The sequence below is a fragment of the Triticum aestivum genome, chromosome 4A (assembly GCF_018294505.1).
Source record: "Triticum aestivum cultivar Chinese Spring chromosome 4A, IWGSC CS RefSeq v2.1, whole genome shotgun sequence".
Taxonomy (NCBI): domain Eukaryota; kingdom Viridiplantae; phylum Streptophyta; class Magnoliopsida; order Poales; family Poaceae; genus Triticum; species Triticum aestivum.
Genome location: NC_057803.1, coordinates 208,514,174 through 208,586,262, shown reverse-complemented (window position 1 = coordinate 208,586,262; position 72,089 = coordinate 208,514,174). Strand labels below are relative to the sequence as shown.

The 72,089-nt window shown below is 45.1% G+C and overlaps 1 long non-coding RNA gene across 1 annotated transcript; it reads left to right on the top strand.

The window, feature by feature from the left end:
* Window positions 1-28,650: 28,650 nt before the first annotated feature.
* Window positions 28,651-32,360, top strand: LOC123085842 (uncharacterized). The gene is made up of 2 exons (XR_006440007.1): window positions 28,651-28,911; window positions 29,026-32,360. It is a non-coding gene; the product is annotated as an uncharacterized lncRNA (long non-coding RNA).
* The last annotated feature ends 39,729 nt before the right edge of the window (window positions 32,361-72,089 follow it).

The window sequence follows — 72,089 nt, the reverse complement described above, 5'->3', positions numbered from 1 at the left end:
TTGTGAGCGCCAAAGTTTCTGTTTTTCAACAAGATCAAACAGCTATCACCCAAGAAGATTCTAAAGGCTTTACTTGGCACAAACACTAATTAAAACACAAAAAACACAATCATCACAGTAGCATAATTTTGCTAACACTAAAAAACAGAAAGCAAAAACCAAAAATACATTTTATTCATTGGGTTGCCTCCCAACAAGCGCTATCGTTTTACGCCCCTAGCTAGGCATAACACAAAGATTCAAATATTGTCATCTTTATTTCTAGATCCATAATATGCCCTCATGATTGATTCATATGATGGCCTAATTCTTATTCTAGGGAAGTGTTCCATACCCTTCCTTAGTGGAAATAGAAATTTAATATTGCCTTCTTTCATATCTATCACGGCACCAATAGTGCGTAAAAACGGTCTACCAAGAATAATTGGACAAGACGGATTGCAATCAATATCAAGAACAATAAAATCTATGGGCACATAATTCCTATTTGCAAGAATAAGAACATCATTAATTCTTCCCATAGGCTTTTTAGTAGTAAATCCGCCAAGTGCAAATTTAAAGAACATTCTTCAATATCGGTAAGACCAAGCACATCTCATAAAGATTTCAGAATTGTAGAAACACTAGCACCCAAGTCACATAAAGAAAAACACTCATAATTTTTAATCTTGACTTTGATGGTAGGTTCCCATTCATCATGCAATTTTCTAGGAATTGAAATGTCTAATTCCAACTTTTCTTCCAAAACTTTCATCATAGCGTCAAGAATATGTTTAGTAAAAGCTTTACTTTGTTCATAAGCATGGGGTGAATTTATCATGGATTGCAACAAATAAATACAATCAATCCAAGAGAAATTATCATAATGAAAGTCTTTGTAATCCAAAAGAGTGGGCACATCACTAGCTAAAGTTTTGACCTCTTCAAACCCACTTTTATCAATTTTCTCAACAAGATTTTCACCGTCCAAATTATCAGGACGACTTCTAACTAAAGTTGACTCTTCTTCAGTCCCTTTTTCATCAATCTTAATTTTACTAAACAAAGAATCAACAGGAGAAACACCAATCATTTTAAGATCTTCATCATTTTTATGACAACAATCACTAGAAAACGCCTTTTCTAAAAATTCTCTTCTAGCTCTAAGCATAGCGGTTCTTTTCTTAATTTCATCCATAGAAACATATAAAGCTTTAATTGATTCTTCTACTTGAGGCACAAAAATTTTCATCTTGAGTTTTTCTACATGATGAAAAATTCTATCAATGCTTCTAGACATATCATCAATCTTACTCAACTTTTCTTCTATCGTAGTATTAAAATTCTTTTGAGCATTGATAAATTCTTTAATATTATTCTCAAGATCAAAGGTGTTGCTATTATTATTATTATTATTATTATTATTATTATTATTATTATTATTATTATTATTATTATTATTATTATAAGAAGGATTACCATAGGAATTACCATAATTATTAGAGGAGTTTCCCGAAAAAGGTCTAGGATTAAAATTACCTCTATAAGCATTGTTATTAAAATTGTTTCGCGAAACAAACTTCACATCTACGGCATCACTATTTTGCTCAATCAAAGTAGACAAAGGCACACCATTAAGATCAATAGGAGCATTTTTAACTTCATAAGAGCATCAACTTTTTCACTCAAATAATTTATTTCTTCTACCGAATTAATCTTTTTACTAGTAGGAGTTCTTTCGGTATGCCATTATGAATAATTTTCCATAATATTATCAAGCAATTTAGTAGATTAACCCAAAGTAATTTCCATAAAAGTACCCCCCACGGCGGAATCTAAAAGATCTCTAGGAACAAAATTCAATCTTGCATAAAATTTTTGTATGATCATCCAAAGATTTAAACCATGAGTAGGACAATTTCTAAGCATCAATTTCATTCTTTCCGAAGATTGCACAACATGTTCATGCTCAAGTTGTCTAAAATTCATGATTTGTGTCCTAAGATAAATAATTTGCACGGGCAGAAAATACTTAGTAATAAAAGCATAATTGCACTTAGCCCAAGAATTGATACTATTGCGAGGCAAAGAAGAAAACCAAATTTTTATGCGATCTCACAAAGAAAACGGAAATAATTTCAACTTCACAATGTCATTGTCCACATCTTTTTTGCTTTTGCACATCACATAATTCCACGTACGTGTTAAGATGGGACGTGACATCCTCATTAGGAGTATCGGAAAATTGATCTTTCATAATGAGATTCAACAAAGCGGCATTAATATCTCAAGACTCCGCACTAGTGGCGGGTGGAGCAATCGGAGTGCTAATAAAATCATTGTTGTTGGTATTGGAGAAATCACACAACTTGTTGTTCTCTTGAGTCATTGTGACTACGAACAAGATTGCACTCTAAAACAGATCTGACGAGAAAAACAACAAACAAAAAAGAGGGCGAATAAAACGGCAAATTTTTGTGAAGTGAGGGAGAGGAAAATGAGAGGCTTGGATAATAATGTAAATTGCAAGGAGATGATATTTGTGATTAGGAACCTGGTAGATGTTGATGATGTCTCCCTGGCATCACAGCTACGGTAGGTATTTCCCTCAGTTATGAGACCAAGGTTATCGAACCAGTAGGAGAACCACGCAGCACCACGCAAATAACTCCTACACACAATGAACAAGTACTTGCAACCCGACGGAAGAGAGGGGTTGTCAATCCCTCACAGGTAAAAAGATAGGTAAAAATGTAGCAGATTGGATAAATAGATCTCACAGGAACGCGAAATACAATAAATAATAATAAATTGCAGCAAGGTATTTTTGTATTTTTGGATTAATATATCTAAAAATAAAAGCAAATAAAAATAGATCGCGAAGGCAAATATAATAAAGAAGAGACCCGAGGGCCGTAGATTTCCCTATAGGCTTCTCTCGAGAAAAATAACATACAGTGGGTAAACAAATTGTTGTTGGGAAATTGATAGAACTTCAAATAATCATGACAATATCCAAGCAATGCTCATTATATAGGCATCACATCCAAGATTAGTAGACCGACTCCTGCCTGCATCTACTACTATTACTCCACACATTGACTGCTATCCAGCATGCATCTAGTGTATTACGTTCATGGAGAAACAAAGTAATGTAATAAGAACGATGACATGATGTAGAAAATATCTATCCATGTAGGAATATACCCCATCTTTTTATCCTTAATAGCAATGATACATATGTGTCGTTTCCCCTTCTCTCACTGGGATCGAGCACCGTAAGATCGAATCCATCAGAAAGCACCTCTTCCCATGGCAGGAAAAATTGATCTAGTCGGCCTAACTAAACCAAAGATTCGAAGAAGAAATACGAGGCTATAAGTAATCATGCATATAAGAGATCAAAAGACTCAAATAACTTCCATGGATAAAAACATAGATCTGATCATAAACTCAAAGTTCATCGGATCCCAACAAACACATCGCAAAAAAGAGTTACATCAAATAGATCTCCAAGAGACCATTGTATTGAGAATCAAAAGAGAGAGAGATAGAGAGAGAGAGAGAGAGAGAGGAAGCCATCTAGCTACTAACTACGAACCCGTAGATCTACAATGAACTACCCACGCATCATCGGAGATGCACCAATGAGGATGATGAACCCCTCTGTGATGGTGTCTAGATTGGATCTGTGGTTTCTAGAACTTGCGGCGGCTGGAATTGTTTTCGTAGACTCCCCTAGGGTTTCTGGAATATTGGGGTATTTATAGATCAAAGAGGTGATGCGGGAGGCCACCAAGGTGGGCACAACCCCCCAGGGTACGCCTGGGCCTCAGGCATGCCCAGGTGGTTTGTGCCCCCCTCGGGGCACCCCTTTGGTACTTCTTTGGCCCATCGAGTGTCTTATGGCCCAGAAAAATTCTCCAAAAAGTTTTGCTGCGTTGGACTCCGTTTGGTATTGATTTTGTGTGAAGTAAAAACAAGCAAAAAAACAGCAACTGGCACCGGGCACTATGTTAATAGGTTAGTCCCGAAAATGATATAAAGTTGCTATAAAATGATCGTAAAACTTCCAAGAATGATAATATAACAACATGGAACAATCAAAAATTATAGATACGTTGGAGACGCATCAGGTTTTGGTTGTGGCAGTAGTAGGGTCATCTTGGTGGGTCCGTAGTGGAATGTATCGGTGGGACCAAAATGATGAATTAGGGTTTTGGACATATGTGATTTGAGAAAGTGATTGAGGGTTTTTGGATCAATATCACTGAGCACTTTGAGCAACAACCTCATCAACAATACCTCACCACCTTTTAATAGTATTGGCTTTCCTAAGGGACTCAATGTGATCATGGATCACTAAACCAAAAATGTAGAGTCTTGGGGTAGCCAAATTTGTTCTTCACATTTTGAGGGGTCCACATTCATTAGTCCACGCCATGCCAATCATTGATGTTTTCTGAAATCTAACATCAATGTTCATTAGATCAATGACATATATATTTTTATTAATTACGAAAACTGCGCGGGGATTTGTTGCAGTTTGATAGAGGCAAAGGTGTCCCGTCTTTTAATGAGATGGTGGCTATCATTTTTGGTGGAGTAGAGTTTGACGATTTGACTATGAACATGCAAGGACGTCGTGCCTTAGCAATCTCTAAAGCAACTCCAAGAGGTTATTGACCATGCCGTAGCATGATCAACCTGACCATGAGGGTCTATTTCCAGCAAGCAAATGAAGAACAAGCAAGAAACGAAAATTGCAATCTGGATATTGCGAATAAAAGAGGAAAGCTTTATTGATCAAGTGGGGTTCTGTGATGTCTTGTTCTGGTCATTGAAAACAAAGGAAGTACACGAAGTTGCAGCTATGGTGAACTTTTAATCTAAACAAAACCCAAAGTCTAAACGATGCCCTAAGGACTGTATATATGGAGGAAGAGGGGGAATTTCATGACCCTTGGAGGAGGGGTCCGAAACCAACCCTATCTCTTGTTTCCCCACACATACAGACTCTAGAAACAACCTATACTCAAGTATTTCGAAATTACATGGGCCTGGCCCAATAATAAGGTGACGCGGCACCTATAATAGCCTCTGGACGAAATTTATTAAGTGTCATCCTATATATTTCGTCCAAGGCTTCATATACTCATTATGGTGGCTTCAAAGTCCTGAAATCATCACTTGTAACTCTGTTCTTGTTCCCCTTACGCATGCCATCATCTCCATGCTTGATCTTGCTCCAATGTTCATCCTTCTTGTCTAGGCTAGGCCCTTTATTTGTAAGCAAGACAAATGTATCCAATTTAGGCAACATCATATTCTCATGAACATTAGAATCATTACCTAGAAACGAAAGTACATGGTAATTTAATTCGCGTGCGCGAGCTCTAGTAATTGGTCTAGTATGTATAGCAGTAGGGGCTATGGGTGTAACAATGGTAGTATGTCCTCATCATCCTCTCCTTCTTGGAGTGAAGTCGTCCTCGACGAAAGCTCATCTTCCTCACCCAAATAAGGCTTCACATCTGCAATATTAAAAGTGGGACTAACCCCAAAATTTGCAGGCAGCTCAAGTTTATATGCATTATCATTTATTTTCTCTAACACCTTAAAAGGACCATCAGCACGCGGTATTAGTTTTGATTTGTGCAAATAAGTAAACCTATCCTTACGCAAATGTACCCAAACAAGATCTCCAGGTGCAAAGACAACATGTTTCGTACCTTTATCTCCAGCAAGTTGATATTTACATTTATACTCTCAATGTTTTACTTAGTTAACTCATGCATTTTAAGATCAATTCAGCATGTTGTCCAGCATCAAAATTAACCTTCTCCGAAGATGGAAGAGGCAACAAATCAATAGGTGCACAAGGTAGGAAACCATATACAATTTCAAAAGGACACATCTTAGTAGTAGAATGCAGCGAATGATTATAAGCAAATTCAATATGAGGCAAGCATTCTTCCCACATTTTCTTGTTATTCTTCGAAACAGCCCTAAGCATAGTAGACAATGTTCTATTGACTACTTCAGTTTGTCCATCAGTTTGGGGGTGACAAGTAGTACTAAAAAGCAGTTTAGTCCCCAACTTAGCCCATAAACATCTCCAAAAGTGGCTACGAAATTTAGTATCACGATCTGAAACAATAGTATTTGGAACACCATGCAAGCGAATAATTTCACAAAATAACAAATCAACAACATTAGCAGCATCATCACTTTTATGACATGGTATAAAGTGTGCCATTTTCGAGAACCTGTCCACGACAAAAAATATGATATCCCTCCCTTTCTTTGTTCAAGGTAAACCCAAAACAAAGTCCATAAATATATCCTCCCATGGAACACTAGGTACATGCAAAGACATATATAAACCATGAGGATTGAGTCGTGACTTAGCTTTTTGACATGTAGTGCAGCGAGCAACAAAGCGCTCAACATCCTGTCTCATCTTTGGTGAAAAGAAATGTGTAGCAAGTTCATACTCCATCTTCTTCATGCCAAAGTGTCCCATTAATCCTCCTCCATGCGCCTCCTGCAAAAACAAATGACGAACAAAGCTAGCTGGAATGCATAGCTTGTTAGCACAGAACACAAACCCATCGTTAATGATGAACTTGTTCCATGTTCTCCCTTCTTTACAATTCTGCAATACATCTTTAAATTTAGGATCATGCACATATTGATCTTTGATGGTCTCCAAACCAAATATTTTAAAGTCAAGTTGTGAAAGCATAGTATAATGACGAGACAATGCATCACCAATAACATTTTCTTTACCCTTCTTGTGTTCAATGACATAAGGGGAAGTCTCAATGAATTCAACTCATTTAGCATGTCTACGGTTCAATTTTGCTTGGCTTTTAATACGTTTCAAAGATTCATGATCAGAAAGAATAAAAAATTCTTTGGGCCATAAATAATGTTGCCATGTTTTCGTAGTCCGAACAAGATCATATAATTCCTCATCATAAGTAGAGTAATTTAGACTAGGCCCACTCAATTTTTCATAAAAGTATGCAACAGGTTTACCATCTTGTAATAACACACCTCCTAATCCAATTCCACTAGCATCACATTCAATCTCAAAAGTCTTATTAAAGTCAGGAAGTTGGAGTAAAGGAGCATGTGTCAACTTATCTTTCAATAGCGTGAAGGCTTCTTCCTGTGCGGTACCCCCAAAAAAGGAACATCCTTCTTTTTGTAAGCTCATTGAGAGGTGGAGCAATGGTGCTAAAATGTCTCACAAAATGCCTATAGAAACCAGCGAGTCCAAGAAAACTCCTCACATGTGTGACCGTTTTGGGCTGTGGCCAACTCTCAATAGCTTCAATCTAGGCTTTATCAACTTCAATTCCTCGTGGAGTAACAACATAGCCAAGAAAAGATACTCGGTCGGTGCAAAAGGTGCACTTCCCAAGGTTACCAAACAAATATGCATCACGTAGAGCAATAAGAACATCATGTAAATGTTCCAAATGTTCTTCCAAAGATTTGCTATAAATCAGTATATCATCAAAATAGACTACCACAAATCGTCCAATGAAAGCACGTAAAACTTCGTTCATTAATCTCATGAAAGTACTAGGTTCATTAGTTAACCCAAAAGGCATGACTAACCACTCATATAAACCAAACTGAGTTTTAAATGATGTTTTCCATTCATCTCCCAATTTCATATGAATTTGATGGTATCCACTACTAATGTCTACTACACAACCTTCTTCTTGTAGACGTTGTTGGGCCTCCAAGTGCAGAGGTTTGTAGGACAGTAGCAAATTTCCCTCAAGTGGATGACCTAAGGTTTATCAATCCGTAGGAGGCGTAGGATGAAGATGGTCTCTCTCAAGCAACCCTGCAACCAAATAACAAAGAGTCACTTGTGTCCCCAACACACCCAATACAATGGTAAATTGTATAGGTGCACTAGTTCGGCGAAGAGATAGTGATACAAGTGCAATATGTATGGTAGATAATAGTTTTTGTAATCTAAAAATATAAAAACAGCAAGGTAACTAATGATAAAAGTGAGCATAAATGGTATTGCAATGCGTTGAAACAAGGCCTAGGGTTCATACTTTCGCTAGTGTAAGTTCCCTCAACAATACTAACATAATTGGATCACATAACTATCCCTCAACATGCAACAAAGAGTCACTCCAAAGTCACTAATAGCGGAGAACGAACGAGATTATGGTAGGGTACGAAACCACCTTAAAGTTATTCTTTCCAATCAATCCGTTGGGCTATTCCTATAAGTGTCACAAACAGCCCTAGAGTACGTACTAGAATAACACCATAAGACACAAATCAACCAAAACCCTAATGTCACCTAGATACTCCAATGTCACCTCAAGTATATGTGGGCATGATTATACGATATGCAACACATAATCTCAGATTCATCTATTCAACCAACACAAAGGACCTCAAAGAGTGCCCCAAAGTTCTACCGGAGAATCACGACGAAAACGTGTGCCAACCCCTATGCATAGGTTCATTGGCGGAACCCGCAAGTTGATAAGCAAAACATACATCAAGTGAATCACGTGATATCCCATTGTCACCACAGATATCCACGGCAAGACATACATCAAGTGTTCTCAAATCTTTAAAGACTCAATCCGATAAGATTACTTCAAAGGGAAAACTCAATTCATTACAAGAGAGAAGATGGGGGAAGAAACATCATAGGATCCAAATATAATAGCAAAGCTCGCGATACATCAAGATCGTATCATCTCAAGAACACGAGAGAGAGAGAGAGATCAAACACATAGCTACTGGTACATACCCTCAACCCCGAGGGAGAACTACTCCCTCCTCATGGAGAGCACCGGGATGATGAAGATGGCCACCGGAGAGGGATTGCCCCCTCCGGCAGGGTGCCGGAATGGGTCTAGATTGGCTTTCGGTGGCTACAGAGGCTCCTGGCAGCGGAACTCCCGATCTATTGTGCTCCTTGACGTTTTTAGGGTATATGGGGATATATAGGCGGAAGAAGTACGTCAGGGGGCCATGAGGGGCTCACGAGGGTGGAGGGCGCACCCAGGGGGGTGGGCACGCCCCCCTGCCTTGTGACCTCCTCGCAGATCCCCCGACGTGCACTCCAAGTCTTCTGGGCTTCTTTCCTTTCAAAAATGAGTTCCGTGAAGTTTCAGGTCAATTGGACTGCGTTTGGTTTTCCTTTTCTTCGAAACCCTAAAACAGGGTAAAAACAGAAACTGGCACTGGGCTCTGGGTTAATAGGTTAGTCCCAAAAATGATATAAAAGTGTATAATAAAGCCCATAAATATTCAAAATAGTAGATAATATAGCATGGAGCAATCAAAAATTATAGATAAGTTGAAGACGTATCAGCATCCCCAAGCTTAATTCCTGCTCGTCCTCGAGTAGGTAAATGATAAAAACAGAAAAAAAATTATGCGGAGTGCTACTTGGCATAATTTCAATGTAATTCTTCTTAATTGTGGTATGAATATTCAGATCCATAAGATTCAAGACAAAAGTTTAATATTGACATAAAAATAATAATACTTCAAGCATACTAACTAAGCAATCATGTTTTCTCAAAATAACATGGCCAAAGAAAGTTATCCCTACAAAATCATATAGTCTGGCTATGCTCCATTTTCACCACACAAAATATTCAAATCATGCACAACCCCGATGAAAAGCCAAGCAATTGTTTCATACTTTTGATGTTCTCAAACTTTTTCAATCTTCACGCAATATATGAGCGTGAGCCATGGACATAGCACTATAGGTGGAATAGAATGGTGGTTGTGGAGAAGACAAAAAGGAGAAGATAGTCTCACATCAACTAGGCGTATCAACGGGCTATGGAGATGCCCATCAATAGATATCAATGTGAGTGAGTAGGGATTGCCATGCAATGGATGCACTAGAGCTATAAGTGTATGAAAGCTCAACAAAAGAAACTAGTGGGTGTGCATCCAACTTGCTTGCTCACGAAGACCTAGGGCATTTTGAGGAAGCCCATCATTGGAATATACAAGCCAAGTTATAAAGTGAAAGATTCCCACTAGTATATGAAAGTGACAACATAGGAGACTCTCTATCAGGAAGATCATGGTGCTACTTTGAAGCACAAGCATGGTAAAAGGATAGTAGCATTGCCCCTTCTCTCTTTTTCTCTCATTTTTTATTTTTTTTATTTGGGCCTTTTCTCTTTTTTATGGCCTCTTTTCTCTTTTTTTATTTGGGCTTCTTTGGCCTCTTTTATTTATTTTTCGTCAGGAGTCTCATCCCGACTTGTTGGGGAATCATAGTCTCCATCACCCTTTCCTCACAGGGACAATGCTCTAATAATGATGATCATCACACTTTTATTTTTCATACAACTCAAGAATTACAACTCAATACTTAGAACAAAGTATGACTCTATATGAATGCCTCCGGCGGTATACCGGGATGTGCAATGATGCATGAGTGACATGTATGAAAGAATTATGAACGGTGGCTTTGCCACAAATACAATGTCAACTACATGATCATGCTAAGCAATATGACAATGATGAAGCGTGTCATAATAAACGGAATGGTGGAAAGTTGCATGGCAATATATCTTGGAATGGCTATGGAAATGCCATAATAGGTAGGTATGGTGGCTATTTTGAGGAAGGTATATGGTGGGTTTATGGTACCGGTGAAAGTTGCGCGGTACTAGAGAGGCTAGCAATGGTGGAAGGGTGAGAGTGCGTACAATCCATGGACTCAACATTAGTCATAAAGAACTCACATACTTATTGCAAAAATCTATTAGTTATTGAAACAAAGTACTATGCGCATGCTCCTAGGGGGATAGATTGGTAGGAAAAGACCATCGCTCGTCCCCGACCGCCACTCATAAGGAAGGCAATCAATAAATAAATCATGCTCCGACTTCATCACATAACGGTTCACCATACGTGCATGCTACGGAAACCACAAACTTCAACACAAGTATTTCTCAAATTCACAACTACTCAACTAGCATGACTCTAATATTACCATCCTCATATCTCAAAACAATCATCAAGCATCAAACTTTTCTTAGTATTCAACACACTCATAAGAGAATTTTATTATTCTTGAATACCTAGCATATTAGGATTTTAAGCAAATTACCATGCTATTTAAGACTCTCAAAATAATCTAAGAGAAGCATGAGAGTTCATCTATTTCTTCAAAATAAAACTACCACCATGCTCTAAAAGATATAAGTGAAGCACTAGAGCAAATGACAAACTACTCCGGAAGATATAAGTGAAGATCAATGAGTAGTCGAATAATTATGCAACTATGTGAAGACTCTCTAACATTTAATAGTTTCAGATCTTGATATTTTATTCAAACAGCAAGCAAAACTAAATAAAATAAAATGACGCTCCGAGCAAAACACATATCATGTGGCGAATAAAAATATAGCTCCAAGTAAAGTTACCGATGAACGAAGACGAAAGAGGGGATGCCTTCCGGGGAATCCCCAAGCTTAGGCTCTTGGCTATCCTTGAATATTACCTTGGGGTGCCTTGGGAATCCCCAAGCTTAGGCTCTTGCCACTCCTTATTCCATAGTCCATCGAATCCTTACCCAAAACTTGAAAACTTCACAACACAAAACTTAACAGAAAACTCGTAAGCTCCGTTAGTATAAGAAAATAAATCACCACTTCAAGGTACTGTAATGAACTAATTCTTTATTTATATTGGTGTTAAACTTACTGTATTCCAACTTCTCTATGGTTTATAAACTCTTTTACTAGCCATATATTCATCAAAATAAGCAAACAACACATGAAAAACAGAATCTGTCAAAAACAGAACAGTCTGTAGTAATCTGGATCAAACGTATACTTTTGGAATTCATAAAATTCTCAAATAAATTTCTGGACCTGAGTAATTTATCTATTAATCATCTTCAAAAATAATTAACTAAATAGCACTTTCCAAATAAAAATGGCAGCAATTCTCGTGAGCGCTAAAGTTTCTGTTTTTTACAGCATGATCAACAAGACTTTCCCAAAGTCTTCCCAAAGGTTCTACTTGGCACAAACACTAATTAAAAGCATAAAACCACATCTAAACAGAGGCTAGATGAATTATTTATTACTAAACAGGAACAAAAAGCATGGAATTAAAGTAAAATTGGGTTGCCTCCCAACAAGCGCTATCGTTTAATGCCCCTAGCTAGGCATGATGATTTCAATGATGCTCACATAAGAGATAAGAATTCAAACATAAAGAGAGCATCATGAAGAATATGACTAGCACATTTAAGTCTAACATACTTCCTATGCATAGGGATTTTGTGAGCAAACAACTTGTGGGAACAATAATCAACTAACATAGGAGAGCAAAACAAGCATAACTTCAAAACTTTAAGCACATAGAGAGGAAACTTGATATTATTGCAATTCCTACAAGCATATATTCCTCCCTCGTAATAATTTTTAGTAGCATCATGAATGAATTCAACAATATAACCAGCACCTAAAGCATTCTTTTCATGATCTACAAGCATAGAATTTTTATTACTCTCCACATAAGCAAAATTCTTCTCAATCGGAATAATAGTGGGAGCAAACGCAACAAAGTAACTATCATGGGATTGAAAATTGAAATAAAGATGACAAGTTTCATTGTTATCATTATTCTTTAAAGCATACATGTCATCACAATAATCATCATAGATAGGAGGCATGCTTTCATCATAATAAATTTGCTCATCAAAACTTGAGGAACAAAAAATATCATCTTCATCAAACATAGCTTCCCCAAGCTTGTGGCTTTGCATATCATTAGCATCATGGATATTCAAAGAATTCATACTAACAACATTGCAATCATGCTCATCATTCAAAGATTTAATGCCAAACATTCTAATGCATTCTTCCTCTAGCACTTGAGCACAATTATCGGAATCCTTATTTTCATGATAGATATTAAAAACATGAAGCATGTGAGGCATCCTTAATTCCATTTTTTATAGTTTTCTTTTATAAACTAAACTAGTGATAAAACAAGAAACTAAAAGACTCGATTGCAAGATCTAAAGATATACCTTCAAGCACTCACCTCGCCGGCAACGGCGCTAGAAAAGAGCTTGATGTCTACTGCACAACCTTCTTCTTGTAGACATTGTTGGGCCTCCAAGTGCAGAGGTTTGTAGGACAGTAGCAAATTTCCCTCAAGTGGATGACCTAAGGTTTATCAATCCGTAGGAGGCGTAGGATGAAGATGGTCTCTCTCAAGCAACCCTGCAACCAAATAACAAGGAGTCTCTTGTGTCCTCAACACAAACAATACAATGGTAAATTGTATAGGTGCACTAGTTCGGCGAAGACATAGTGATACAAGTGCAATATGGATGGTAGATAATAGTTTTTGTAATCTGAAAATATAAAAACAGCAAGGTAACTAATGATAAAATTGAGCGTAAACGGTACTGCAATGCGTTGAAACAAGGCCTAGGGTTCAAACTTTCGCTAGTGTAAGTTCCCTCAACAATACTAACATAATTGGATCACATAACTATCCCTCAACATGCAACAAAGAGTCACTCCAAAGTCACTAATAGCGGAGAATGAACGAAGAGATTATGGTAGGGTACAAAACCACCTCAAAGTTATTCTTTCCAATCAATCCGTTGGGCTATTCCTATAAGTGTCACAAACAGCCCTAGAGTTCGTACTAGAATAACACCTTAAGACACAAATCAACCAAAACCCTAATCTCACCTAGATACTCCAATGTGACCTCAAGTATATGTGGGCATGATTATACGATATGCAACACATAATCTCAGATTCATCTATTCAACCAACACAAAGGACCTCAAAGAGTGCCCCAAAGTTCTACCGGAGAATCACGACGAAAACGTGTGCCAACCCCTATGCATAGGTTCATGGGCGGAACCCGCAAGTTGATCACCAAAACATACATCAAGTGAATCACGTGATATCCCATTGTCACCACAGATATCGACGGCAAGACATACATCAAGTGTTCTCAAATCTTTAAAGACTCAATCCGATAAGATTACTTCAAAGGGAAAACTCAATTCATTACAAGAGAGAAGATGGGGGAAGAAACATCATAGGATCCAAATATAATAGCAAAGCTCGCGATACATCAAGATCGTATCATCTCAAGAACACGAGAGAGAGAGAGAGATCAAACACATAGCTACTGGTACATACCCTCAACCCCGAGGGAGAACTACTCCCTCCTCATGGAGAGCACCGGGATGATGAAGATGGCCACCGGAGAGGGATTGCCCCCTCCGGCAGGGTGCCGGAATGGGTCTAGATTGGCTTTCGGTGGCTACAGAGGCTTCTGGCAGCGGAACTCCCGATCTATTGTGCTCCTTGACGTTTTTAGGGTATATGGGGATATATAGGCGGAAGAAGTACGTCAGGGGGCCATGAGGGGCTCACGAGGGTGGAGGGCGCACCCAGGGGGGTGGGCACGCCCCCCTGCCTTGTGACCTCCTCGCAGATCCCCCGACGTGCACTCCAAGTCTTCTGGGCTTCTTTCCTTTCAAAAATGAGTTCCGTGAAGTTTCAGGTCAATTGGACTGCGTTTGGTTTTCCTTTTCTTCGAAACCCTAAAACAGGGTAAAAACAGAAACTGGCACTGGGCTCTGGGTTAATAGGTTAGTCCCAAAAATCATATAAGAGTGTATAATAAAGCCCATAAACATTCAAAACAGTAGATAATTTAGCATGGAGCAATCAAAAATTATAGATACGTTGGAGACGTATCAACTACGCAAATCAACTTTGGAGAATATTGTAGAGCCACTCAATTCATTAAGCATATCATCTAGCCTAGGAATAGGATGACGATAACGAATAGTAATATTATTACAATCAACACACATATGCGACGTACCATCCTTATTCGGCACTAGTATAATAGGAATAGCACAAGGACTAAGAGATTCGCGTATATAACCTTTGTCGAGCAGCTCCTGTACTTGACGCATAATCTCCTTCATCTCCTCTGGATTGGTAAGGTATGGCGCACGGTTTGGTAGTGAAGCATCGGGAATTAAGTCAATCTGATGCTCAATCTCGCGAATAGGTGGTAATCCCGGTGGCACGTCTTGTGGAAAGACATTAGGGAACTCCTTAACCTTGCCACTGTTGTTGCACCATTGGATGTAGTAAGGATGTGGATGTGGTCTTGCGGTGAGAGATAGCTTCTCCACCATCTCCATGCTAGCCAAGTTGGTGCAGCTCCCTCCATCTATGATGATGTGAACAAAACGTTCCTTCACAACTCCCTTTGTATGGAACAAATTATGCCTCTGATTTTGCTCAGCTTGTGTGACCTGCACACTCAAAACACATTGAGAAACTAAACTTTCATACCCTGCCAGCATCTTCAGCAGCCATGTATTGCATCTGATGATCAAAATAATCTGGTGATGCCCCGAGTCCGATGCGCCAGATGTCTTCCAGTTATTCGCCATTGTTGCCATGTAATTCGCTTGCGTGTTGCACTTTGCCATGTCATCATGTGCATTTCATCATCATGTTTTTCAAAACTTGCATGCATTCGGGTCTCCCAGTTCTCTCCATTGTCCGTTTCGGAATCCGACACTCTCACATGCACCCGCTGCACCTCTCAGTTCTCGTTTCGTGAGCGGGAGAAAAACGTTCTTGGAATGGGCCGAGATTTTCGTGTGGCCTTGGCACATCACCGGTAGACCGCCTGCCAAATTTCGTTCCATTTGGAGGTTGTTTGATGGCCCAACGGTTAACCATGTGAACCAAAACCCTCCTTCTCTTGACAGCCCAACACCTCTCCATAACAGCCCGCTAGCCCGTCGAAACCCCCTCCATGCTCTACGTCATCGGATCACGATAGTGTGGGTGAAAAACGCACCTTAATAGCCCTCTCCTAGCTCCCTCTACCTATATAAACACCTCCCACTCCAAAAATTACGGGCAAACCCTAGCCTTCCTCTTCCTCCGCGCGCCGGACATGTCCTCTCCGCCGCTAGACGCGTCCAGCCGCCGCACCCGGACCAACCATGTCGCGCCATGTCACCCTGCCGCTGCCTCCCACCGCGCGGCCTGGGGAGCCCATCCAAAGCCCGCCCGAGCCCGAATCGGGACGTCGCCCACATCGCCCTCGCTGCTGCGCGGAGTCCTCTCTGCGTCCGGCCCCGCCGCCGACCGACGAGTCCCCGGAGCTCGCTAGCCCCTCGCCCCCTGCCAGAATCCATCGCCACCTCTCCTCCGTGCCGCTAACCGCGCCCCGCACCAGGCCATAGGCGCCCGAGTGCCACCGGGCCCCGTCGCCCACACCTCCACCGCCGCCCGGGACAAGGATCCCCGCCGCCGTCCAGCTCTGCTGCTAGATCCTGTGACCTTCGCTCGGATCCGGCTAGTCCCCGACTCGCCTTGGCTCACCCCTCACCGGGATCCATGCCACCGCCACCCTGCTTCGGCCTCCCTCGATCCAGTCGGGATTGAGGAGAAGGACGACCGGGCCTCTCTCTATCGCCAGAGTGGGCACCGCCCCGGCCCAGCGCGCCCCACGGCCTAGCTCGCTTCCACCTCGGATGGAGCCCACCTCCACGCCGACCTGGGCCAGGCCCATGGTGAGCAATACCGCCATATCTCGCCCGTGCACTTTGTACTAAATCGCGCTCACTCTGTTTTGCTAAAAAATGACCAAGTCTTTTCTGAAATCTGTATCATGTTGCAGCCTTGTGGAGTGAATAACTTTGTGCACGCTTGTACGTTTGTGGTGAATGACATATGCAAATGTTCACCTCTGAGTGCTCTACATGCTAGTGTCATTTGCATGCATGTTACTATCCGTCTTGATGCCCTAATCATCGTTGCAAAAGTGCTAAATGTTATAACATGCTGAAGTTTGTCAAAACTTGCTGATTTGTCTTTTCATAGCATTTTGTGTGTTTTTCTTTTGAGCATCATGTCATCATGTTTTAGGAGCATATTCATGCCATCTTTACAGTAGTCCCATCCATGTATTTTTATGTACCTTGTGGTGACTAGCACAAGTAGGCAAAGTAGGGTACTTGATGTTTGTTGTTTTCTAAGACTTAGTGATTTTTGATAAGTCTGTAACTGTTACATTATGTTGCCATGTTACCTTGATGCTACCGACAATTCCATGCATAATCTCGAGATGCCTAGTTGACATGTTTTGATTTCCATGTTATACTCTATCATGCCATGCCATTTTATGCCTCATATATGTCCTGCAACATATGTTTTCATTGCCATGAACATTCCTAAATGATGTTCCTGTTTTATGTTAACTTCATGATGTCATGTTGTGAGCTTGTTATTGATTAATCTATGCCTCTTTGGAGATGCTCCAATTACATGATTTGAAGTATGATATGAGTACTTTGTCCATATGCCAAGTTTGATAGTTTTGCACTTCATATGACCTCTGTTCCAAGCTTGTAAACATGCTATGCTGATGTTGTTGTTTCTTGCCTCCAACATGCCATCATTTAAGCTCTGCTCATGCATATGCTCTATTTTGCACTAAGTCATAATATGTGTTATCAAGTTGCTTTTTGCATTGATCATCTTGGATTAATCATGATTCCTATGAACCTGAACCTTAGTGATAATTGAGGCATGTTGTCTGTACTTTAAGTGCATATCAAGTTTGTGTTCATATATTTCCTGTAGCATGTTGTTTCCTTGATTGCAAAGTGCTTAGTTGCTGTTTTGGGCAGATTGTGTGTGAAACTTGTATGAAGTGTATGTGTTGAACTGTTGCTCTGTTTGGAGTATGCTCTATATGAAACTTGCTTAGTTTTGCATGTAGTTTCATGTTACCTTGCTTAGTTTTGCATGTAGTTTCATGTTACCTTGTTGCATCCATGTTTTGGAGATTTGTGATTGTGTTTTGCTTGCTTTTGCATCAATGCCATGTTTAACTTGTTTTGCTCATATCTTCTAGGCCGTAGCTCCGAATTAAACGAACTTTATATGTAACTTCACCAGAAAATCGTATAGATCATCTTGGTGCAATTTAACTTGATATTTAACAACTTTAACATAATGTTTTGTTCAGTTCTGGACCAGTTTCGAAATTTGCATATGAGGACTTACCGGAATTGTTATATGTTGTTTCCGGCCTCATTTAAACTTGCTTTGATGTGTTATTCTTGTATGCATCATCTCTTGCCATGAGTAGCATCATATAGACTTGTCATGCATCATACTTGGTTGAGCATCATGCCATGTTTATGTGTTCAGTGTTTACCATGTTGTTTGCTTCTTTCCGGTTGTGCTTCTTCTCGATAGTTCCTATTTCATTGCAATTGTGAGGATACGTTCGACTACATGGCTTCATCTTCTTCATGGACTCGTTCTTCTTCCTAGCGGGATTTCAGGCAAGATGACCGTCACCTTGGATCTCACTACTATCTTTGCTATGCTAGTTGTCTCGATGCTATCGCTATGTCGCTCTACCTACCACTCGTTTATCAAGCCTCCCATATTGCCATGATAGCCTCTAACCTTTTCACCCTTCCTAGCAAACCGTTGTTTGGCTATGTTACCGCTTTGCTCAGCCCTCTTATAGCATTGCTAGTTGCAGGTGCATTGCAGGTTGTTCCATGTTGGGACATGGATATCATGAGATATCACAATATCTCTTATTTTACTAATGCACATATATACTTGGTAAAGGGTGGAAGGCTCGGCCTTATGCCTGGTGTTTTGTTCCACTCTTGCCGCCCTAGTTTCCTTCATACCGATGTTATGTTCCTTGATTTTACGTCCCTAACACAATGAGGGTTTATGGGCCCCTCTTGACAGTTTGCTTTGAATAAAACTCTTCCAGCAAGGCCCAACATTGGTTTTACCTTTTGCCCAACATAATAACTAAACTTGATATTAAATTTGATGCATACGGAGTTAGCGCTACCCGAGGAGCAATTCAACAGAATACAGGGGGCCAGCGCTGATGGTGTGGGTCCCAACCAGGCAACCTGCGGGGCCACCACGGGGAAACCCGAGGATCTGGTTTTACTCGTAGCTTGACCCATCCGGACGTGGCCTGAGACAAGATAAGCGCGACTATTATCAGGGTGTCGGCACACCGAGAGGTCTTGCTGGACTTGTTTTACCATTGTCGAAATGTCTTGTGCACTAGGATTCCAAGTCTGATCGGAGGGTCCCGCGATGGAGGATTGTCTTCGCGGATCGTGAGCTTGTCATGGGCTAAGTTGGGACACGCCTGCAGGGTTTAAACTTTTGAGAGCCGTGCCCGTGTTCAGTGGCGGATGGGAATTTGTTAATATCCGGTTGTAGAGGACTTGAAGTAAACTCAATTAAAATAAACCAACCGTGTGCGCAACCGTGATTGTCTCTTTTCGAGGAAGTTCGAGAGGAGAACACGGTTGGGTTATGTTTGAACGTAAGTAGTTCAGGATCACTTATTGATCCTTACTAGTTCGCGACTGTTTGCGTAGTTTGTCATCTTACTCTTGTACCCGTAAGGTAGCCTCGACAGAATGCTTAGTCGCTGTTGCAACCTCACCACTTATCCTTTCCATACCCATTAAGCTTTGCTAGTCTTGATACCCATGGTAATGGGATTGCTGAGTCCTTGTGGCTCACAGATTACTACAACAACAGTTGTAGGTACAGGTAATGCGATGATCATGACGTGAGAGAGATGTTTGCTTGTCTTGGAGTTCTTCTTCTTTGTCGATCTTGGGTTAGGTTCCTGGTCGGCAGCCTGGGCTAGCAGGGTGGATGTCGTTCGAGTTTCTATTTGTGTTTCATCCGTAGTCGGTTGCGGTTATCATGTACGATGTTTGATGTACTCTTGTGGCATTGTATGCCCTTTGTATGTATCCCCAACTATTATGTTTTGGTTCGATGTAATGATATCCATGTTGCAAAAGCGTGTCAATATGCGGTTCTATCCTTGGTGGGACCTTCGAGTTCCTTTAGGATAGAGTCACATATTGGGTGTGACAAGTTGGTATCAAAGCCTCGACCAACCATAGGAGCCCGCCTTGATTGTTCATAGTTGGCCGTTGTCGAGTCTAAAAGAAAACTTTTCTAAGTCTAGTTATACTGGAGTGTAGGAATTCTTTTTACTCCTCAGTCCCTTCGTCGCTCTGGTAAGAAAATCTTGACGTAGGTGTTTTGATATACTCCTCTTCCCCATTTTTTAGGATCACGCATTTAGTTTTCGTTCGTTGCGATGTCAACTCTTTTCATCCAGCGCACTTCTTTTGACTCATTCGACCCTTGTTGTCTGTTGCGAGATCAATCCACAGTCTTTTATCAATGAAGTTGCTCCCCCGTATGAAGTTGTTCCCCCATCCCAAGTTGTTTTCTTTTCCCACCCGCCCACCTTTTTTTTCTTCTCGGAGATGAAGTCCGTAATCGAGTATCCATCCTACTCGTGCAAGGCCTTTGCATTCCTTCCTCAAATATTTCAACCGGTGTTTTTCTCTTCAAGTTATTCATCATTTCCTGTTCCAATTTGCCTTTGTTTTTCCCGCCCTCCCACCCCTTCTCTTCCTGGAGTCTGAGCCTCTATTCGAGCATCAATTACATTCTTGCGTAGCCTCTTCAGTTTTTCCTCAATTCTCTCAACCGATGAATTCGTGTCTAGTTAATCATTGTTTGTCTCGTTTTCTTTCCAGTGGATTCAATTCACGTTTTCGGTGTTGTTCATATTCTCTTCCTTGACTGAAGTGTTTCCCCTTGCTCGTTCGCCTCTCGCCAGTTTATCCTTCCGGAGTACTCAAGACATCTCAAAAGATTCGTGTTTGCATTCAATTAATTCGAGGTTGTCACATCATTCAAGTTTTTGAATCATTCCATTGCATCATTTCTCATTCAAACAATCCTTTCCAATGGTTTTTCTTTTCAGTGGGCCCTAACCCACAGGTCTTTTCCCAGGATCTTACCTGACTCTTCTAATTTTCCCGCAATTATTCTCAAATTCTTTTCAAAATATGGCGTAAGTATGGATTTTATTAGTCAGATGCTTTTCCAAGATCAATTCCAAATTATTTTTCTTTATTGGTTCAACCTCTTCGCTTTTCATTCACCCGGAGTATCTTAACAATTTTGGTGGTGTTCCTCGTCGTCATTCTCAACATTTGAAGACTGAAGAAGAGTTTCCTCTAAATCTTGTCCGTTCTCTCGGAGATTCATGGTGCTAGCTTGTTGCTATCCTCTTATTGCTTCCAATAGTGTGATTCTTTTCTCACCCATCCAGAGTATTTCAGGAGTTGTTTTTCCTTTCGATTATCCGGAGGCCCCCATTTTAGAATATTTATTCGTCCCAAGTTTTGAGCTTCATTCGCTCCCATATTTGTACCGGTGCATTGTTCAAGTATTATTTAATCGGCTCGCGACCCCTTCGTTCTCTTGTCTCTAAATTCCCTTAAGTATTATCGTGCCTTCTCTACTTCTTCCTGGTGTTCATTTCAAATTCTTATGGTGGTTCGTTCAAGATTCCTCCTCCTTTGCTATCATATCAATTCATTCATTCTTTCCAATCCTACCGGTGGTTCATGAAGACTTTCTCAACTCTTGCGCAATATCTCCCCTAATCTTTTCCAACGTGAATAAGTTGTATGCAATCCATGGTTTCTCATCAATTTAATTGATGAAGGATAAGCATAACATAATTCTTTTCTTCGTAGATTGTTCATGATGAATAATTTCTTGGTTCTAAGTTGTCCGTCTTTCTTTTCCAGAGTTCCAATTTTTTCTTGCTTGTCTGGTCGCGAAACTCCATCTAAATCATCGCAAGGCGTCATCTTATTCTTTTCATCCTTCAATTCTATCTCATCATCCTTTTGTTACCGGAGTTCATCACGGTGGTTCGCAAGGATTTAATTTATCCTTCTAGTGTTCATCAAGGTTCTTGTTGGGGGACCTCAAGTATCATTCCTCTTTGCATCTCGAAGTGCAATTAATTCTCCGTATTCTTTTGAAGTGGAGTTTTGCATTTCTTTGTTCTTCTCAGCTATTCAAACTTTTTCGTTGGTGGCCGGTTATCACCTCATAATTTTGAGATGTTTTCAATAAGTCCATAACAAGCTTATTCTTCCGTTGTTGAATTTCCAACAACTTCGTTCAACCCTTCCTTGCAAAGATGCTTTTCAAACTCAATTCTGGTAGAAGATGCTATTTTTCTTCTTCGTTCTTTTCATTCAACTATTTCAATTCTTCCGGAGGCATTGTGTTGTTCCTCTCGTCAAGTATCATTCAATCTTGTCAAGTTCATATTCTATTCCATTCCATGTTCAACTGGGATGCTATCACAATTCTTTCGTTCTTATTTCTCTTTTATCTTGTTCTAATCGGAGTGATTTCAAAGTATATCGTATTCCTTAAGCCTTTGATTCTCGTCATAATCAACATTCCTCTTTTCTATCTGAGTGCTCTCGACTTTGTTAACCTTCTCTCTTGCGTTCTTATTTCTCCTCATCCTCTTCACTTCCATCTCGTTCCTAAGATCTCAGGACGAGATCTCTTGCTAGTGGAGGAGAGTTGTGACGCCCCGAGTCCGATGCGCCAGGAGTCTTCTAGTTATTCACCATCGTTGCCATGTCATTCGCTTGCGTATTGCAATTTTCCATGTCATCATGTGCATTTCATCATCATGTTTTTCAAAACTTGCATGCATTCGGGTCTCTCAGTTCTCTCCGTTGTCCGTTTCAGAATCTGACAATATCACATGCACCCGCCACACCTCTCAGTTCTCGTTTCGTGAGCGAGAGAAAAACATTCTCGGAACGGGCCGAAATTTGTCGTGTGGCCTTGGCACATCACCGGTAGGCCGCCTCCCAAATTCCGTTCCATTTGGAGGTTGTTTGATGCCCAACGGTTAACTGCGTTAACCGAAACCCTCCTTCTTTTGGCAGCCAGCACCCCTCCATGACAGCCCGCTAGCCCATCTAAACACCCTCCATGATCTCCGTCGTTGGATCACGGTCGTGTGGGAGAAAACCGCACCTCAAGAGCCCTCTCCTAGCTCCATGTACCTATATAAACACCCCCCTCTGAAAATTGCAGACAAACCCTAGCCTTCCTCTTCCTTTGCGCGCCGGACATGTCCTCTGCGCCGCCGGACGCGTCCAGCCGCCGCGCCTGGACCAACCATGTCGCGCCACGTCAACCCGCTATCGTCTCCCACAGCGCGGCCCGCGGAGCCCATCCAGAGCCCGCCCGGGCCCAAATCAGGACGCCGCCTGCATCGCCCTCGCTCCCACGTGGAGTCCTCTCCGCGTCCGGCCCCGCCGCCGGCCGGTGAGTCACAGGAGCTCGCCAGCCCCTCGCCTTCTGCCCGAATCCGTCGCCGCCTCTCCTCCCCGCCGCTGACCGTGCCTCGCACCAGGCCACAGGCGCCCGAGCGCCGCCGGGCCCCATCGCCCACACCTCCACCGCCGGCCGGGACCAGGATCCCCACCACCGTCCAGCTCGGCCTCCAGATCCGACGACCTCCGCCCAGATCTGGCCGATCCCCGCCTCTCCTTAGCTCCGCCCCCTCATCAGGATCCATGCTGCCGCCACCCTGCTCTGGCCTCCCTTGCTCCAGTCGGAATCGAGGAGAAGGACGACCGGGCCGCTCTCCATCGCCCGTGTGGGCCCCGCCCCGGCCCAGCGTGCCCCAAGGCCCAGCTCGCTTCCACCTCTGCTGCAGCTCACCTCCACGCCGACCTAGGCCAGGCCCATGGTGATCACTGCCGCTATCTCTCGCCCGTGCACTTTGTACTATATCGCGCTCACTCTGTTTTGTGAAAAAACGACCAAGTCTTTTCTGAAATCTGTATCATGTTGCATTCTTGTGGACCAATTTCTTGGTGCACTTTAACTTGATTTTTAACAACTTTAACATAATGTTTTGTTTAGTTCTGGACCAATTTCGAAATTTGCATATAAGGACTTACCGGAATTGTTATATGTTGTTTCCGGCCTCATTTAAACTTGCTTTGATGTGTTGTTCTTGTATGCATGATATCTTGCCATGAGTAGCATCATATAGACTTGTCATGCATCGTACTTGGTTGAGCATCATGCCATGTTTATGTGTTGTGTGTTTACCATGTTGTTTGCTTCTTTCCGGTTGTGCTTCTTCTCGATAGTTCCTGTTTCATTGATATTGTGAGGATTCGTTCGACTACGTGGCTTCGTCTTCTTCATGGACTCATTCTTCTTCCTAGCGGGATTTCAGGCAAGATGACCGTCACCTTGGATCTCACTACTATCTTTGCTATGCTAGTTGTCTCGATGCTATTGATATATCACGCTACCTACCACTCGTTTATCACGCCTCCCATATTGCCATGATAACCTCTAACCTTTTCACCCTTCATAGCAAACCGTTGTTTGGCTATGTTACCGCTTTGCTCAGCCCTCTTATAGCGTTTCTAGTTGCAGGTGCAGTGCAAGTTGTTCCATGTTGGGACATGGATATCATGGGATATCACAATATCTCCTATTTAACTAATGCACATATATACTTGGTAAAGGGTGGAAGGCTCGGCCATATGTCTTGTGTTTTGTTCCACTCTTGCCGCCCTAGTTTCCATCATACTGGTGTTATGTTCCTTGATTTTGCGTTCCTAACATGATGAGGTTTTAGGGTCTCCTCTTGATAGTTCGCTTTGAATAAAACTCTTCTAGCAAGGCCCAACATTGGTTTTACCTTTTGCCCAACATAATAGCTAAACTTGATATTAAATTTGACGCATAGGGAGTTAGCACTACCTGAGGAGTAATTCAACATAATACAGGGGGGCCAACGCTAATGGTGTTGGTCCCAACCAGGCAACCTGCATGGCCACCACGGGGAAACCCGAGGATCTGGTTTTACTCATAGTTTGACCCATCCGGACGTGGCCTGAGACGAGATACGCGCGACTACTATCAGGGTGTCGGCACGCCGGGAGGTCTTCACTGGTGCGTATCGGTCCTAAACAAACGGTTTTTAACCCCTTTCCGTGATGGCATATGGAACCGTCTCCAAGTTGGTGTGCGCAATAGGGGGGTCCTTCCCACACGACCCAGAAACCGTTGGGGATAGGGAGCCTTGATGCATATAGTTGTCCATATATAACCGTTTCCGATTTCTCGAATATCCCAAACGCTTCATCCTTGCCACTCGTTTGTGCTCGCATTGCCATCGCAGTCGAAGTTTCGTGGTTATGCCTAAAACCAGGCAAATTCCAGGCACGGCAGTTTTCTTGGCAGATTTTAGGCACGGGAGATTTACGATGGCTGGCACATCACAAATAGTTCATGATTATAAACCGTGTATGATAGGTAGACAATCACACACATTTAGTTTTCCTGCATCGTATGTGATAGTGTCTGACATCACACCCGCTTTGCAAATGACAACTGTGTGCATGCTTGCACACATTTCCTCTCTGTGAACTGTCTCGGATTATGGTGTATATCGCAAACATTTGTGCTTTACCAACCGTGTGTGCCGTAATGACCTGCACAACGTAATTTAGCCCTAATTTAATTGCTGCTATTTAAAATTGTACCTAATTTAAACTTGAAAGTAGGCTATAGCTTTATTCATATCCATCAGGTTCAAACAACCAATGCCTTATTCGATTCACAGGTACATATGTTTAAGAATTACATAAGCACCAAATAAATAATGATGTACCAGGGTTCTATACTTGTACTATTATAGATGGTAAAGAAAGAGGCGACAAACATTCCAATTGCTGAACAAGGTGAAGCGGAATGGCCTTATTGTGCTCTCCTGGATGGAGAAGGCATGCAAGACTCTAGTCCAACCCCTTGTGATGGCCGACCGCCAATCATGTAGTTTGAGAGGTAATCTTGAGTAAACTACTTCAAGATCCACTGCAAAAGGAAAAACATTCAGATATTGTCATCTAACACAACTCATTACGGGGAGTAAAAAGAAGGCTACAGGGTTCTTACTTACCATCCTGCAGTTCACTATTGTCCTGCATAAAGTGCAAACAAATAGTTCGATTGACATCTTTTGACCCATTTTAGTAACAATATTTATCAGTTTCCTCACTTGATGCTGGTTCATGAATATCTCATCACCCCATACGCAGAAAGGGTCGAAGTGTGGATCTTTGGCAATGATATATGTACCTAAAAGCACCGAGTTAATATTAGAAGCTAAACAATAACGAAAAATGATGTAGTACAACACTCCATCCATCCCATTATATAAGATTTTATTACATGTATATCTAGACATCATCAGAACATTAAGGTAACACTCTTCCTTGTTGCTATGTAGCCTGGGATCGCATATTTAGTCATTCAGTACAATGCATGTTGCTAAACAACAATTGAAAAACGAAAAGGCATGTTAACTGCAATATCCTTAACAACAACCAAACATCGTAATTCATAGTGGTATTGTTGAAACTGTTATTGATGAAATTGAACTGCACAGCAAATAGTTGCACATATAGAGCATCACATTGTGAAGAACTAAAATAAACAAGTCATAAGGACATCTCTAGGCGATCCTTAAAAAGTTAAGGGACTAAAACCCTTAGTGGATATATACTCCAGCAATTTTTGGCCTTTCCTAGTCGATCCCCTAAACTTAAGGTTGTAAACTTCAATTTGATCAAGTTCAAAGCAGGTTCAACCAAAAGTAGCATGCATTCAAACATAAACATAGATAGTTTTGCATAACCGAACATAAAGCATAAATTTAAACTCAGCTAAACTACTTTCGGTCGAAGTAGAGATCGAGCCAATCCTTCCTCGTCATGTATGGTGTGCCGCGAGCTGGGTTCGGGCCAGTACCGTCACCGGGGTCGTTGGAGAAGGCACTACTCCACTCGTCGACGTTGATCTCCTCGTCCTTGGGGCCCACCTCGACGCCCTCCGTGCCGCCGTCGCCACCGCCTTCGACCTCGTCATCAAAGGAGAGCATGATAACCTCGCTGCCCTCTGCGTCGCCGTCCTCGCCGCCTTCGACCTCGTCATCGGAGGAGAGCGCGATAACCTCGCCCCTCTCCGCGCCGGCAAAGATCGCCCGCTCCGCCTCCACGAGCTCCGGGTGCTGCCGGTGGAGCCCTTGCATGTAGGCCTCGTCGGCGGCCTCGGCCTCGAGACCCTCCCATGCCTCGCGGTCCTCCCGCGCCATAGCTGAGCTCACCATCCCTGGCTCCGGCGGAACGAGGTGGACCGGACGTGTGCCAAAGGGGAAATTGAGCCTAGCCGCCGCGCCATGGTAGCGGACCTGCCAGCGGTTGTACTCCATTGCCGCGAGCTTGGCCGTGTGGAAGCTACCAAGCCACCGGCGGGTGTGGGTCTCTCGATCTGTAATCTCGGTGACCCATGTCCCCCACCGCCACTACTGGACCCCGAAGTAGGAGTTTGTCGGCTGTCGGGTCCGGGGGAGGACGGGGAAGTCCTCGAACCGGCGTAGGGGCGCGACAGCGGGCGGATCGGGCCCGCGGAGGACGACGGGGACACCTCGGCGGTCACCTTGTCGGCGTCGGGCGAAAAGACTACGATAAACCTCTTTTTGGCCATTGGCTACTCGAGCTCCCCGGCACAAAGGCATAGGTTGAGGATGGAGGCGCCGGCGATGGCGGCAATCTACCAATGGTTTCGAGGGTTGTGTGTCTCTGTGTGAGCGGAGGTTGTGTTTGAGCAAATACTACGGCAACTGAAAATTTTACTAGGCGGGAGTAACAAGGCGGGGCTACTGAAAATTTGGATCAAGGGTGAGCAGATATTTTTGAGATTGCGAGGGATGTAGAGGCGGGAGTAAAATGCCAGGGCTATTGAAAATTTGAATCAAGGGACTGAAGCAGAGCGGGAGTAACAGACATCGCACACGGTCCGCACATACTAATCGTGTGCTATCAAACATTAAAACCTTCCAGGCGGTAGATATTTTCGAGATTGCGAGGGATGCAGAGGCGGGAGTTTCGGGGAGCGAGCTAGTGTGCTTGACACGCCGGCTGTGGGTTGTAGCCGATGAAACTTCTCGCATAAGTCATAGGCGTACTATACACCGACGGTGCTCAAAGATATTTTGTACTACATCTCACACGGTTGGTGAGAATAAACTGTGTGAGATCTACTTGATTTGAATTACAAAATGGGGTCACAACGGCAATGGTCGGTGTTTGAATTGCTAGACCTTTTATCTGCAGTGAGCATGCAATTGTAGGTGTGTCGTAAAAGAATTGAAATTATTCAGGGTTCGTTTGGACATTTCATACATTAAATTGGTTTTCTAGCCATTTCAGGTGCACAATTGAAAATTAAACTACATGCACATGCCCCGGTGCATACAAATTGGTTGAAAAATCAAATCTGTGTCCTTCAGTGCATGCTTAGGTCTCATGAAAGAAATGAGAATGAATTTTTCGGGGTTCGTTTGGCCTTTTTTATACATTAACTGGGTTTTCTAAGCATTTTATGTGCATCTTATATCTTATATCTTATATTTACTAATTGGAAGCACTAATCGAGACTCCACGTTTAATCCTAGAAAACTAACGTAATTGTCCGTTTGATCTATATACTAATTAATTATAGCCGTTAGATAAGTATACTACCCCTTTAAAAAAAAGATGAGTATACTTCATGGTGTCCTCCCCACCTATTCCACATGGAGAAACCTCCTTCCGTGTGATATACGCAGAAGGAAAAAACACATCTCAAACTCCTCTACGCAACCCATTGGCACTTTGTCGAGCGAGCCTATCGCCGCCTTTCCTCTTCCCCCGCTTCTACATGTCTCCTCTCCTCTATCATTTTCCTGTCGTGGACTTGAAGAAGGTTCATCGTGCTGCAATCGATCTGGAAGAAAATGACCCATATCCTCCCTGATCTGGAAGGTTCATCGTCGTCTCCAGTCAAGGAAGCACGGATCTCACGGTAGCTGCGTAATTAGGTATGGACGGGTTCGAGAACCTTCCAAATCGATCTGATTGATTGGCAGCATGGTGATTCATGTCCCCAACCCTACTTGTGTTAATCTCCCACTAATCTTGCCCCTACTTTGCAGGCAAGTAATCGTGTAAACATCAAATCCCATGTTTTCTATCATGTTGATTTCATCACAGAACCCCCACTAAATCCACTTCGTGCATACTGTCATCAAGAAGTTTTGGTTGTGTACATGTATTTTTGGACTGCTCTTGAGTAGAGTATGCCTTCTAGGGAGTAAAGGAGGATAAGCTTGGATGGTCTACATCAAATTCAATGGTACACTGCACCCAACGTGTGTTCTCTACGTCTTCAAATCATCCAACGGCTAACCAGTTCACTTTGAAGTTGATAGGAAGCTTTGCAAAATATTATTACTCTGGAGAAGATATAGATGTTGTCCAAATATCAGATTATCTGCATGGTAAAACTAATAGCTCTTTCTTCCGGTATTAAGACAAGGTATGATGTCTGGACCATGAATATTTTTCCATATATATTCATTTAACCTATAAGATTGACCAACTTCCGAGATTTCTCTCAATTCAGGCTGTTAAACTGTACATTTTTGGCAGATTTGTACTAAGAATTTAACATTGTTGCTCATGCACAATTTCCTGTGGTAACTATGGAATCCATATTTCCTTGGTCTGTTTTAATAATATGTATGATATTTCCTTTGTAGTTCCATAATTAAGATTTTACAGTTGTGACTTATAAAAAATATGATACGTTAGACATTTTCAACCAGGAATACCAGAGAGCCCCTTTGGCGATTCTAATATTTATGGCAATGGGGTTGTGTAATTGATAATGATCCAGATTAGTATCAGCTAAATCTGCTTTCACGAAATTAGTAGATCTATGTGTTCCATTTTACGCAGCAAAATAGTGTATACGCATGCCACTAAATCTATTTCATCATCGAACAATACTCTACAAAAGCTCCCAATAAATTTTTGTGCGCAAACTTACAACTAATCTAATATTTCTGTACAGATCGCAAATAGGATTTATAGTCTTTATCTTGAACTAATAAATGATTTTAGTTACCACCAAGTCATGTATGGTCACATTATTGATCATACTGAAACTGATTCTCCTTTGTACCTCATCCAGTGGCTACAAAAAGTACAAATAGATCACTGCAAATCAGAGGGAGTGATATCTTCCCTCAAACTTTTCAATTTTGTCATTCACCACTTCTGTCCCAACTAAATAGACAACTCAGTCAGTCTAAATCCTTTGCTTCATTTTCCAACAATTTGGCTTTACCTGTAATGCTTCATCTATAAAAGGTCATGAGCAGATGTTTCGTGTTGTTCCCTGGACATGAGTTCTGAAAAGCTTGATTTCCATTTTTTGGATTTCACAGCCTGGACAAAGCAATGATTTTCCAAATTGGTTTTAAGTTGTGTTCTTTCAATGAAATTGAGTTTTTTTTTCGAAAAGGGGGAATTCCCCGGCCTCTGCATCAGAAAGATGCATACGGCCATCTTATTAACCAAAAAAGCAGTGCCAACATGGTTCCAAGGTCTCCAAAAGTAATAAAAAGCAAAGAAAGCTCACACAGAGCCAAAAAGGGCTAGAAACATCCACTAGCCAAGAGAAGACGCCACAACCGGCTGGCTAAAACTAGGTAGGTAAACTACATGCCTATCCTATTACATGACCGCCATCCAAACCGGTTGAAGATATCTCGAGCTACCATCTCCCATCGGAAAGACCCAGTAACCAAATGCTCCCTGGCCTCCGTCTGGGTGAGTAGCGACCATGTACGGATCGTAGCCGTAGTTCGGAATAAAACCTGCAAAAAATGGATACATGATATTCTGTTAAAAACCAAATCATTTCTGCAAGTCCAGATAGTCCACATCAAAGCACAAACTCCAACCCGAATGTGTCTCGCTAAGTTAGGCTCAATCCCATTAAGCCATGTCCCAAATAACGCGTTAACAGAATTCGGTGGATCGATATTAAAAGTAATGTGGACCGTCTGCCAAAGTACTTTGGCCAACGGGCAATCAAAGAAGAGGTGTTTGATTTTCTCATCCCGATCACAGAAACTACACCTAGTAGGTCCTGTCCAATTACGCTTTATCAAGTTGTCCTTTGTTAAAATAACTTGTTTATGGACAAACCACATAAACACTTTTATTTTCAAAGGAACTTTGACCGCCCAAACATGCTTAGAGGTAGGAATGGAGTTCGAATTAATAACATCAATATACATTGATTTAACAGTGAATACTCCAAACTTAGTCAATTTCCAGCGTAATTCATCGGGTTGTTGAGATAGTTGGACCTCCATCAGTCTCCTAACTAAACGGAGCCAGTCTTCCCAACGATTGCCCGCTAGCGTCCGTCGAAACTGAATATTAAGGGGGATAGATTGAAATACCGAAGCAACGAACACTTCACGTCGTTGAACAATACGGTATAAAGATGGATATTGGATGGCCAAAGGTGTCTCGCCGAGCCAAGTATCCTCCCAGAAACGTGTACTAGAGCCTTAGGGTGCGCCTTACGCTTCAGTAGGAATGATTGGTTATATTGTGTCAATCTTGCAGTACAGATGGCGTTGTGGTGGACGAAGGGGTGAGAATTGATGGGACTTAATGGTCAGTTATTGTACTAATTTTTGAACGGAATTTCTAGAAAGTGAACCTTTCCCCTCAGCCTTCCGAGTGTGACACAGTATTTACCATCTGATTTTGGCTTGCATCCGCGTGCACATCGTCACAATTGATGTGTGACATCAGTACAACAACCTGAAAACGCCCTGTAGTGCGGTGTCCACTTTTGAAATCTCGATTTTCCCCATGGGTTTGTTTCATGTTATTAAGTAATATCTCTCTCTTCTCATTAAAAAAACATATTCAAGCCATGTTTGATGAGCACGATGAGAATTTTAAAGGTGTACTACAGTTGGAGCAAATTTATTGGTTCCTGCAAGCAGAACGGCTTACCTTTTTCTGTTTTATGGGAATTACTACCCCCCTCAACCATCTCATGTAAAAAGTACACAAATATGCATTGGTAGATACCAGTTTGAAATGTGCAGATCAAGTCACACTTCAAGTTAAGCTGTACATGTGATTTTCGTATCTCCCTACTAAGATATGCATCTGAACCTTTACTGATATTTTGATAGTACAATGACAATTGGTCTCCTGTGAAGCAAATAAGTTATTTTCTTATGGCACGTCATGTCTTCAGCAAATATATCAGATATAGATTCGGTGTAAGTTAACCTTTTTGTAGTATAATATTTTATATATATGGTTGGATTTTCCTGGAGTTGCTATAGAATACTGTAAAGATAACTTGATGTTACTATAGGGTGCACTAGGCCAGTAGCAAAGTTGTTCGTTTGTAACTACTTACTTGTATGTTAGTCTTAATATTTAGTTTTTTCTTATCTTGCGCCAAATTAGCCAATTCTTTCTTAACTATCAAATCACTTCTAAATTGTAGCAATCGATTCTTAGTTCTCAACTTCTCCAATTTTCCAATCCATCATCCCCATACGTTTTAGAACTATGCAAAGCTTTTCACGAGTGTCCTTGCTAATTACCAAATTATATTTGCCAGTTTTCAAATCTACATGATGGGATCGTGTAGTCCTATAGTAGTTCAGTTTTTCATAGCAGTATCAAAAGTACTTTATATTTTTCCTGTAAATTACTCCCGTCCTTGCTTCCACATTTTGTAACCATGTGAAACCGTCATTCTAGGAGCTATTGATTTGCATATAATCCCATGGACCGGGCTCAAAATTTATCTTGCGCACAAAGCTACTCTATTTGTGCAACTATTATCTAAAGTAGGTACTGAAATATGTTGTGCATTCAAGATCAACCTTTATCTTCAGGCCTGTAACATAATCTATATTGCTCAGTTTATTCAAGTTTGCATTACAGTTTCTGTATGACCAGACAACTAGATGGTGGCTACAATTACACGAACGTCGCACATATAATTTTTTCCATGCTAAGGAAACCTCAAAATCTTCAGTTTTATTTGCCATGGAATATATGTTCAGAAAAATGATTGTCCAACTCACTTTTTGACGGGATGGACATATTTCTGTAGTTGTTTAACAGCAGTAGGCTAGAAAGATGATTGTCCAACTCACTTTTTGATGTCATGTTATATTTTCGTCGTAGAAATATTTAAAGATTCAGCAAGTCATATAGTCTCAGAAAAGTTTGATATGTTGTTCGTCGATGGATTGATGTTGCCAATTTTAGAGGTTTTAATTTTGATCATTTATGGCGGCAAAATGATTTACATCAACAAAAGTATGCATACATGATTACTGTTACTCATTCAGATATACCTTCGCTCTAATTATTTGTTGCATCATGACTATCCGCTGAACTGTAATCCAATTTTGGGTTGACAATTACTGTCTATATATATTACACTGTTCAGTTCCATTGCCGCGGAGAACAGAAGGAAGAGCGAAGCAAACCTCCATGACATGCTTTTTTTAGAAAAGGAGGATGACCCCCGGCCTCTGCATCTGGGAGATGCATACGGCCACTTTATTGATTATCCACGAGGACCTTACAAAGTATTACAACAAAATGCCTGAATCCGCCATCTTGGCAACATATGCCACTACTCCTATTCATATGATGAAGGGGTGCTACCTGGGCCAAATATCCGGTCTACTCACCTAAGCCTATCATCAAAAGCCAGAAGCCCCAGCCGAGCCACATACCGGGTCTGAGGCATAAACTGGTCTGACGCACTCACATGTGTCGTCGCCGCCATTTTCCACAGGTCCGTCTTCAGAGCAGATATTGAGGCTTCTACCTTGTCAGGCCACTCCGCCATCGACGCCACCTTGACGCCAGACAACTACCTCCACCTGCGTGAGTCCATCACCACGCATCGGACTCCGAGTCTCCACTGCACCACGCCGCCGAGATCCGCCGTCATCAATGTGAAGGATGAAGTACCGCTCCACCAAAAAAGGCGCCCGCTGGTCCCTCGAACCCGTGTACGCCTCCAAGAATGACGCCCCCAAGGAGGAAACGACACTAACGCGCCGCCGTCATCCGATCAATTGATCTAGGGTTTCCCCCGGAGGTAGCGGATAGAGGTCTAGAGCTTCTCCACGGCGATGCCTTCAAGAAGGTAATGACACCACAGGGTGCCACCAACGCCGGTCTTGGCATCAAGCCGAGCACAAGGTTTTCACCCGGATTCGCTCGAAAAACCTCCATCACGTATTGTGTGCACGGGTCGCCGCCGATCTGAGCCGCCGCACATGGAGCATGCCGCACCGGCTAGATCAGATCTGTCCGGAGGGCACAACCCGCATGGGCCCTCCATGCCGCCACCGCCGATCCGAGGTCAGATGGTGTGTCGCCGCAGACCCGGCCGCCGCCGCCGAACGCCGCCACGCAGCCCGAGGCAGGGCCGGCTGCCGTACCCTACCATCGCCGCCCTTGGCTGAGGCAGCCGCCGCGCCGCCAGGCCAGATCGGCCGTGCCACCCACGCCGCAGGGCTCTGCACCGCCCGCATGGCGCAGGCAAGAGGGAAGACCCCCGCCACCGCCATCAGCCCCGGGCTATAGCCGGCAGCGTCCTTCGACGTCGGCGGAGGGAGGGGAGGACGGATGGGGACCCTCGGCAGCTAGGGTTTTAGATCCCGCCCGAGTCGCCCGAGCGGGGGCGACGCGGGGGGCCTGCGTGAGACCGAGTTACTCACATGACTTAAACAGACAACCCCACCTCCATGACATGCTAAGAAGAAAAAGTCTGACTGCTACAAAAGTTGTTTCAAATAATGCTTACATGAGTTTGAAAATAATAATAATGCTTACACGTTACTTTGGTGAACTATGTGATCTGTGCTGGTGTAAGATATATTTTTTAAGGGAATGTGTATTCGAATTGAATTGCTCATGTAAGTTTACTAATAAAAATGATAGTAAAACAGTGTATGCTTGACGGACATATAAATAAATGAAACTGAGCTCACTAAATATGTAAGTGAGTCTATTAAGCAAATATTACATATTTCTTGATGAACTATTTTTACCCACTTTGAACAAATATATTGCTTATAGACTTTGTTTTAGTGTGATATGAGGTTAGTTCATTCATATTGTATTTAGAAGTTATGGGTGCCTAATTATAAAATTTTATAATCCCGATGTTGTTGTGATTCCTACCATCTTAAGATCACAATATTAGGCACAAAAATAAAAAATTAAAGCTTGCAATGCTAAAATATAAAGACACATGAACCAAATTATTTGGAAGTAAATAAAGAAATTTAATATTTTTTTCCTATAAGTATTACCAATGTGAAACTAACCATTTTTCAGAAGTAATATTAGACTAAAAATTTCCTATATTTCAATCCAATATTGTTTCCCATCACACATCACACATGTATGTCGTTGGATTAATTTTATGTTTATGTTTCACAAAATATCTAGCCCGTGTAGGCCCATGGGTTGATGACTAGTAATTCAAATTTGAACTACAAGCACATGCTTCAATGCACCAAAGTTGGTTGAAAAATTACACGTGTGTCCTTGGGTAAATTTCTAGGTCTCATGCAAGAGATGGGAATGAAATTCAAACACCATGGCACTGTTGATTGTCGGCAAAATGTTGAGATGCACTACTGGGGAAAACCTTATACACAGAGGTATAGCAGTAGCGTTGGTCAAAACTTGGCGCTAGCGCTACTTAGTAGTAGCGCTTGTTGCAAAACCACGCTACAACCATTGTTTTAGCAGTAGCGCGTCTTCACGGAAAAGCGCTACTACTAAAATTCCATCACTAATGCCGGTAGGCTAGGAATAGTAGTAGCGGTTCACCCAGAAGCAAAACTTTGTAGCAGCGCGTTTATGCTGTAGAGCGCTACTGCTATGAAAAAGAAAATAAATAAAAAAATAAGTAGAAAAGTAAATAAAAATGAAAGAAATAGAAAAAGGAGAAATGAAAAAAAAGAAAATGTAAAGAAAACAAAAGAAAAAGAAAAATAAAACAGAAAGGAATAGTTGTAGCGCGTTTCTCTGGAACACGCTATAGCTATCTTAGCTATAGCGCGTTTCGACAAAACGCGCTACTGCTAGTTTGACTCAAATCCCGGCAACCCGGGCTCAAAATTTTGCTAAGTCCTTTCCCCCCTTTCTACTCCCGGCACCCCTGTCCCCCAGCTGCTCCATCGCCGCCGTTGCCCTGCCGCCTTCGACCACACCGCCACCGCCCGAGGCCGCCTTCGACCACACCGTCGCCGCCCACCGCCTTCGACCACACCGCCGCCACCCGAGGCCGCCCTCGACCTCACAGCCGCCGCCCGAGGCCATCGTTGACCTCATCGCTGCCGCCCTCGAGCTCATCGCCGCCGCCCTCGACCTCACCGCCGCCCGAGCCAGAGCCTGCCCTCGCCGCCGACCGTAAGGCTCTGCCTCTCCTGTCCCCTACCCTCCTCTCTCTCTCTGCTAGGGCAATTCATATATATGTTGATACTGTGTTGATGTTCATATGAACCCTAGATTTTTTAGGGCAGTAGGCATTTTATAGCATTTAGGAAAAATGATTAGCAATTTTTTTAGGAAATTAGCTAGGGCAATTTTTATGAAAATGCCTAAACAGTAATTCCATTTAGCTTTAAACTAATAGGGGGTATATAAATAATAGTAGCATTTAGATTTAAATTAACAGAGGCTATAAATAAAAAACACTTAGCTATAAAAAATTTGGACTACGGACCTGAATTTGTTCCAAATTTCATTCAAATGAAATTTGAATTATTTGGACTATGGACCTGAATATTTTTGAAGAAATTTGGTGTAGGTACTAAGGTCTTGCTGTGGAAATTTTGGTGAGGTCAGAAGGGTTAGAGAAAATGGAGTTCCTAGACTTTTAGCTTTAGGCCTCCTTTGGTTTAGAGGAATCTTGTAGGAATTTCATAGGATAGGATTTCTATAGGAAAAATTCCTTTAGAGCCCTTTGGTTTGTAGGAATGGAATCCTATTCCTATGGAGGAATTCTTCCTATCCTCCACATTTCATAGGAAAATAAACATTAGCCTAGACTCAATGGAAAAAAATCCTATGATGTGAATCAAAGGGCATCTCCTTTCCTATTCCTACTCATAGGATTTGAGATACATGTCATCTCATTTTCTATGACTTTCCTATTCCTACGATTTTTCTACCCTATGAACCAAAGGATAGACAAAAAACAAAAGTATTTAGCTATAAATAAAAAATAGTAGCTATGGCATTGAGCTATAAACAAAAAATAGAATTGTTTTTCTTTTCAAAAACTTGGTCAAACTAATTGTTGCTATGTAAACAAAAAACAAGACTGTTTTTATATGATATATGTCATTGATGTTCATTTGCATATTTCATTATTGTTGATTATATCTTTTCATTGAAGTGGCCATGTTATATGCAAATTCCTCAATAGTGTTTGCTCATGTTATATCTTTTCATTGAAGTTGTTCGATTGTGCCCAAGTGGCTTTGTTGTTTCTAGGGAATGATGCTGAGTGGCCTATGTTTTGCCGGAATGTTGATTCATTTCTGTTCCGGCAAATTTCAGGTTCTTGATTTGTCCACTTTTTAGCAAAGTTCATGCCGAATTTTTCCGTGAATTTCGGCATGACTTGTGCTACAAACTAGGACATATCGAGTGCCCGGGATTTGCTGCACCAGGAAGGAGTCAACATTCCTGCAAAACAATAGGCCTTTTTATGTCATTATTCATTTTATTAGGTTTAGAATTAATTGACTAGATTTAATCATAGGAAACATGGCTAGCAACGATGAAGGACAGGGTTCTGGTGATTGCGACGACGTCTACCGGGCGGCAGACGAATTTTTTAGCCTTGCCAACAATCAACTGATGTTGTTTCTTGGCCCACCGGTGGCATCGAGGACTGAGACTGACACGCAGACTGGTGCTGAGACTGAGACCGGCGCTGAGACTCAGACCAACATCGAGACCGGCGCTGAGACTGAGGCCGGCGCTGCCTCGGGGAGCGGAGCCGGTGTAGAACCGAAAGCAAAGAGGCAACGGCTTCCTAACAAACTCAGGACTACTAGACTGGTGGTCACGGAGGTGGACGACGACAATTTTGAGCCAAAGGCGCCCGAGGAAGCGCGTCGATGCTACGGCAATCAAATAGGCTGCATGGTATGGACAACCGCCACCATCAACGATGAGAAACTATAAAAGATAGAAAATATGAGGAGCTCCGTCCTAAAGAAGTTTCACCAGATATTCTTGTTCCCAGGCCGGAATGAGAAGGATTATGAAGATCCAGATGAGGACCCGACAATGAAGAAGATAAACAAACACGCCATGACCAAGTTTAGCGATGCGTTGGCCGCCTGGAAAAATCGAGTGAAAGCAAAGATCATCGACAAGAAGGAACCCTACTCCGAGATTGTAAAGGATAATCCGACAATCACGGAAGAGCAGTTTCAAATATTCAAGGAGGGTTGCGAGGCCGAAGCTGCCAAAAAAAAGTCTAAGTACATGAAGGGGCTTCAAGAGAGGAACATTGGGAGCCACCACCTCGGAAGCCGTGGTTACGGCGGAAAGACGTCCAAATGGGCCAAGGAGGACGCGGAAGCCGCGAGTCGGCATCCCAGACCCCTTGGCGGATTTCACCGTCCCGCAGGAGCGTGACGTCCTCAGGGCCCGACACCGTTGGGACCCAGTGAAGAAGGTTTATGAGACAAAACCGGTCATTACGGAGTTCATGAGACTGCTGGTAATTTTATTTTCTGATCAATTCGACTCCACACGTTAGTCATATTTGTAAACCATCCTTATGCCTTTTGCAGAGAGAGCAGCACCGGATTGCGGTCGAAAGCGACTCGCCGTCTGAGGCATTGGCGAGGCCCAAGTGGGACACTCCATTCAACCGGGCATTGAACATATTGAAACGACAACCGGTGGATACTCGACCGTCGTATGGACGCGTGCACGGTGTCGGAGATGGCGCCACGTGGAAGAAGTACTACCGTGAGACCACGGAGGAGAGAAAGGAAAGACGGAGGTTAACTGAAGAAAACATCGACAAGAAGGTTGAGATTGCGGTTGAGAAGAAATCATCTCAGACAGTTGCAACAGCGGTAGCTGCCGTAAAACAGGTGGTTGCAGATTTGTCTACTTCCTTGGTGACGGGCGTTTTCACTTGGACAAGGCAAAATCCAGAAAAAAATGCAGAGGACTTTCCCCTTGCTGACTTCTTGGGGAGCAGCTTGACTAGCGTTGCACCAGCACCTGCTCCCGCACTAGCTCCCGCACCTGCTCCCGCACCGGACGTGCTCGGTGGTGCTTCGTCTTTGGCTAAGCTCGACGCCCTCACGGTATCTGTCACACCGGCCCCCTTCAATATAAATGTATAATGCCCGTTTTCATTGCCTTTCGGATGTCTCACGTCGCAGACTTTTCTTTGCAGGCCGACGAAACCCCGTGCACCATATTGTACACCATCGGCGACCAGAAGGTGGACGTGGGGAAGGCGGCAATAATGGAGCCGAAGGAACCATTGTTCCACAGCCGGCTGATCCCCCCGAACGTCTTCAAGGTTTCCGTGGCCAGTGTCAAACCAGGCCATGAGAATTTTCCTCCTCCAATACTAGTGGAGGATGACGACGAGACACCGCGGCGGCTTGGTGATTGTTGCATTGGGTGGGTCCTGTTGTGGCCAAAGAGTCTGCTTCGTCTAGAGGCGGCCGGGAGCACACCCACGAGCACACAGCCTCAGCAAGGTATGAACATCAACACCCCACCTACCCAATTAGCGTCGGGTGTCGGGTTGGCTGATAGCGGACGGGGTAAGGAGGCTCCATTAGTCGCTGATGACGTCACCATGGATGAGGATGAGGACGACGATGGCGCTGAACAGTATGTCTATACTGGCGCCGCCTCAGGGTTTGAGCGTCATGAGTCGGTGCCTAAATTGCCGTCTCAACGTATTTTGGACGACCTTCCGATAGTAAATAAGTCTAGGAAGAGAGCGAGGAAAGGCAAAAAAGCTGATTCTATGATCCAGCCGCCTCAGCAGCCTCGGCTTCAGGACCGTATAGATATCCCCGATGCAGATAAATGGCATATCCCCAATCAACCAATCCTACCTGCAACAGCGCTACGGGTCAGATTCGGCGATCTAAGGAGACTTCATGACGATGTGCTGCGGGTAGAGAAAGGCCTCATCGCCTCGAAAGATCCAGGATACCCACTCTATGTGGTTAATGTTCCGCGGCAAATGTCGTACGTCGACAGCTTCCCCGTGGATAAGTTCTTCCTCCGATTCGATTACATATTCGACATGTTTCACGTGAAGAAGCTGGATTTTACGTTTGCCCGCCTTTATGCCTTGCACATGAACTACATCATTGGGGTTGAGCAGATATCTCATATCTGTGTCGCTGACCCGTACTACATGCACGAGGGCTTCTTGGGAGTCTGCGCAAAGCACCGTGAATACGCGAGGGATTACATCGTCAGTTTCATGCTCGCCAATAAGGACAAGGAGGCGATTCTCATGCCTTATCATCCCGTGTAAGTCATCCGCGCTGCTATCCTTCCTTCGATTTCAATCATTCATTTGCATGATGGAGGCTAATTAATTTGAGGTGTACTTATTTTGCGCAGCCGCGGGCGCGCCGTCCTCATCATTCTCTACCCCCGATTCTCCCACGCTCTTTACTTGGAATCGTCGAAGAACATTCACAAAAAGGATTACACCCACATCAAGGATGTTCTCGACAGTGCTATGTTTTACTACCAAGCAAGGGGTGGAGAGGTCAGGGACAAGAAGAGAAGGGGCGGCAGGGTCGCCTTCGGCCATAAGACCAACTTCTGCTGCATCCGGCAACCGAACGATTCTCTTAATGATGGATTCTATGTCCTACACCACATGCTAGAGTACAGACGGGATCACCAGAACCTTCGCATGTCACCTAGATCCGGCGATGCCCATATTCTGCAATGGGCAAAGGACATAGGAGATATCGAGGATCATCGACTTCGAGCTGAGTTCTATAACATCCAGCGCGAACTTGCCCAAATCATCATGAAGGAGGTCGTCGAAAAAACAGGGATGTTCTACGGAGAAGGACAAATGTCGCGGGAAGACGTCCAAACATGGATAGCCTCTCAGCGTCTCGATATGAAGCCTTTCACTAAGCTCGAGGAATATCTCCCTGACTTGGATGGATGGAACGACATGTTGGAGTGATTGTCGATATATGACAATGTGTCCATTTAGTCCATACTTTCTGTATGACAAAACTTTGAGTTATGCACGGTGAAACTTTATTTGTGATGTAATTAAACCGTCCTCCTCCTCGACTAGCGAAAATCACTCTAGTTAGGGCATTTTGGGGTACGATGAACTTTGTTGTTTATGCTTATGATATGTTGTTTCTATTTTTGCCAAGTCTGTCTCTTTCTGTTGCTCAACTATATATGTTGCATATCATCGACTCATGTGACGATGCAGGTGCATAGATCATAGATGGCGAAGAAGTGCTACGCCAGGAGTATATATACGACAAGTGGCCGGAGTGTCAGGCCCAGGTGTACCGGTTTCCGGTTTCCGAGAGACAGGCAGTAGTTAGTTTAGGTTCACGCTAATGTGAGAGAGGGATACAAACTCATGTACTCAAAGTGATATCTCTTCTCGCGTATATCATTGTTTAGATGGATGACGATGTATTTGCAAGTAATCGAGACTTGTATCGCTATTTTCGAGATGATGACGAGAGACCACTTTGTGTTGGATGATGATTATGATGATGACATGATTTGATGAGACTAATTGTATGTATATGGTATGATTACATTTGTATGTGTATGATATGCTAAAGATTATTGTATAAAGCCTATTCAAATACAAAACAAATGCAAAACAAATATGCAGGGAAAAAAACTAATAAAACTAGTAGTAGCGAGGGGGGGAAATTTAGCAGTAGCGCCGCCTTACCAGTAGCGCTTCCCAGTAAACAGCGCTGCAGATAATATCAGCAGCGCCCTTTTCTAAAGAGCGCTACAGCTATTCATGTATAGCAGTAGCGTGGGACAACAGGCGTTACTGCTATACGTTAGTTGTAGCGCCTTATTAGTAGCGCCGGTCCCCGCGCTACTGAGAGGCCCAAAACCCGCGCTGCTGCTAGACTTTTCCCTAGTAGTGATGCCTGGTTTTTAAATTCTAGTAAATCCAAAACTCGTCTGAAATTCATGAAACTTGGCATGCTATCATGAAGCGGCATCAACATGTCGTGGTGAAAATTTTGTCCCAAGTGGGGCAGGTTCGGGTATAAGCTTCTCACAAACCAGAGCTTCTCACAACAAGCATAATGGTTTCAATAGGGAACGTACCACCTTTGGTGATGGAATGATATCCGTTGCCTCTTATTGCTTTCAAAATTTTTCTAGTGTGAACATAGAACAACACGACTGTGGTGTTCAATCTTGGAAATTTTCGGGGTTCGTTTGGCCTTTTTAATGCATTAACTATGTTTTCTAGGCATTTTATGTGCATAATTCAAATTTGAACTACAAGCACATGCTCCAATGCACTAAGGTTGGTTGAAAAATCACATGTGTGTCCTTGGGTGAATTTCTAGGTCCCATGCAAGAGATGGGAATGAAATTCAAACACCAGGGCACTGTTGATTGCCGGCAAAATGTTGAGATGCCTAGTTTTTAAATTCTAGTAAATCCAAAACTCGTATGAAATTCATGAAACTTGGAATGCTATCATGGAGTGGCATCAACATGCCATGGAGAAAATTTTATCCCATTTGGGACAGGTTCTGGTATAAGCTTCTCACAAACCAGAGCTTCTCACAACAAGCATGATGGTTTCGATAGGGAACGTACCACCTTTAGGGACGAGACGATATCCGTTGCCTCTTATTGCTTTCAAAAAATTTCTAGTGTCAGCACAGAACAATAGGAGTGTTGTGTTCAATCTTGGAATTTTCCGAGGTTCGTTTGGCCTTTTTTATGCATTAACTGGGGTTTCTAGGCATTTTATGTGCATAATTCAAATTTGAACTACAAGCACATGCTCCAATGCACTGAGGTTGGTTGAAAAATCACATGTGTGTCCTTCGGTGAATTTCTAGGTTCCATGCAAGAGATGGGAATGAAATTCAAACACTAGAGCACTGTTGATTGCCGGAAAAACGTTGAGATGCCTAGTTTTTAAATTCTAGTAAATCAAAAACTCGTATGAAATTCATGAAACTTGGCATGCTATCATGGAGCAGCATTAACATGCCGTGTTAAAAAAATTGTCCCATTTGGGGGAGGTTCGGGTATATGCTTCTCACAAACCAGAGCTTCTCACAACAAGCATGATGGTTTCAGTAGGGAATGTCCCACCATTGGGGACGAAATGATATCCATTGCTTCTTATTGCTTTCAAAAAAATTCTCGTGTCAACATAGAACAACAAGAGTGTTGTGTCAATTTTTGGGATTTTTTGGGGTTCGTTTGGACATTTTTATGCATTAATTGAGTTTTCAATGCATTTATGTGCATAATTCAAATTTGAACTACATGCACTCCAATGCACTAAGGTTGGTTGGAAATCTAATCTGTGTCCTTGGGTGAAGTTCTAGGTCCCATGCAAGAGATGGGAATGAAACTCAAACACCAGGGCACTGTTGATTGCCGGAAAAACGTTGAGATGCCTGGTTTTTAAATTCTAGTAAATCCAAAACTCGTCTGAAATTCATGAAACTTGGCATGCTATCATGGAGCGGCATCAACATGCCATGTTAAAAAAATTGTCCCATTTGGGGCAGGTTCGAGTATATGCTTCTCACAAACCAGAGCTTCTCACAATAGGCATGATGGTTTCGGTAGGGAATGTCCCACCTTTGGGGACGAAACGATACCCATTGCCTCTTATTGCTTTGAAAAAAAATTCTCGTGTCAACGTAGAACAACAGGAGTTTTGTGTCAATTTTTTGGGATTTTTAGGGTTTGTTTGGACATTTTATGCATTAACTGAGTTTTCAATGCATTTATGTGCATAATTCAAATTTGAACTATATGCACATGCTCCGGTGCATATAAATTGGTTCAAAAATCAAATATGTGTCCTTGGGTGCATGCTTAGGTCCCATGCAAGAAATGGGAATGAATTTCAAACACCAGGGCACCGTTGATTGCCGGCAAAACATTGAGATGCCTCATTTTTAAATTCTAGTAAATCCAAGACTCGTCTGAAATTCATGAAACTTGGCATGCTATCATGGAGCGGCATCAACATGTCGTGTTAAAAAATTTGTCCCATTTGGGCAGGTTCTGGTATATGCTTCTCACAAACCAGAGCTTCTCACAACAAGCATGATGGTTTTGGTAGGGAATGTCCCACCATTAGGGACGAAACGATATCCATTGCCTCTTATTGCTTTCAAACTTTTTCTCGTGTCAACATAGAACAACAAGAGTGTTGTGTCAATTTTTGGGATTTTTCGGGGTTCGTTTGGACATTTTTATGCATTAACTGAGTTTTCATTGTATTTATGTGCATAATTCAAATTTGAACTACATGCACACGGTCCAATGCACTAAAGTTGGTTGAAAAATCTAATCTGTGTCCTTGGGTGAAGTTCTAGGTCCCATGCAAGAGATGAGAATCAAATTCAAACACCAGGGCACTGTTGATTACCGGCAAAATGTTGAGATGCCTGGTTTTTAAATTCTACTAAATCCAGAACTCGTCTGAAATTCATGAAACTTGGCATGCTATCATGGAGCGGCATCAACATGCCGTGTTAAAAAATTTGTCCCATTTAGGGTAGGTTCAGGTATACGCTTCTCACAAACCAGAGCTTCTCACAACAAGCATGATGGTTTCAGTAGGGAACGTCCCACCTTTGGAGACGAAACAATATCCATTGCCTCTTATTGCTTTCAAAAATTTTCTCGTGTCAACATAGAACAACAGGAGTTTTGTGTCAATTTTTGGGATTTTTCGAGGTTCGTTTGGACATTTTTATGCATTAACTGAGTTTTCAATCCATTTATGTGCATAATTCAAATTGAACTACATGCACATGCTCCAGTGCATATAAATTGGTTGAAAAATTAAATCTGTGTCCTTTGGTGCATGCTTACGTCCCATGCAAGAAATGGGAATAAATTTCAAACACCAGGGCACCGTTGATTGTCGGCAAAACATTGAGATGCCTCGTTTTTAAATTCTAGTAAGTCTAAAACTCGTCTGAAATTCATGAAACTTGGCATGCTATCATGGAGCGGCATCAACATGCCGTGTTAAAAAAATTGTCCCATTTGGGGCAGGTTTGGGTATATGCTTCTCACAAACCAGAGCTTCTCACAACAAGCATCATGGTTTCCGTAGGGAACGTCCCACGCTTGGTGACGAAACGATATCCACTGCGTCTTATTGCTTCCAAAAATTTTGTCGTGTCAACATAGTAAAACAGGAGTGTTGTGTCAATTTTTGTGATTTTTTGGGGTTCTTTTGGACATTTTTATGCATTAACTGAGTTTTGAATGCATTTATGTGCATAATTCAAATTTGAACTACATGCACATGCTCCAGTGCATATAAATTGGTTGAAAAATCAAATATGTGTCATTGGGTGCATGCTTAGGTCCCATGCGAGAAATGGGAATGAATTTCAAACACCAGGACACCGTTGATTACCGACAAAACATTGAGATGCCTGGTTTTTAAATTCTAGCAAATCCAAAACTCGTCTGAAATTCATGAAACTTGGCATGCTATCATGGAATGGCACCCGACATGATGTGGTATTTTTCGTGGCCATTTTGAGAGAAGGCGCACTCGAATAATGACAGCCAACAAAGGCATTTTGAAAAAATAGCTACCACTTTAATATCTCAAACGTTTGTATAGTTCAAACCGTGTGCATTCTGTTAACCATTCACGTGATGCCACGTGTCTTGGTCTTATTGGTTGTAGGAGGTGCCGTGCGGATAGCTGCTTGACCTTGACTGAACGGGAGGCATGCGAGCGCAGTTCGGTGCGCTGGCTGACCGAGAGGCGTGCAATCTGTCCTCCAATGCGCAGGCTCACCGGGAAACGTGCGACCTGTATGCTGCACAGGCTCACTGGGAAGCGAGCCCTTTGACTTCCATGGCCGCCCTCCTTTCTCTCCATTAATGGCGCCCGAGCCGCTGTTTAATACGGGCGGCCTTACTATTCGCCTCCCATTCCCCTGCCCCCTGCAGACCTCCACCGACATGGCGCAGAATGATCACCTGCCACTAGTCTTCAAGTTTTGTGAAGTCGACTCTGAGCCGGAGGAGATAGAAAATAAGGAAGAATGGGGCCTCATGGACATTGCCTAGAACGAGCTGGCCGTGGCGGTTGCTGCCCCCGCTCCCATCCCAGCTCCCATCCCCGCGCCCGCGCCAGTGACCATACCCGTAGCATTGACGGGCTGGTCACCGAGCAGTGTCGTAGAGCTGGAAGCCACAGGCATCAGCGAGGTCTCCGCGGACCCGCGCGAGCTCGTGTACATGCGAACGCCAACGCCCGTGCCCGTTGTCGGTGTCAAAACCGGCGGATCTCGGGTAGGGGGTCCCGAACTATGCGTCTAAGGCGGAGGGTAACAGGAGGCAGGGGACACGATGTTTACCCAGGTTTGGGCCCTCTCGATGGAGGTAATGCCCTACTTCCTGCTTGATTGATCTTGATGATATGAGTATTACAAGAGTTGATCTACCACGAGATCGTAGAGGCTAAACCCTAGAAGCTAGCCTATGGTATGATTATCTGTTGTCCTACGGACTAAACGCTCCTGTTTATATAGACACCGGAGGGGGCTAGGGTTACACAGAGTCGGTTACAAGGGAGGAGATCTACATATCCGTATTGCCAAGCTTGCCTTCCACGCCAAGGAGAGTCCCATCCGGACACGGGACGAAGTCTTCAATCTTGTATCTTCATAGACCAACAGTCTGGCCAAAGGATATAGTCCGGCTGTCCAGAGACCCCCTAATCCAGGACTCCCTGAGTAGCCCCCGAACCAGGCTTCAATGATGATGAGTCCGGCGCACAGATTGTCTTCGACATTGCAAGGCGGGTTCTTCTCCAAATTCTGAATATCTGCTGAGTAGTGTCCAGCTCCCCATAAATGTTGCACTTCTTGGCTTCCGTGCCCAATAAGGGCTATCTTCCACGTGTCGAGCGAATGCGAGGAGCCAGGGCATTTTTACATTCGCCACCCTAGCCATGTAAGTAAACTGTCTATTAAAGAGACAGGGATTCTTAGATCCAGACCACACCATCCTCCCACGGCGAGTATCCATCGGAGCGCGCTCGGAAAAATCCATTCCAACGTGGCGGGCCATCGCAGCTCCTCCTCCCGCTCCCATAGCCCTAATCCCGGTGATTGGGAGAAGTGTTCCGTCCCGCACAGCCAATTAGTAGAGTTACAGACCCAGGGATTTCTCCCTCCAGCGTATATGGTCCCTGTTCGAGCCGGGCTCACCACCTATAATGGCGGGGAGCAAGCGGAGAGCTTCCCCAATCCCTCCAAGGGGGAGCGGGTATGCCTTGTCCCTTATTTACTAAGGGGACTTGGATTTCCAATCCATCCATTCCTCCACGGGCTCCTGGAGTTTTATGGCCTCCAGTTGCATAATTTCACCCCCGCTTCCATATTACACACCGCTGGTTATGTTGCCCTTTGTGAGCCGTTTCTGGGCTGCGAAGCTCATTTCGAGCTGTGGAAGAGGCTATTTTGCCTTGTGCCCTGTACACAGAAGGGGTCAATATATCAACTGGGCGGAGCCGAAATATGGCGCATCGCCGGGATCGGATACCTGTCCGGTACCCCGAAGAAGACGTCCGAAGACTGGCCTTCGGAGTGGTTTTACATGGAGGACGTCCCCCTTCCAGATCCTATTCGGATGGGTCTTCCCGAGTTCGACAATGCCCCTTTGAAGAAACGCTGAAGCTGGCGCCCACGGAGCCCTCAGGAGGAAGATAACGGAGAACTCCTTTACATGATGGGCAAGATAAAAGTGCTGGCTCAATCAGGACTGACAATAATCGAGGTTATGTCAATATGTATAATGCGGGGGGTGCAGTCACTTCAATATCGAGGGCACCCCATGTGGCGCTTTAACAGGGAAGATGATGCCACCCGCTGCGGGTGTAAGGGACCGGACTCAGTTGCTGCTCTAGCAAAAATTCTGTCCGATTTGTTCAAGGGAGAGGAAGAGGAGTTCATCCGTATTAAGCCACGGGATGGATTCTCCATGTACAACCTTCCAAGCTGGGTGAGCTGTCACTTTTTACTCCCAACCTTCCCGCATTCTTCGTCATAAATAGTCACCTTGCCGTTTCATGGCAGGAACTGCGAAAAGCTGTAAGGGAGGTCAACAGCCCACCTCCACAACCGGAGGACCCTGACCGGGCCCTCGATCCCGGACTCGAAGAGGATCCAGACATATTTGTGGAGCTGATCGACAGGACATTCTATCGATTGAGCTGGGATGATGCCATGGTGGCCATCATAGCCGATTATCCTGGGCTACTCCCTGCATCGCATGTAAGAAAAACCGGAGTCCCAACTTCCGAGAAGGATCCCCTTTTATGCACTTCACCTACCGTACACATATGGTGTTTTACAGGGAAGGCCTTCGGGATGCCATGCCGAACCCGCAATGACTCACCAACAAGGGACACTGAAGCCGGGTAGGCCAAAAAGGAAGGCGGTCAGGACTGAGACGCCGACGCAGAGGTATGATACAGAACCATGCTCAGTGGTTGTCGTCTTTCTTAAAATACAATGACGTCCATGTTTCCTAGTAGGAAAAACACTCGCTGGACTATATCCAGAGAGGTTGCCGATCACGCCTCCACCAGTCAGGCTCCAGGGCCGGACATAGAGGCGGAAGCTAACACGGGGTGAACGCCGGATGCTCCTCCTACAGAGGATGCGGATAGACTATCCGCTACAAATTCCAAAGTGGAGAGCGCCATGAATCACAGGCCTCGCCGGGCCGTACTCCATGATGCTTGTTTCTCCCAAGAGGCATTCGATGCCTTCAACTCAGGAGACGCGTACATCCGTGCTGCTCAATACGGTCTTGCCAGAGCCACGGACCAGTATGTAAAGGATATACGGGTAAGAAAATCTGGCGATTATATATATCAGTAGCCTCTGAGACTTGAAACAGTTGACACAACTGATTTAAGGATCATTATTTGTGCAGGTTCTTATAGAGAAGAATACCCAATTGTCTCAAGAGCTGGAAGAGTGCAATATCTGAATTTTCGGGATATAACAAGGTGCGGGATGAATTTTAGGGACAAGCCTAACATGTAATATTGTACTTGTATGTACCAAATCAATTCGCACTTCCCTCAATGAAAAAAATAAAACTATTCACACCACACAAAGAGAGATTCTTGTCCCGTTTTACTATACAAATGCTATTCAAAGCTATGAATCCATGTTATGTCCAATTAAATTTTTTCGCTCACTGTATAACGCATGTAACCTACTCATACCAACATTTTAGTGCATTCCAAATGTCTATACTACCGCTGCAACTCGAACTAAATTTGAATTCGTTTCTCTATTTCAATAAGAATCTACAATCATGATTGTTGCCAACTTCAACCATCATTCGTGTATTACCTTAACAACACACCACATGATTACTATAGAGATAGATATGAACTATGTGTACTATATGAACTCGATTTCAATTTTTTGAATACACTTGATGTTGATTCCAAATAATAGTACATTTGATGTACTAACTATATATTCATAATCTAAACCATGTTCCATACGTACACTGTGTTTATCACACAAAGTATAGTGCCCCGCCCCCTACATTATGACAAGTATTTAGCCCTGAGCTGCAAAGGCCACACATTAGCCCACATTATAATCAATGTTCTACATTATGATATCTTCTTCAAGTATCTATATCCACTTTTTTATAATGAATTATGATCTTTGTTTGTCGTTTACACCTTCATGATCCTCTTCTCTTTATAGATATCTAGCTAGCGCTAACTTTCTATCGTGCATGCACACGCCCGCCCCCCTCTCACCCTCCCACAGTGTCCCCTCCATCACGCATGTTCGTTATTTCTCTTTAGGTCGTTCACCCGCGGTGTGTGTAGGCCCCCCGGGGTCCTTCTTTCCGGCACACACCGGTCAATATACCTCTCTAGCCAAGTGTGCCTACCACAAACACATACTTCCCCTCTTCTCTTCTCACCGTACATGCCCCCCTATGTCCAATACAATTCCACGCAGGTGCACACTCCCGCCCATCTTTTCATCGATCTCATACTCGCACACTCCTCCCCCTCGACATGGTAGGCCTCTCATACCACCTCCTAGCCGCACCCCTCTCCCCCTGTCTGTCTCTCCGGACCTTATTTGCTTATAACACATGCAACATGTATACGTACCGATCTCCCTACATATAGCCAGGTAAACTATAATTCGTTTTCCCCACGCACCGATAGACTTACCTCACTAGTTATGTCTCTCCCTTTCTCGGACACACGACAGTTGATCTTCCTATGTAGTTACGTATGCTTACCACAACCATATCTTCTCCCCTCATCATCCTTGCATACCTCCCGACCCGTCTCTCACACGCATGTGTATAGACAGATACACATCCCCCACCCTCTCTTATTGATATTGCACTCGTACCCTCTGTTTGTCTAGCAGGCCTCTCCCACCATTTGTGAGACGCCACTCCACCACCAACCGTATGACGCTCTACCTTTGTCTTTCTCCCATGGATGTCAATCGATCTCCCTCAATACATAGCTAGGTCCCTCTCCTTCCCCACATATATACTAGTCGATCAGTCTTTGCCCCCCCCACACACCGATAGTCGAATGTTGTAGGTAGGTATCCATGCCACAGAGAAAGACTGCACCTCTGCCCTCTTAAATTCCAGTAGGCCAGCCGCCATGTATCTTTGACACGGGCAAACACAAATTCGATGGCACTCTTCATCGACCGCGCAGCCACACACTTCATCCCTGTCGGTGTACAAAAGTAGGGGCTCTTCTTTTGACCCCTTTACTTGTGCACGGGCAGTCAGAGCCGCGCGCCACGGCCACACTTAGCAGGGCAGAGGAGGGAAGCCGGAGAGAAACCGAAGCACGAGTAAAACCAAGGCAACGCCAAGACCAGAAGCGCAGGAGAGAAAGAGGGCGAGGTGAACTCCCTCGGCAAGATCCTTGCCGAGGCAGCCTCCACAGCCCCGGTAAGAGCCTGCCGGGGCAACTCACCCGATGCCGGCGGAGCAAGCCACCCTTGAGCCCATAGGCTCCAACCCAACCAACTACATTGGAACCAAGGCTCGGGAGGCGCCTCTGTGGTGGCATGCAAATCTTCGTCAAAATCATAAACATGTGAGATCAGATGAGGACCAAAAGACGGCGACCCTCGGCGGGATCCTAGCCGAGGAAATCCACAAGACCCCTGGCAAGACCCTTGCTGGGGACGACTACAACGCCACGACAATACCCTTGCCGGGCCCCCGGCAAGACCCTTGCCGAGGGCATCGGTAGGGCCACTGCCAGGCCCGCGCCAGCCAAGACTCCACCATCGTCCCTAAGCAGCAGCTAGCTCAACCAGTTGGGCAGGCACCTGCATGGCGACGGGCGTCCTCTACACCGACTCAGCAAGCACCTGCGTGGCGACATGCGACCCTTCATGAAGGCTCCACCACCGCGCCAGCCCAGCAGCCAGCCAACGTGGCGCCGCGATGCCTCATCAGCTCGGACGCGTGTTGAGGTCAAGAGAGGCGGCGACGGCTGGGACGTGCTTCCCTGGCGTCCCCGATAAAGGAAGAGGGGCATGTCGACAGCGCATTAAATGCGTTTGTCCGGTGGTCCCAGAGGATAGGCTCATCGACTGTAGACCTTTCCACCTCCTGTGTGCCACTGTGGCAACCCCTTTTTCTTATAAAAGGGGGCCCGAGGCGACCGGGAGAGGGATTCGGCTCTTTTGGGCAAGTTGCACCCCGTAGCTAGCTCAAGAACACAAGAACACTCAAATACATCCACCAAAGTAGGACAAGGGTATTACGCATCTTCGCGGGCCGAACCTGGGTAAACGATCCGTGTGCTTCCTATCAGACCCGCTCTTTGCACAACCTCGCGCTCGCCAACCATAGAAGGGATCCCAGTGACCCCATAGGTGTCGTTTCCACCAACATCTCTGGCGTGCCAGGTAGGGGGAGCAGTTGTGAAAATCTGGTCTGATCAGGGCAGCGACTTCATCGTGGCCTTCATTCCAAGGAAGAAGATGATCGGGCTTCACGGCACTATCTGCATATGCCGTGGACGCCCGTGCAATGATAGAAAAGCTAAGTCGTGCGAAACTTTAAGCAATTTCTGTTTATATATATGGTTATTATCCTCGAAGATGCTGCCCTGTGTATGGAAAACCTGCACGCAAAGGGGCCCTTCCGCAATTGGCAACGCCCTTGTTCTGTTTCGAGTCTGCTCAACAGCTCAAGCAGCTGCGTCGAGAGTGGCAGGGTAGCCTTCCGCAATTGGAAACACTCTCGATTCTGACTCGAGTCAAGCTCGACAGTTCAAGCGGCCGCGTTGAGAGCGGTAAGGTGGTTCGCCTGGCAGCAAGCGTACCCGGAAGGCTATTGGGGATCCGTCCTCAAGGCGCCGTGGCCTGGGTTACGCGCCGGCAAGCCTACCCGATTAATGTAGGGTGGACATACAAAGGGGGATCAAATAGGACAATAACATGCATCGTTTTCAAAAGTATTGCAGAGTTATATTACATCAATTGTTGTTGCAGTTCTAACTAAAGATATAAATTGTCTTGGCCATGAACCTGCAGCGGCAATGAGAACCGGGGTGCCTAATTCCGGCACTGGCCCTCCACCCTCTCGATTCCACCGATACGGCTAATGATGGGCTTGATACGCTCCTTGAGCGTCGTGAGGTCTGCATCCTCTGGCAAGCTCTCCGGCATGGCGTCGAAGTCGAGGTTGGGGTTCCAATGCGCCACCTTGGTGAGAACCTTGGTCATGGCACCCGGGCAAAGCATCCGGGCCTTATCGGCCAGGGAGGCTGCCCGATTGGAGTGGAGCTGCTCTAGGGCCCCGAGGACGCCCTCGAAGAAGATGGTCAGCTTGGCGTTGGGTCTCGCATTGCGCTCCAGGGTATACCTCACATTTGGCATCCCCATGGTAGCCAGCTGTGTGGTGATCCTGCCGGCGACGCCTTCGAGGCGCCCGATCCAGCGGTTCTCGCCTTCCACAAACTCGTTGTGGTTGGCGGCTTCGTTCTGCCGCAGCTGCCTCTCAGCCTCCAGATCCTTGGCCAGGGTCTCCTCCCGGGCTTTGGCCTCTAAGAGCATCCCCTCGAGACCCTCCAGCTTCAGCTTGAGGTCTTTGAGGAGTTGTTGGTCTCAGAAAGCTGCCCGGCATTGTCGAGGACTACGCCCTGCACCTCAACCAGGGCATCGTTGAGCGTGTCCTTCTCCTTGGACAACTTTAGGACCTGATCCTTCAGCCTGTCCCGCTCCACCTCCATGTCCTTCACCTTGCCGGCATGAACCAGATCCTGGGCATTGAGTGCATCCCTGTGTCTCTGCTCCAACTCGTGGGTCTGCTGCACGAAGAGCTTCTCCACCTCCTCGTCCTTGCCGCAGAGTGTTGAGACAAGCTTCTCCTCACGCGCGGCAAGGTCCTCCTCCTGGGAGTTCAGCGCGGCCTGATGTTGGGCTCGAGCGGCCTCGGCTTCGGCGGCTAGGTTCTTCACCGTCTCCTGGGCCTTCTCGATGTCGGCCCGCTTCATGGTGAGCTCGACCTCGCGCTTGGCCAGCTTGCCTTGGGCGTCCTTCAGCTCCTCACAAGCTTGGCAGAACCAAGTTTGCGCCTCGGCAACGCATCCCTTGAGGTCCTCCTCCGCCTTCTCCATCATTGCCATCCTGGACTTGGCCTTTTCCAGGCAGGCGCGATGAAGCGCCTGGAGCTTCCGAAAGCTGGCGCCCATGGCCTGGAGAAGCCGCTCTTTCAGAGAACCGTCGCCACCGACGCTTGGCTCATCGACGACCTTGAGCCCGGCGGTGGCAAGCACCTCCTCGTCGAACACCTCTCCCTCGATGGGCGCCCTGGAGCTCACGCCCCTGGAAGGTGGATGAAAAGGTCGTCGCTCACCTTCAGATACCTGCCGGAGCCAGAGGCAGTGGAGGAGGAAGGCTGGTCATCAACCACCTCCTCCTCGGCAGCAGACTTGCCGGCCTCCTCGGCAGTAGCCTTGCCGGGCTCCCCGACAGGGCCCTTGGCGGCGTCCTCAGCAGCACCCTTGGTGGCCTCCTTGGCGGTGATCTTCTTGGCCTCCGCCTCGGCGGCCTTGGCGACATCCTCGATGACGGTGTCTATGTCCTCCTGGCCCGCCGACGGAGGATCTGGATATCGAGAAGGGGATGAAGCGAAGCCAAGACCAAGATTCAGAAAGAAGAGAAAAAGAAAAGGGACGGAAGGCGAGTGTCTTTCCCATGCCGGCCTGGGAAGAAGAGGCTCCCTCCCCGCCAACATCCGGCGCCGAGGTGTGGCCACCAGTGCCCAAGCTTGCCTCCTCCTCCTCTGTGTGCATGGGCTCGATGCTTTGGCGCCCTTGCCGGGGACACCCCTCGGGGCGGCATGGTTGACGGAGGCGGCGTGTTGGGGGTAGCCCTCAGTGGCTCCTCCTGCTGCTGTCCTCCTCCTGCGATCACGGCGAAGTCAGTACCAAGGATCGTACCCCCGACACATGTTGACGAGGGGCGGGTGATGAGCTTACGCTGGGGGCTGTGCCGGGGGCTGCCGTCCGGACTACTCACCACTAGTGGCGCCCTTGAGGTGCCCGCCAAGGGCTGGCCGCCCACTGAGGATCTGTCCCTCTTCACCCTCTGGGCCAGTGTCTCCGCATCCCTGCCAAGATGAAGATAAGTCAAGAAAAGAAGCATGGTCCGGAGGGACGGAGATGACAAAAGTCGAGGCACTTACTCATCCTCCGCTTCTTCTTCCGCTGCCTTCCTCTTCCTCATCAGGCTAAGAGACCCGAGGTCAAAGAAGACCTCTGTGTCATCACCCGCAGGAGGAGGGGAAGCAGTGGAGTTGGGGAACGCTTGGACGAAGAAGAGGCAGATGCTTTCTTCTTCGCCACCGCGGCCCTCACCAATTTCTTCGCCACCGTGGCCCTCGTTTGGCGCACGGATGTCTCCTAGGCATGTCGGGGTTGCACGGCCCTGCCAGGCCGAACTGGCTCGCCGGAGCTGGCCCACCGTAGGACTTGCCCTCTCCCCATGTCTAGAGGGTCGACGGCCTAGGTCTCCTCCTCCTCTTTCGACAACTCGCCGACCACGTCTTCAATAAGAGGGGCCCCGGTGCCAGCGCTGCTGGCCTCCCCAGCGGACTCCGCCCACTAGGCGAGCTCCCTCTCCTCTGCGGCCGCCACGGCTTTGTCCTCCACGCCGCCAGCACTGCCGGCCTCCTTGGCGAGCTCTGCCTCCGCCGCCCTGGTGGCGATGTAGTCCAGCTCTGCCTGGGTGGTGTCCTGGATGAGCTGTGGCTCGTCGCGAACGTACTTCTCCTCCATGGTGTCAAAGAACTCTTGTACTTGATCCTCCGGCGGCTCGGCCCAATTTGGGACGAGGCCGTGCGCGTTGAACTCCGGCATCATGGCGATGATGTCGTTTCGGCGCGAGTTATTGCTCAGCGGGACCACCCCCGCTGGCAACCCAAACAAGGGCCCCTTGGCGACCTTGCCAGCCTTCGTGGCCTTGATGGACCTCTCAGCTCTGCCGTCGTGGCTCACGTCGAGCTGAAAAAGCTGCTGGCAGAAGTGAGCATGTGCCAACACCGTGAAGTTGTGGTTCAGGCCAGGGCGGAGCCGCATGATGTCCTCCGCATTGCTGAAGAGCCAGACAAGCCTCCCCTTGTTATGCAGCGGGGGGATTCGGCGGCGGATGAAATCTGCCTTGATCATCTCGAGGGTGAGCCCGGCCTCGGTGAGGCGAAGAATCCTGGTGGTGGTGACCATGAGCTTCGTGTCGTCGGCATCGACATTGCTCCAGTCATTTCTACAAACTGGCGACGCCTGGCGAACCTGGCAGAATTCTTGTGGATCCTCCTCCTCAATCCAGCACCACCGGCCCCGCCACTCCTCCCACCTCTCCTTCTGAGCGCCCTCCGGGTATGTCCCCTTGGACCTTGGGATCCAGGCGACGCAACCAGAGATGGCGCCTCCCTTTCGGATCCGAGGGAAGAAGTAGTGGCGGAAGAGCGCCATGTTGGGATGCACTCCGGCAAAGCCCTCACAGAGATGGGCGAAAAGAGCCATGCACGCCACGGCATTTGGGGTGAAATCCAAGAGGTGGAAACCGAAGGTATGCATGATGTCATTGAAGAAATCAGAGAAGGGGGCAGAGGCCGCAGGAAAAGTAATCGACGAAGAACGGGTACCGATTCGGGGCGGCTTTGCCGCAGTTGGCGGGGATGACATGCGTGGTAGGGTGCCCCATCATTTCTCCCCCCGTCTTGACCCCCCACAGCGGCTTGAAGTTGTCCCAGAGGTGGGCCGCGTCGACCGTCGAGGGAAAGTAGGCAAGCTGCATCCGCCGCGCTGCCGACTCATTCTCCGGCGGCTCCGGCCCTCCGGCGTCCTTGGCCACTCCCTTGCCCTTGCTAGTCTTGGGTGCCATGGCGGCTGCGAAAGGTGGAAGGGAAAGGGCAAAGAAAACATAGCGGCAGCGAGCAAGAGCGGGGGCTTGAGGAGGAAGAAGGAAGGGATGACGGTTCCGAGATTGGAAAAGACACAGGGGGTAAATGAGCAGCGTGCCCGCGGTCGTCCCTTTTTACGGGGAAGGCGCGGGCTGCCTCTTTACCATGATGTGACGCATGCGTGCGGAAACCTCCCCACGCATGACCCCCATGTCACGCACGACCATCCACATCGTGCGTTCAACGCAGGTCGTGGGGAAGCGCAGCGGATGAGAAGTTACTGTGGTAAAATCCGCCCCACCTGCCCGCGCATCGTTCTGGGCCTAGCCCAACAAGGCGGCGCGCTTATGTGTGGCCCAGGCCCGGGGGCTCCTGTCGGTGTACAAAAGTAGGGGCTCTTCTTTTCACCCCTTTACTTGTGCACGGGCAGTCAGAGCCGCGCGCCACGGCCACACTTAGCAGGGCAGAGGAGGGAAGCGAGAGAGAAACCAAAGCACAAGACAACCAAGGCAACGCCAAGACCAGAAGCGCAGGAGAGCAAGAGGGCGAGGTGAACTCCCTCGGCAAGATCCTTGCCGAGGCAGCCCCGGCAAGAGCCTTGCTGGGGCAACTCGCCCGATGCTAGTGGAGCAAGCCACCCTTGAGCCCACAGGCTCCAACCCAACCAACTACATTGGAACCAAGGCTCGGGAGGCGCCTCTGTGGTGGCATGCAAATCTTCATCAAAATCATAAACATGTGAGATCAGATGAGGACCAGAAGACGGCAACCCTCGGCAGGATCGTAGCCGAGGAAATCCACAAGACCCCCGGCAAGACCCTTGCCGGGGACGACTACAACGCCACAACAATACCCTTGCCGGGCCCCCGGCAAGACCCTTGCCGAGGGCATCGGTAGGGCCATTGTCAGGCCCGTGCCAGCCAAGACCCCACCATCGTCCCCAAGCAGCTGCTAGCTCAACCAGCTGGGAAGGCACCTGCATGGCGACGGGTGGCCTCTACACCGACTCAGCAAGCACCTGCCTGGTGGCATGCGACCATTCATGAAGGCTCCAGCACCGTGCCAGCCCACAGCCAGCCAACGTGGCGTTGCGATGCCTCATCAGCTCGGACGCGTGTCGAGGCCAGGAGAAGCGGCGACGGCTGGGACGTTCTTCCCTGGCTTCCCCGATAAAGCAAGAGGGGCACGTCGGAAGTGCATTAAATGTTTCTGTCCAGCGGTCCCAGAGGATAGGCTCATCGACTATAGACCTTTCCACCTCCTGTGTGCCACTATGGCAACCCCTTTTTCCTATAAAAGGAGGCCTGAGGTGACCGGGAGAGGGATTCAACTCTTTTGGGCAAGTTGCACCCCGTAGCTAGCTCGAGAACACAAGAACACTCAAATACATCCACCAAAGCAGGACTAGGGTATTACGCATCTTTGCGGCCCGAACCTGGGTAAATGATCCGTGTGCTTCCTGTCAGACCCGCTCTTTGCACAACATCACGCTCGCCAACCGTAGAAGGGATCAATATCTCACATCCATGACTCCGTTTCACACACATTGCATATGCTATGTTTTTTTGTTTGAGATATCATCGATACATTGCCTCTGTTTCGCACAAACCATCTCTCTCACACCCACCCACGTACGCACCTGCACCTAAAGAAGAGGTGCACGCAGGACGCACGTACTCACGTCTCGTTCCCGGCCACACCCGCTCGAGTACATGGTGGAGTTCGTTTCTGTATGAAAATGCAGCCCACGTGATAATTTGACGCGTGTAGCAGTTGTTTACTCTAAGGAGGGTCGGGTACCACGCCTAGACGGAACAAAGTTTGACTTGACGTGTTAGTTTTAAATAAAGTTATATCTTCCTCAATGGTACATATAGAATATAAAACGATTGCCATGGGGAAAATGGAAAAATCCACTCCACTATATAGAATGGAGCCTGCCTGTCGGGGTTTGTCTCTCATCACACCATCTCACACAAGGCGGCGGTGGCCTCTCTCTCTCATCGTTGGTCAGTGATCCGGCCGCATCCTGTCCGCCGGCGGAAAGGGAGGATGTGCATCGTTTCTCCGTTCGACGGTGTTGAGGCAGCATGTCCCGATCTGTGGTACCTGCCATTCTCTCTGACTAAGCTCCGGCGTGCTAGGGCCTTCGCCACTTGCTTGCTTCCGCAGTATAGGTAGATCTCGGCCGTGGGCGCCCTCCTAGTAACATCCCGACGACCCTAAGGTATAGCTTCCTCCGACCTTGCTCCACTGCCCATCTTCCTGCGTTGCTGCATGTGGATCTTCTTTAGTTGTTTGCTCAAAACGTATCTCGGTCGGCATACTTTCCATCTTGCAATCTCGTCCTCAAACCATTTTTGATAAACCACCATGCTGCTATCTTTCCCTTATTACATGGAATATGCTTCTTTTTTTGTCGACGTATGTGTCTTCAACTCATGTTATTGGGCAGTAATTGTTTCCTTTCTACCTCCTTTTGCAAACAAGGCTATCCATTTTCACCTCGTTGCTATTGTGACCTTTTGGTGAACTGCACAAATCACTTTTTTCTTAAGAGTGTTTTGTGCAGTTTCGCCAAAATGTCACACGGGCAACGTTTTTACATTTCTATGGGACTGCAGAAAGGGAGATTGGTTTTGCTATCCTCCTCATCCAACTCCGTGCCTAATCTTCTCCAACAAGTAGTTAGTCCTAAAGAGAGATTGCAGAGGTCATCGGCTTCTATTTGTGTGTGTTATGTTTCATCATCTAGTTCCACTATTATTGTAATCACACTGACCGGATATCTTTGCAAACAGGGATGGTCCGCTCGATTTTAGTGGAGCTGCACAAAATGATCGGATTGTGGTGTCCTCCATACGCCTCTTTTTGGCTACAGAGCTAGGTGAAACTAGCTACCAGCAATGAACACCGTGCCCAGGAAATGGAGCCATGCCTACGAACAGCATCGATCAATTATATATTTTTCTTTATTTGTACACCTTCTCACAACTTTGTCTTCAGTTGTGATGTGAATATTGGCGCTGCTCTGCGAACCATTGAGATGCATTAGCAGCCATGGTAGTTTCATTTGTATTTGATGGAATGTTGTAACGAGATAATCTTGAGGCAAGAGGACACATGAATCCTAAGTTGAAACCTTTTTTTTCCTGCGGGAACCAAAGTTGAAACCATCATAGCATCACAGTACAATTTCATTAAAATTATGCGTACATATAGACAAATCCTAAAGGATTGATAGCAATGCCAGAAACAAATTCAACTTCGTTTTGCCGACATGTGGGACATCCTTCATCTGGCTCCACCTGCCATGCAGCAATATTGAGTGCACAACTACAGGGAAAGATTCACCCCAGTCATTGCGCCGTAGTAGTAATGACTAGTGAGCAGTCAAATCACAGATCCCCACATTTGCCACAGTAATTTGCTTAGACGAAACAACCATCATTTCTCTGTTCCTTGAATCCGCTGGTACTCCCATATTCCTAGAGTAATAAGTTGGTCCGGCGAAGCAACCATCACGTCACCTTTCCCATAGTAAGTACTAGTACCTCCTTTTTTCACTCTAGAAACAACCACACGTGAATATTGGCGGTAGCAGCACAACAACTGAATCAAAAATCAAAACCAACCAATGAACTACTACTAATGGTGAGTGTTTGCTAGTATCATGTACTCCGTCTGTCCATGTATATAAGGCTTAATGTGTTTTTCGAGGCTAACTTTGGCCCTGTTTGGATCCATGGGTTAGAGTTAGTTTGAGCTAGTTGGGGCTCAAATAGCCCTAAAGTATCCAAGCATGAGGGTTAAATTGGAGCAAGTTACACATAACCCACCAAAAAAATTTATCCCACCCAAGAGGTGCTAATTGGAGATAGTTCTCATTGGGCCCACTAGAAAATCACTTTTATCTCTTCATCAAGTGCATTTATTGTCAATCTTACCCTATCACCCAAACACCTCTTTGGCTACAGTTAGTTCAGGGTTAGTCATCAGTTAGTCTAACCTCTAGCTAAGTTAGAGTATCCAAACAGGAGTAGTATAGGACATGCAAGTTGCTCAAAGCATATAGTCAAATGCGTACGTGAAAGGATCTTTTTTTAAAATGGAACGTGAAAGGATCTTTGAATGATATAATTTTTAAATTATATAAAATCTTATGAATAGTCAAAGGCATCCTCGAAGAATAAATTAGGCCCTATATAAAATCTTATCAATAGTTAGAACCAAGTGTTCTAAACGATTTCAAAACAAGAAACTGGAGCCACTCACGGCACGGCACGCCTGTCTTGTTTGGTCCGTCGGTCAAAGCGCTTCCTCTTCTTGGCATAACAATAGAGCACATTATTTTTTTAGAATGCTCTTGGCATGTCACTAAAATGTGATGAGTTAACCGACCTCAATAGACGGAAAAAACGCCAGCCCGCCGCTCTTTAAGAGAGACGAGGAGTGAGAAGCTATACAGGCTGTTGGATTACTAGAGCTAGGTGTCGCATGGAGGCCAAGAAATATGGTGATAGCATAGGTTAGCCATGTAGTACTACACTAGGGTGCCATCTTTCTTACTCTTCCGGTCTACTGTGGAGATGATTGGTTGATTTTATATCGCTGAATAATATAAAATATTATGAGTGCAGACGCTCCACCATGAGGTTCCTTGCTCCTTCTCAGTCATCGGGAATCTATGTTCTTCCAATCTTTTTTATTGACATGAGCTTTGTTCATCCTTTTGCCAACACGCGGCAACTCGTAGAATGACGAGAAGCTTGTTTACTACGCCTTCTCCCTCGCCAATGCGTGCGCGGTGGCTCATAGCACGAGGAGAAACTTTTGCTGCAGTGGACGTGCAGCAGTTCATAGTGGGAGGACATACTCCTAGGTAGTAACATAGCGTAGTCCAAGACAAGTTTGCTTATGTGTCATGTATTTAATGAGAGATGTGTTTAGAGTAACATAATATGTTAGACTAGTCATAGTGGGAGTAACTAAGCTTGTAACATAGCGCACTCCAAGAAAATTTTGCTTATGTGGCAAAGTGTTAATGAGAAGTGGTAACATAATATGTTACTGTAACATAGCGCTTCTAAAGACAATATGAGTCTACAAGCTAATAAATGAAGCCAAGTACTATGTTACTTTGCACTATGAAGGTGGTAACTTAGACTAGTGTCATATGCATGACACTAGCATAAGTTACTCCCCACTATGAGCAGCCTTACTGTAACATAGCGCTTTCCAAGAGAGGATGAGTCTACAAGGTAATAAATGAAGCCAACTAGTATGACACTACTACTATGTTACTTTGCATTATGGAGGTAGTAACTTAGACTAGTGTCATATGCATGACACTGGTCTAAGTTACTCTACACTATGACCAGCCTAAGAGCATGGTTAATAGTATAGCTAGCTGATGGCTATAAGAAACTGCCATGCCATGTATAGCCATCATTTATAGTCACTCATATAGTAGTTTGGGCTACAAGGTTGGCTATAACATCACTTAGTACTTTTTTCAACCTTCTCTCTTTCTCTTTATTCACATTTATTCTATTTGTCTAGGAATCTGCATATAGCTAGGCTCTTGCATGAGAGCCCACTCCCCATAATTTTCCTCGTCATCATCTGAGTCATAGAAGATCTCACCCACATCATCATTAGGCATGCAGCCGCCTTGATAGACAACATGCACAGAAGGAGTAGAGGCGACTGGGGACGCACCACATCGTGGGCACTCCGTATGTGCTCGTGTGCGTGCAGCATGCATGCTTTTCCATCGGTGCTAGCTCTAAGGCCGAGGTTGTGGTCGTCTTTGTCTCCGACTAGTCATTGAGCAACAACGGCAAAGAGGTGATGCAAGAGATGCGTAGGCGCCGTTGTGTGCGAGCTTCGCCGTAGCACGACAAACCGGACGTCGCCGCAGATGGCGCACGCCCCATGCAGCCGAGTGTGTGTGCATGCATGTGTTATTCACGTGCATTATTTGGCCGAGTGTGTGTGCATGCATGTGTTATTCACGTGCATTCTTTGACCGAGTGTGTGTGCATGCATGTGTTGTGTATGTGCGTTGTGTGCTCCATGTTGTGCGCGTATGTGCATGAGTTGGATCGGCATGAGTTAGTGCGCTGGCGTGTGTACATGCGTCGCTGCATGTGTGGCTTCTTGCGTGGTTATCAATGTAAACTACAAAACATTTGCAACTTAGCATCCTGATGTAACGTCTCTAGTGGTTAGCATAGAGTTCATGTTCTTTTATTTATTTATAGGTGGGCAGGCGGTAAAAAACAGGGGAAAACGCGCAAGGTTCCTTGCAGATGCTCCACCACGAGGTTCCTTGCTCCTTCTCGGTCGTTGGGCATCTATGTTCTTCAACTCTTTTTTACGTGAGCTTTGTTCATCCTTTTGCCAACATGCGAGACATCTAGCATCAATGTGCACGTGTCATGCAAGAAAATGGAGATAATCAGATAAGCAGTGCGTAAGTGAGTCGTGCACTTTGATGGCACCTACTACGCAATATTTTTTCTCCTCGATGGCACGTGAATAGTTCACGTACTCAACGTTAGAGCACGGGATGGGGGTAGCCATGACATGGTCAACCCTTTTTTGGAGAGAGTACGTGATGCGGAGCATCCTACGGACATCACCATGTCCACCTTCATAGCACATCAAGCCCCAAGTGGACCTACCGGACTTAAGGTGAACCCGCTCCTCTTCAAGATTTACATGAATATCCATAGGACTTGGTTGCTACCTCACCATGGATCATTGTGCATCACTAGGTACAAGGACGACCGCCACCAAGTAGTTGGGGACCGTCCCGGAGGCCAAGGAGAAGGACCCCAAGGCCACAAGGAGGAAGAAGGAGTGCAACAAGATCAACTCTGCACCTCCCAGGCGACCCCATGCCCACGGGCCTCGAGGACCACGTGCGCATGGACTACACAGGGAGCTGGCGCTGGAGCACCCCATGCGCACGGGCTTGTACCATGCCCACGGGACCCCCGTGCGCACGGGCCCAACTTACCCCATGTGCACGGGCCCTACAGGATGGACGACTGTGATTGTTGTTTGGGCCTCCTCTTCATCCACCTCGTCCCTCACCTCCAGCCACCTATATATTCCATACCTAGACCATTTGTTAGGGACAACAAAGTATATGAGATGATTATGTGAGCTTTGATCCTTGTACCCACTCCTCTAGGAGATCATGTCCTCCTAAGGGAGAAGATCCACTTGTGGATATCAAGACCCCTACATGTGGGAAGGATCCCCATCATAGGATCATCAAGACCTCTCTCCTCATAGGATTGGGATGAACTATTATCTTGTATCTTTCCTTTGTTGTTCTTGAATCATTGTGACCTCTTGTATGTTCTTGGATCTAGCATATGTGTGGTTGGATCTAGTCAATTGAGTGTTTCCTCTTGTTTTCCCTCTTGTGTTCTTCTTGTTCTTGGGGATTCCCCCTCCAATTCGTGAAAGATCTCCACTTAGATTTCCACCCTACAACATCTTGGTATCTTGAGCAAGGTTGATCACGAAATTGGAGCCCCCCTCTTTGTTTTCTAGCCTAGTTTTGTTGATTTTGTCCCAATTTCGAAAATTCCCCGCCAAAAATAGCCCCATTTTTTTGTGATTTGTTGGTTTGAGGAGTTTTTGTTGGATTTGATCCATGGATTTGCTTGGTTTCAAGTGGATCTAGCGTTCCTCCACCTTTCCCTACCTTCCATCCTTCAATTTTGACCTCAGATTCGAGATTACCCACGGATCCGGAGCAGTTCATCCGCTCGTAGAGCACCCCGTCCACATGGGCCATCGGGACCCCATGCACACGGGCCCCCGTGCACACGGGCTTCGCAGACCCTGTGCACACGACCCCTCTAGGGTGTTTCTGCCACTGCCCCTTCGCCCCCACCCTCCAATACCACGCTCATACCCCCAGCTAAACCCCAGCAACGAAATCCATCCATTTGGAGCCCAAATCGTGAAGAACTCCACCAAACACTCGTGTCCCAGGTGACCCCGTGCCCTCGGTGTGTGTACCGTGCGCATGGCGCCCCTAAGCAGCCGCGCACACTTCACCGTTTTGGCCATAACTTCCACATCCGGAGTCCGATTTTCGCATTCTTGAGCTCGTTGAGTAGCTATTGACATCCCCCATACATCTATATAGGTTACAAGACCATTTGACTCCATCACAATTTTGACATTTTGCATATTTTCCTAGGCCCTCCACCATATCATCTGCAAAACCACCATAGCCTTCCGCAACCTAACCCATTTTTTATCCTTATGGCATTTGTGGTTGTTTGAGTGGTGACTTGAGTCTCCTAAGGTATTTCGGCTACTTAGGGACGGTTGCTTCTTCATCAACCACCACCACCACTTCCGCATTGCCATCTCCGCTTACACCATTTGACCTTTTCCGTATGAGATTTTGAGTTTGCGGTTTTTACCGTTTCCTAAGGTGTTTCGGCTACTTAGGGATGGGTCTACATCATCTTGGTATCTACATCAAGAACACCGCCACTCATCATCGCCACGAGGTCATCATTGACATTGACATCTTCACCATCTTGACACCCTAACCGTAAGCAAGAACGGTAACCTCTATATCATCTTGGTATTGTGGTATCCCATCATTGTACATTCTTGCCATTACTTTGTTAACCCCTTAGCCAATTTTGCGTCACTTGCCTATCGAGACTAGCCATTTGAGTATTGCTGGCAATGTTACTTGTGCACATTAGTGATCCATACCTTCCATTGCATACATACCATATCATATTCGTATCATCTTGGTATCATATCATCTCTTGTTCCACAGGATTGTTCCCGCATATACAAAATCACTATCTTGGTTTGTGCATTTCACATAGTGGCCATATAAAAAAAGAGAACAAGCTTTTAAGCAAAAGAAAAGAGAGCAAAGAGCTTGTATGCAAGTGCCATAGCATCATACCACATTGCACATAAGATTGTCATATCCGATCATCTTGGATCATCTTGAGAAGAACACCGGAACATCATACACATAGCATACTTGGGATAGAAGGCCAATACATTTTGCATCTTATAGGTTGTGCACAAGTGTCGTATCCGCCTATTGAGCAATCGTGCTAGCGTCTCTCTTGAGTTATGCAACACGAGCGTTTTCCATGGATTCCACATTTTGTGCTCATTCCTTGGTTGCATGATCCCATTTATCTATCCGTGTGTGTGTTTCTGTGTGCCACATATTGCTATTGGTCTACTTGTTTCACTTGCGAATTTGTGAATCTTTTCCAACATTATTGACTCTTGCTAACATTTTTGCATCAAATTTTTGTGCTTCTATCCTCACTGAGCTCCACCATAAGCCTTACTTGTGTAGGTGTTAGAATTGACAAGATCCGGTGACAATTGTGCTATTTCCTTGTTACATTATTGAGTGATCATTGATCCATCTTCAACATTGGATAAGGTACATTGGTCTAGTTCTTTCCTTTCTTCCACTCACATTTTCTTGAGTCTTGTGATGGATAGGCAAGGCATTTCATCACCGGTCTTTCACGAAAACGGTGGCGCGAACAACTACATCAACAAAACACCCATCTTCGGACTACAACGAGCAATGCAAGGCATTGAGAGACTCACCGTCGACATTCACCAACGCGAAGCACGGACAAGGGACTACATCGACACCAAGTTGGATGCATAATTGGATGACATCCGACACGTGTGGGCCAACTACAAGTCCTCTTCCTCTTTGTCATCTTCGTGGCGGAGACGCTCAAGTCGCAAGTTTTCGTTATGACCAAAAGATGCAAGTACCACGCGGCACTGTCTAGAAAACCTTCATGAGTACAAGACAAGACCGCGAGACGAGCACCGCCAAGATGGAGCTACGACTACTATCACCACTTCGGCATCTTCGCCAAGTGTTATCAAGGCATCTTCGCCTTTTGACGTACGGCATCTTCACCTACCTCCGACAAGTACGCCTACTTCAACATCATCAAGTCCAAGGCGATCTCCTACGAGCGAGGACGACACTTACATCTTCAGAAGCCCCTCAAGGGAGATGGTTGAGCATGGGATTTTCCCTTCGACCACGGCGACATATGATGACTTGAGTGACTTGTGCCACCATATTGAGAGTGAGAGTGACTTCACCACTAGCCCCATATATGACGAGTTGCTACAATTCCCATGTGAGGAGATCCACAACCCCCACCACTTGAGTGAGATGAGTGACTCCACCATATGTGAGTTTGAGTGCACCTACCTTGAGGGAGTGAGTGAACCACCACATAGAGAGAGTGAGATAGTTGATAGGTCATGTGAGGCCACTTTCAACTCTAACGACTTGACCTCTACCTCTATTGTGTCTTCTCATTTGGTGCTAGGTCCCATTTATGATGATGCGCCGATCCTCGATGACTTCATCCTTCCTATGGACAAGATGATGGCCATGTTGGAATATAATGCACCCCCATATGGTTCCATCATGATGAAGATGACCAGGACTCGGTCTTCGACCCCTCACCTACACCACATGAGTGGATCTCCAAAGGTATCATAGGTGACGGTGCTTCTCTTGTCCCACTAGTGGACTATCTTGCAAATGATTGCTTGCATGATGATGATCACCCTATGGATTCATCACATAATATGTCTTGTTTCGATAGGCCACCCATTTATGATGAATATGATGATGAGCATGTTGAATTGCCCACTTGTGATGCTATGCTCCATAGGATACCATGTGAAAATTCTTTTGGTCACATCATGTTTGAAAATCCATTGAATTTGTCATATGTTATGAGTGAGATATCCCATATTGCATCATTTCAATCTCAACATAGTAACTATGCTTGCCCCATTAAAATAAATCCCATTTGCACTTATGGCATAGATGACGAGATGATGGTCATGAAGGAAATATGCCCTAGAGGCAATAATAAATGTTATTATTTTATTTCCTTATATCATGATAAATGTTTATTATTCATGCTAGAATTGTATTATCCGGAAACATAATACTTGTGTGAATATATAGACAAACCAAACGTCACTAGTATGCCTCTACTTGACTAGCTCGTTAATCGAAGATGGTTATGTTTCCTAACCATAGACATGTGTTGTCATTTGATTAATAGGATCACATCATTAGGAGAATGATGTGATTGACATGACCCATTCCATTAGCTTAGCACCCGGTCATTTAGTATGTTGCTATTGCTTTCTTCATGACTTATACATGTTCCTATGACTATGAGATTATGCAACTCCCGTTTACCGGAAGAACACTTTGTGTGCTACCAAACGTCACAACGTAACTGGGTGATTATAAAGGAGCTCTACAGGTGTCTCCAAAGGTGAATGTTGGGTTGGCATATTTCGAGATTAGGATTTGTCACTCCGATTGTCGGAGAGGTATCTCTGGGCCCTCTCGGTAATGCACATCACATAAGCCTTGCAAGCATTACAACTAATGAGTTAGTTGCAAGATGATGTATTACGAAACGAGTAAAGAGACTTGCCGGTAACGAGATTGAACTAGGTATTGAGATACCGACAATCGAATCTCGGGCAAGTAACATACCGATGACAAAGGGAACAACGTATGTTGTTATGCGGTCTGACCGATAAAAGATCTTCATAGAATATGTAGGAGCCAATATGAGCATCCAGGTTCCGCTATTGGTTATTGACCAGAGACGTGTCTCGGTCATGTCTATATTGTTCTCGAACCCGTAGGGTCCGCACGCTTAAGGTTTCGATGACAGTTATATTATGAGTTTATGAGTTTTGATGTACCGAAGTTAGTTCGGAGTCCCGGATGTGATCACGGACATGACGAGGAGTCTCGAAATGGTCGAGACATAAAGATTGATATATTGGACGGCTATATTCGGACACCGGAAGTGTTCCGGGTGATTTCGGAGAAAACCAGAGAGCCGGAGGGTTACTGGACCCCCCCGGGAGAAGTAATGGGCCATATGGGCCTTAGTGGAGAGAGAGGGGCAGCCAAAGGTGGGCCGCGCGCCTCCTCCCCCCTGGTCCGAATTGGACTAGGAGAGGGGGGCGGCGCCCCCCTTTCCTTCTCCCTCCCCACTTCTTTCCCCCTCCTAGTAGGAGTCCTACTCCTACTAGGAGGAGGACTCCTCCTGGCGCGCCAATAGGGGCCGACCAGCCTCCTCCCCTTGATCCTTTATATAAGGGGGCAGGGGGCACCCCTAGACACACAAGTTGATCCACGTGATCATATTCTTAGCCGTGTGCGGTGCCCCCTTCCACCATAATCCTCAATAATATTGTAGCGGTGCTTAGGCGAAGCCCTGCGACGGTAGTACATCAAGATCATCACCACGCCGTCATGCTGATGGAACTCTTCCCCGACACTTTGCTGGATCGGAGTCCGGGGATCGTCATCGAGCTGAACGTGTGCTAGAACTCGGAGGTGCCGTAGTTTCGGTGCTTGATCGGTCGGGCCGTGAAGACGTACGACTACATCAACCGCTTTGTGCTAACGCTTCCGCTGTCGGTCTACAAGGGTACGTAGATCACACTCTCCCCTCTCGTTGCTATGCATCACCATGATCTTGCGTGTGCGTAGGATTTTTTTTGAAATTACTACGTTCCCCAACAGTGGCATCCGAGCCTAGGTTTTATGTGTTGATGTTATATGCACGAGTAGAACACAAGTGAGTTGTGGGCGATATAAGTCATACTGCTTACCAGCATGTCATACTTTGGTTCGGCGGTATTGTTGGACGAAGCGGCCCGGACCGACATTACGCGTACGCTTACGCGAGACCGGTTCTCCCGACGTGCTTTGCACAAAGGTGGCTAGCGGGTGACAGTTTATCCAACTTTAGTTGAACCAAGTGTGGCTACGCCCGATCCTTGCGATGTGATAGTTTATCATATCACTTATATTGATTGCATGTGATGTTTATCTTTTATGCATCTTATCTTGCTTTGATTGACGGTAGCATTTTAAGATGATCTCTCACTAATTATCAAGAAGTGGTCTCCCTGAGTATGCACCATTGCGAAAGTTCTTCGTGCTGAGACACCATATGATGATCGGGTGTGATAGGCTCTACGTTCAAATACAACGGGTGCAAAACAGTTGCACACACGGAATACTCAGGTTATACTTGACGAGCCAAGCATATACAGATATGGCCTCGGAACACGGAGACCGAAAGGTCGAGCATGAATCATATAGTAGATATGATCAACATAGCGATGTTCACCAATGAAACTACTCCATCTCACGTGATGATAGGACATGGTTTAGTTGATTTGGATCACGTAATCACTTAGAAGATTAGAGGGATGTCTATCTAAGTGGGAGTTCTTTAGTAATATGATTAATTGAACCTAAAATTATCATGAACTTAGTACCTGATAGTATCTTGCTTGTTTATGTTTGATTGTAGATAGATGGCCCGTGTTGTTGTTCCGTTGAATTTTAATGCGTTCCTTGAGAAAGCAAAGTTGAAAGATGATGGTAGCAATTACACGGACTGGGTCCGTAACTTGAGGATTATCCTCATTGCTGCACAGAAGAATTACATCCTGGAAGCACCGCTGGGTGCCAGGCCTGCTGCTGGAGCAACACCAGATGTTATGAACGTCTGGCAGAGCAAAGCTGATGACTACTCGATAGTTCAATGTGCCATGCTTTACGGCTTAGAATCGGGACTTCAACGACGTTTTGAACGTCATGGAGCATATGAGATGTTCCAGGAGTTGAAATTAATATTTCAAGCAAATGCCCGGATTAAGAGATATGAAGTCTCCAATAAGTTCTATAGCTGCAAGATGGAGGAGAACAGTTCTGTCAGTGAGCATATACTCAAAATGTCTGGGTATAATAATCACTTGATTCAATTGGGAGTTAATCTTCCAGATGATTGCGTCATTGATAGAATTCTCCAATCACTACCACCAAGCTACAAGAGCTTCGTGATGAACTATAATATGCAAGGGATGAATAAGACTATTCCCGAGCTCTTCGCAATGCTGAAACCTGCGGAGGTAGAAATCAAGAAGGAGCATCAAGTGTTGATGGTCAACAAGACCACTAGTTTCAAGAAAAAGGGCAAAGGGAAGAAGTAGGGGAACTTCCAAAAGAATAGCAAACAAGTTGCTACTCAAGAGAAGAAACCCAAACCTGGACCTAAGCCTGAAACAGAGTGCTTCTACTGCAAGCAGACTGGTACTGGAAGCGGAACTGCCCCAAGTATTTGGCGGATAAGAAGGATGGCAAGGTGAACAAAGGTATATGTGATATACATGTTATTGATGTATACCTTACTAATGCTCGCAGTAGCACCTGGGTATTTGATACTGGTTCTATTGCTAATATTTGCAACTCGAAATAGAGACTATGGATTAAGCGAAGATTGGCTAAGGACAAGGTGACGATGCGCGTGGGAAATGGTTCCAAAGTCGATGTGATCGCAGTCGGCACGCTACCTCTACATCTACCTTCGGGATTAGTATTAGACCTAAATAATTGTTATTATTTGGTGCCAGCGTTAAGCATGAACATTATATCTGGATCTTGTTTGATGCGAGACGGTTATTCATTTAAATCTGAGAATAATGGTTGTTCTATTTATATGAGTAATATCTTTTATGGTCATGCACCCTCAAAGAGTGGTCTATTCTTATTAAATCTCGATAGTAGTGACACACATATTCATAGTGTTGAAACCAAAAGATGCAGAGTTGATAATGATAGTGCAACTTATTTGTGGCACTGCCGTTTGGGTCATATCGGTGTAAAGCGCATGAAGAAACTCCATACTGATGGGCTTTTGGAACCACTTGATTATGAATCACTTGGTACTTGCGAACCGTGTCTTATGGGTAAGATGACAAAAACACCATTCTCCGGTACTATGGAGAGAGCAACAGATTTGTTGGAAATCATACATACAGATGTATGTGGTCCGATGAATGTTGAGGCTCGTGGCGGATATCGTTATTTTATCACCTTCACAGATGACTTAAGCAGATATGGGTATATCTACTTAATGAAACACAAGTCTGAAACGTTTGAAAAGTTCAAAGAATTTCAGAGTGAAGTTGAAAATCATCGTAACAAGAAAATAAAATTCCTACGATCTGATCGTGGAGGAGAATATTTGAGTTACGAGTTTGGTGTACATTTGAAACAATGTGGAATAGTTTCGCAACTCACGCCACCCGGAACACCACAGCGTAATGGTGTGTCCGAATGTCGTAATCGTACTTTACTAGATATGGTGCAATCTATGATGTCTCTTACTGATTTATCGCTATCGTTTTGGGGATACGCTCTAGAGACGGCCGCATTCACGTTAAATAGGGCACCATCAAAATCCGTTGAGACGACGCCTTATGAACTGTG